The 70,385-nt window shown below is 44.8% G+C and overlaps 1 protein-coding gene across 2 annotated transcripts; it reads left to right on the forward strand.

Moving 5' to 3' along the window:
* Positions 1–10,337: 10,337 nt before the first annotated feature.
* SEL1L (SEL1L adaptor subunit of ERAD E3 ubiquitin ligase) lies at positions 10,338–49,955 on the forward strand. 2 transcript variants are annotated; one of them, XM_040975208.1, is made up of 21 exons: positions 10,338–10,469; positions 16,861–16,898; positions 17,689–17,917; positions 20,871–21,038; positions 21,940–22,045; positions 22,745–22,907; positions 25,790–25,843; positions 25,947–26,006; positions 28,477–28,558; positions 28,903–29,057; positions 30,768–30,824; positions 34,202–34,270; positions 35,626–35,703; positions 36,827–36,889; positions 37,989–38,076; positions 38,247–38,395; positions 39,696–39,861; positions 40,371–40,445; positions 41,110–41,282; positions 44,436–44,564; positions 45,939–49,955. In XM_040975208.1, the coding sequence occupies exons 1-21, from the start codon at positions 10,400–10,402 to the stop codon at positions 46,131–46,133; spliced, it is 2,367 nt and encodes a 788-aa protein (XP_040831142.1). In that variant the 5' UTR covers positions 10,338–10,399; the 3' UTR covers positions 46,134–49,955. The 2 variants fall into 2 exon arrangements, with proteins under 2 accessions (XP_040831142.1, XP_040831143.1); XM_040975209.1 differs by having other exon boundaries at positions 20,871–20,888.
* Positions 49,956–70,385: the final 20,430 nt, after the last annotated feature.

The following is a 70,385-nucleotide window of genomic DNA, read 5'->3' on the forward strand; positions in this document are numbered from 1 at the left end:
CCTCTCGTGGTGAAACGTCATAAACACAGAGGCAGAAAAACTGCGACTGTTGAAATACAACAGTCACTGTGAATCACTCCTCAGAATAAGTCACATTCCATGACATGGCAAACTTTACAAATGTTATTTAGTCCACCGAAGTCTTGTCATAGAGCTCTTTGTTTTTATTATTCTTATTCTCTTGTTATTGCTGAGCAAAGTAAGACTCAGAAGTTAGCAAAACCCAGTTCTCACTAAGATAGCAAGTGAAAGGTCTGGAAAGCTCAGGAGTTGTGTAGCTTCAAAGCCAGATGCGTTCTGCTGGATCACCCGGAAGTGTGTTCACACCTGCCTGCGGTGCTCACATGGTGTGTATGCACTAATATTTATCGAATGAAGTATTGACAGAGCTGCTGCAACGCACATACGCATCAGTATCTATGCTGAGAGCTGGCATGCGCACACGCCATTTGGTTTTGCTCAACCAAGGAGAAGTTATGAGTTACCCTGCTATATCTTTGGCTCCTTTGGCATTCAGACACTCTTCTTACAGACACAGGCACTCAGCCGTCGGAGTGTGTGTGAAGGTCCTACTGTGAGCCAGCTGCATCCACACAGGGGAAGCTCGGGCGGTTGAAAGACGTGTCTCAGATTTCAACACCAGATCTCAAATGTTTTCAGATCTGCTTGCTTTTCCTTCACTTCCCTAAGAGTGCCTGACGATTCTACATCTGGTTTTGGTGCAGCATTTTGGAATGGGGACTCTGATCGTCAACATCCTAGATACCCGTGCTACTAGGAGCATGTGAGAGCTTTCCCAAAGAAAAAACATCTGTGCGTTGTGTTTTTCATTGCACTCAGTAAAGCCAGCAGAAGTGTCAGTATTTGTGAGCCTGCGCCTCCAAGTGCTTCTACAAGACGCCCTGCTTCAGAAGTCATGAGATCGTGGCAAGACGTGGCGTTGACCTATAACAGACCCAGTGGCACCTCCACCTGGTACCCAGCTTGATGAGCCTCCTCACAGCAAACACGCAGCAAATGTAACGGGGGGCGTAACTGGGGCATCTATGCAGCAGATACTCTTTCCAATTCAAAGAAAAAACACTTGACCACATGTCACTGAACCAGCAAGAAACGCAGTCCATTAAATTCCCATTTGCAAAACAACAAGGAAACGGAATAACCGCTAAGATTCCCTTCATCCCTGAAATATTCTGATGGAAATTAGAGCAAAATTGCCTTTCCGTTCCCCTTCCTCTGCGGTCAGGGACCAACGTCACGCAGACGCCACCGTGCTCTGAAATCGCAAGCCTTTCTTTTGGATGGCAAATTCATCCAATCAACCAAGAACCACACGCAGTATGTCAGAACTGCTTGGCATTTGATTTTAAATGGAAGGAAAGCGGGCGTCGTTACTCTGTCTTCTCCCTCGGCCCTTGGTGAGGTCCTGGGCGCATCTCTCGCTGCTGCCAGGGGCGGTTCCTGGGAGGTGATCCGTGTGCCCGGGGCCGGGAGGACTCCAAAGCCAAGGAGACGGGGGAATGAGTGGCGACTGAAACCCTTCAGCGCAGGCTCCTGCTGACATTTCAAATCTTTTGTCCAAGCCTCTCTCAGATGCTAAGGAAAGAAAACAGCACAGAAGCGTCTGTGTTCTCTGAGACAGCAGCCTTCTGTAGGAAGCCAGAGCCCCACGCCAGGGGGCTGGCTGGCTACACTGTGCCACGCTGAGCTTGCTGCAAGCGTAAGGTCTTCTCTTTGCACGGCAATATTCTTCCAAGGATACTTAGCCATGAAAATGAGTCCAAAGTTGTGTGTGTGTGTGTGTGTGTGTTTAACTTGAGAGACACAGCTCTCATCTTCTGGTTCACTCCCTGTGTCTGTAACAAGTAGGCCGGGGCCCGGTTGAAGCCAGGAGCCTGAAGCTCAATCCAGGTCTCCCACCTGGGAGGCTGACCCAAGTACTTGAACCTGCCAGTGTGTATAAGAGCAGCAAGTTGGAATCAGGAATGGAGCTGGAACATTCCAATATATAAAACAGGCATCTTAACTAGCATGAACTACAAGAGTTCATATCCACTCTAAATGTTATCTTTTTCATGTGACTTGTAATTAATAAATTAATTAGTTAATGACCCTGACAGCTGGAGTCTGCCTCCCACTGCGACTCAACAGCAATAGACAAGGCTGCATACATTAACTTTCCTGCAAAGACGACAGTAGAGCTGGGGAGATGAGGAGGACCTTGAGAGTGGAGAAACCTGACACGCGTCACTTTAACCAAGTGACCAAGGTCAACATTACCATTGGTAAGCCATGTTGATGGTATGCATAATGAGGACAAACCACCTCTGCACACCCCCCCTTAAAGCCCATAGCTGCATTCTGATTGTGAGAAAACATCGAAGAATTCCCAACCGAGAGGACTTCCACAAACCAACACTTTTCAAAACCATCCACGTTATCGAAAACAAGGAACAAGTGAGAAATGATCAGAGCCACGAGCAGAAGCTGTGTGGAGCTCTGGCCACGAGGGGGCACCCGAGGCCATCAGGCGCAGCCTGCAGGTGGACGGAGGGCTGCTGCCCTCTAAGCTCAACTGAGGCAGAAGCCTTCGGGCAATCGGGGCAAGCGGCGAGTGACAAGGGAACCGCATCTGATTCCCAGGTCATTACAGACAACCTCCAGCGTCACTAAGGATGTACCTAATGTACACTTTCCGCATCACAGCGGGGCACAAAATGCCATTGAATTCATTTTCATTTCTGAATCAGGAGCTTACAAATCCACAAATAGCCAATAGCTTCATTTAGCCAATGAGAGGTTACATTTTCCTTGGTGTAATAAAGCCAATGCCTTTTGCATTGCTTTGGCTTTGCTTTTATCGTTTCCATTTTAAAACTCGATCAGTGGCCGATTCACTTACCCCCTCCCCATCCCAGGGGGCACACACACCCCCTCTCCATCCTAGGGAACACATCTTGCCTGTAAGAAACGTGTCATTCGCTACATTAGAATCCAGTAATGGGGCCAGCATGGTGGAGGGCATCTGCCCTGTGGTGCCAGCATCCCATATGGACACCAGTTTGTGTCCCAACCGCTCCACTTTCAATCCAGCTCCCTGCTAATGGCCTGGGAAAGGCAGTGGAGGATGGTCCAAGAGGGATTATATCATAGGAGAGCTGAGAGGCGGGAGAGAAAAGATGGCCAGTCAGGAGGTTTGAATTCACTGCACAAAGTTGTAGGAAAGGGCCCAGCACGATAGCATAGTGGTTAAGGTCCTCGCCGTGCACGCCCAGGATCCCATATGGGGCACCAGTTCTAATCCTGGCAGCCCTGTTTCCCATCCAGCTCCCTGTTTGTGGCCTGGGAAAGCAGTTGAGGATGGCCCAAAGCTTTGGGACCCTGCACCAGCACTAGAGATCTGGAAGAAGCTCCTGGTTCTCGGCTTCGGATTGGCTCAGCTCCAGCCATTGCGGCCGCTTGGGGAATGAATCATCAGACAGAAGATCTTCCTCTGTCTCTCCTCCTCTCTGTATATCTGACTTTCCAATAAAAACAAATAAATCTTAAAAAAAAAAAAGTTGTAGGAAAGCCTCCAGCCACAGAATTTGAGGCACACGGGTCTGAGGGTGATCTTGTCAGCAAGCGTACATGACAGGAAGTAAGAATCAGAGATGTGATTAGATTGGTAACCATGGAAATAGAAAGCAGTAGAATTTTGAAGAAACATAGAGTCGGGGAGACAGGAATTACCAGGACTCAGAGACAAAATTAATTGCTATTAAATAGTAAAATGCATTCTTAAGCTTGACAAAGGAGACGTTCAGAGGGCACCTGTGGAACTAACGGGTGGAGCTGCTGCCCGTCTGGCATTCATTTCTGAGGGTTCCTGTCACGCGGGCTCCATGATTAACACCCAAGGTTTTCTGGAAAATACACAAAGAGTAACTGAAGTTGTTTGGGGCTACTTGAGAGTGGAATACCCAGGCCGACCTCTTCCCAATCCTCGAGCTAGTCATTACCTCCGTAAGTGTGCTAAAAAAAAAACCCTATTTCAAAAGCTTCTGTTTCTCTTATCCCACTTGCCTCTCCCCTCCCTTCTCTCGTGTCTAGTTTTGCTTTGTCCTACACTCAGCACAAACATCATTCCCTGACATGCGGATGCTTGCTAGAATCCATGGAAGCTGGGACTGAACGGTGAGTTGGCTTCGATGAAGAGTGATGAAATCCACATGTATTTGTGTGCGTGTGCATGGATACATACAAGCACTCCATCCGTTGCACGTGTGTGTGTGAGACATAAATGTTCACCATCGATTCTGTGATGCATGTGAGGGTTCCTCTTCCACCCGTCAGGTCTCTCAAATCAAGCAGTTGAGCACCCACCCTGAGCTAAGCAGCTTGTGGCAGTTGCTTAACACTGAATCATGCCTTGATTTCTTTGACTACAAAATAGGAATAATTATGGTCCCCTCCTCCTTCCTGCTATTACTATGAATCTCAAACAACATGCAAAATGTAAATATCCTGTGAATGTGCAAGCTAAGTTCCTGGGCTGAGGACCTCAGAGAAACTGCCAGAATGCCAGCAGGAAATCGCTGGCCAGCCTTCAAAAACAAACAGGAACAAATATTTGCAACTGCACTTACCTCCTTCTTTTATGCTCCAGTATTGTGTCCCCCCTTGCCCGCTTTGTTTTTTTCTCTGTAGCTCTTACCACCATGTTACATTATACATTGGAGTTTTGCTTTCCTATTCGGAATGTAAGCTCCGTGGTTTTTTGTTCACTGCCAGCATCAGGAACAAAAGGTGCTGAGAACGAGACTACAAAAAGCAGCCCTTGACATTCAGCAACCGGCCTCTCAACTTGATTATGTTACCCTCCCGTTAGACATAAGCAACCTCACAGAAAACCAACCGCAGATCAACAGGTTACTCTGCCAACAAAATGCAAGAAGACACAGCAAGACCACTGCCTAATGTTATCTAAGCACAGACAAAATCAAGTCTCTGCGGCGCTCACAAAATACCAAACACCCGCCCCTTAGACCAAAACAAGCGGCTGCTACTTCTCTACCAACTACAGCTTTATCTTCGCTCTGGTCTTCTCTCCTGTAAAAGGCATGGGTTTCCACCAGTTCAGACAGGAACCAGGGATGGGGACTGGAAGCTGTGCTGTAGCACCCATTGGCACACACAGGAACCAGATCTGGGCATAGGCCTGGTCAAGGTTCTTGAGGTCACCCTGACCAGGCTGTAGCACATGCCAGCACCTGGAAGTAGGTGGCGAGAGGTGGACTGAGCTGGTCTAGACCACAGCACTCTGGTACACTTGAGAGCTGGTTCTAGGGGCCAGACTGGAAGGGGTTCACAAGGGTTTCCCAATTAAGCCGTAGCACCTGCTATCAAAATTAAAGGTTGGATCTAGGGCCAGCCAGGCCAGGCTGGTCCGCAGCCCCGACTGGCACGTGCAGGGGCCTGGTCTGGGCACAAGCCAGGTAGCGGTTCTTGGGGAGTCACCCTGTCTAAGCCACAGGACCTGCCAGCACATACAAGGCTGGATCTGGGGGTAGGCCAGCCGGGCTGGGCTGTAGCACCCAGTAACTGCACCCTCACGGGAGACCCAAGGACTTGGGTCATCCTCCACTGCTTTCCCAAATGCATCAGAAAGGAGCTGGACCAGAACCAGAGGAGCCAGGACTAACCCGTGTCCATGTGGAATGCTGGTGCCAGACAGTAGCTTAACTTGCTTCGCCACAGTGCTAGCCCCAGGCTGGGCTTACAACCTCAACATCTTGAGGAATTTTTCAACATTTGATGATTGTTTTATTTCGATGAAAAGAGATTCCATCGACGTCATCTGCATGGAACGGTATTTATGAGCTACCCTATTCGTGACCTACACGAGTTTGCATTCGTAGGGCAAACAGGTTTTCTACAGCCTGGAAATCTACAATAATCAGAGAACTGACGGGGACAGTGAGCAGAGGACAGCTGAGTAAATATTAAGGAAGCCCGTGAATTAATAAGTGAACATTGTGTACAAGTAGAGTGAGTACATAATTTGAACTGGGAATGTTGGCAGGGACCCTTCAGGAATGTGTTCTCAGACTAGAGAAAGACAAAGAGAATTGACAACCTTTTTTAAAAAATTATTTCTTACCGATTGCTGGATGAAGGAAATGAAAGAAATTAGTTTTGTTTGCTCCCTTCATTGTGAACAGTTTAGAGTTGCTAAAACTTGCGCCTTATTCAGCAGAGAGTAACTCCGACGCTCTGGGAATGTGGAGAACACCTCACCTTCTGCATTGCCGTGCTCTCTGCTCTGAGTCACGCTATAAGTGGTTTTATTTGCTTGCAGCCTCCTTTCAGAACTTCTCGGAAGGGCCTCGTTCTTCGAGATTCTGTTCTTATTGTGCTAAGAACCATTAGCACGAGATCCACTGTCCCAAGAAACTTTTAGGTGCACAATAGCATATTGTTAACTGCACACACAATCTAGTTCAGTGGATCTCTAGAAATTACTCACCTTGCATAACTCAGATCCATGCCTGCTGAGTAGCAGCTCTCCGTTACCCCCGGCAGAAGATGGTGGAGAACAGCCTGAGTTCCCAGGGAAATTCTTAGTCTTCAAAGCAGATTCGAAGGTGGCAGGGGAAAGACAAATGTAACTTTACCGGTCCGAGATGTGGGAAGAGGGATGATCAAAGTACTCTCTTCTTGTATCTCTTTTGATGCAGAGAAGTAAGGTGCATCTATCAATAAGGGCATACCTATCAAAACAGCCATTATCAAGTGCTAGAAGGTGGAAAGTCCAGTTCTAGATGTCTATAAGCAAAATCATAATATCACCTCTGACAAGCAGACAATCCATGCAAATACAAACAAACAAAAATTACCCAGAGGGCTAGCGTCGCGGTACTGTGAGTTAAGTTTTCCCTGTGTAACTGGCATCCTCATACCTGTGCCAATTTGCATCCTGGTTGCTTTGCTTCTGGTCCAGCTTCCTGCTCATACTCCTGGGAAGGCAAACGAAGACGGCCCAAGTGGTTTGGCTCCTGCCTCTGAGTCAGAGACCCGGATGGAGTTGTTCGATCTTGTTTTCAGCCTGGCCCACACCTGGCTGTTGCAGCCATTTTGGAGTAAACCACTGGAAGAAAGATCTCTCTCTCTCTCCTTCTCTCTTTCTCTCCTCAACACTCTTCCTTGTGGAATAAAGATATTAATCTTTGGGGTCAGAATTATGGCACATCAGGCGAAGCCACCTACGATACAAGTTGGAGTTCCAGTTGATGAACTTCTGACCAAACCCCCTGCTGATGTACCTGGAGAAGCAGCTGAAGAGAGCACAATTTATTGGGCCCCTGCCACGCACGTGGAAGACCAGGATGCACCTCCAGGCTCCTGGCTTCAACCTGCCCCAGCCCCAGCCATGGAGGCCATTTGTAGAGTGGACCAGAAAATCGATCTTTCTCTCTGCTTAAAATAAATCTTTGTTAGAAAAATAAATCTGTAGTTAAAAGGTTGTGAATGTTCTATTCATAGTTTAAAACATGAGAAGTAATCAAGAGAGGCCTGGCTGAGTAAGTCAGCACTGAGGAAAAGTGAGCAAAATCGGGATGGGTGCCAGAAATGGGGCAAAGCAGCAACAAGGGCATTGGGAAGAAACTAGGGATGCCCAGGGAAGGAAAGATGGGAAGAGTGTGGAAATCTGAAAGCAGTAAAACAACAAAACCGAGTCACGCAGCACCTAGCACAATGTATGAAATTCAAGATGTACTCAATAAGGTCAAAAATGAATCAAGAAGCTGGATCTAAACCAAGTGGCAAACTTGCCCCAACGTTATCAAGTAATTATTCCTTCTTCTATGGCAGACAGAAGTTTTTCTTTTTCTTTTTTTTTTTAAGATTTATTTATTTTCATTACAAAGTCAGATATACAGAGAGGAGAGACAGAGAGGAAGATCTTCCGTCTGATGATTCACTCCCCAAGTGACCGCAACAGCCAGTGCTGTGCTGATCCGAAGCCGAGAGCCAGGAACTTCCTCCAGGTCTCCCATGCGAGTGCAGGGTCCCAAGGCTTTGGGCCGTCCTCGACTGCTTTCCCAGGCCACAAGCAGGGAGCTGGATGGGAAGTGGAGCAGCCAGGATTAGAACCAGTGCCCATATGGGATCCTGGGCGCGTTCAAGACGAGGACTTTAGCCGCTAGGCCACGCTGCCAGGCCCAAAAGTTTTTCTTTTTTCCCCATTACTAACCCAAAAGAGTAAGAGTGCCAGCATACATTCCTATTTTGTGAATAGATGAAGTTCTAATATATATTTTAATTTTAATTCTGTGAGAAAGGGTGGCTAGTGGGAAAGCTTGAGCAGGCAGATGAATGCAATTTCAAGGACCACTTAACATGGTCATAGTGTGTGATTTTAGATTACAGGAAAGAGGTCAGTCTGTGAACACTGTAAGAATTCAGTTGCATCTTCCAACTAAGGGAAATACGAGCCTTTAGGAAAGTTTTCAGTGAGAACAAAAGCGGGGGAAGATAAGTAACAAAACAGAAAATACAACAAATAATTACTTAAAGTAGATAGTTGTACTGAGCTAAAATTCTTTGGCTCATTTGAAATGGAAACTGACAAGAGCCCAACAGGCAAGCCAGACAAGGTTCACTCCCAGCTTATCTCTGAACACAAAAGAAACAGCGCTGGCCCTCCTGGGAGCTGGACAGGTGTTTTTTTCTTGGGGTGGGGGAAGTGTAGCAATCCCCCCTGGAGTTTGGGCCCCACAATCTGCAGTTCACCAGGCCTTTCGACTGGTCTCTCTCCACATCTCACACTCATTTAAAACCAGTTCTGCGCGGATCGGCTGGCTTTGTTTTTGTACAGGACACAAAATGGTGGCCGTGTCCACTCCCTAGGAGAGTCACATCGGGTGGCAGTGTGCTGTGTACGTGTGTCATTGCTGCTTTGGTAATCCAGGGAATGAATGGTGGGCAGGGTCTGGATCCCCCTTTCTCCTGGCTGGGCTGGAACTGGAGATGGATGCACACCGGCTCAGGAGGGGCTTGACTGCATCAGTCCTGCGTCTATCCAGTCCCGGTAGGACTTGGTGATTGACGAGGTGGAAAAGGGAGGAAAAACAAAACAGATTTGGTTCTGTGCTTTAAAATCAGAGGAATTCTGCGGGAACGTTGTTGGAAACAGAAATGTAGGTTCTGGTAGAAAGGATTTGTTTTTCTGGTTGCGACGGTAACTTTTCCATCATGCCTCTGATGTAAATAAGTGATAGCACTTTTGTTTTTTCTCTTTCCAAAAAGGGGATTCTTCCCCCCCCCCCAAAAAGGACCCAATGTAAATGTCCAAAAGTCTCAAAATGGTTACAGAAGACTTTTCCAAAGCCATAAACGTTCCAGGCCCAGGGACTTCTTGTGGGTGGTTGCCAGGGAAAGCAGGATGACAATGTGATGAGGCAACAGCCAGCTCCGCCAGGTTACAGCCCTGGTACCTTGTGGTAGCATGCCTGGAACATGAGCTTCTGTGAGCTGTTTGTGGTTCCACACTGCAATCAATTTCCACCAATTTCACTTTTGTCTCCCTGTACATCAGCTTAGCTTCCCAACTCCAGTCAAGCAAGAAAAAGACAGGAACAAATGCTTCAACGTGTTTCACAAAACTGTTGAAACGAATTATCTAATGGCTCCAGTAAAAATATATATATACACACACACACTAGCATTCGGATAATCCACACCAGGAAGAATTAAGTTTCTTCTGTTAGGTCGGCAAGAGGACAGGGAGTTGCATTATCGTACTAACTATTTCATCAGATTTTCTAAATAAAAGAGAAGCTGTTAAATTCATAATCCTTAAATGTGCTAACACTTATCTCGGGTTATTTTTAAAAAGTAAGCAGGCTTGTGTAGTCCAGGTGCTAACACTCAACTTCAGCGTGCACCTGCCCCGGAAAACCTGCTCCCACGGTGCACTACACTTCCCACTAGCAGAAGCCGAAGGAATCCAATGCAGTGCATTGTGGGACTTGTAGTCCCGGGTAAGTCGCCCTTCCCTCAGCCCTGGTGACTCACGTTTTGATTCCAGCAGGGACGAATCCAGCCGCCACCAATTAGCTGGGGCCATGTCGGTGAGGCCGTGGCCCAACCGGGGGAAACCGGAGCGAGAGCCCCGCGCAGTCATTGGCCAATGGGTGATCCGGGGCGGGGCGGCCAAGTGGGCGGGGAAACGACGACGATTGGGCGGAGGACACTCGGCGGCGCCCGGGGATTGGCTGCGCTGCGGCTCGGGGCGGCCTGGGAAGGGGCGGAGGAAGGCGGCCGGAGCAGGAAGAGCAGCCGAGAGGCGGCTGAGTCGGGGGTGGCCGAGGGAAGGCGACAGCTCCAAGGGGGTGGAGGTGGCTCCGGGAGCAGGATGCGGGTCCAGTCGGGGCTGACGCTGCTGCTCTGTGCGGTGCTGCTGGGTCCTGCCGTGGCGTCCTCGGGTCAGTATCCTCCCCTCTCCTCGGACTGAAGGCCTGGAACCGCCGGACCCCCCCAGGCCTCCATCCCTGGGCGGAGGGATGGGAACGTCAGGCTCCGAACTCCGCTTTGCCCTGGTCACACCTCTCACTGACCTGTCGTTCGCTGCTTTTCTCGGGCTTCGGGTGGCCTAGGCCGAAGGGACTGTTGTTGAGGGAGCTGGAGGGGGAGAAAGGAGCGACGGGGGCGAGCACGCTACCCATCGCTGTCTCCCACGTAACCAAGTTCACCTAACTCGGTGGGAGTGGATCCCAAGAGCTGGCCGAGGCCACCCGCGACCCGGGAGCCCGACGGGAGCTTCGAGGCTGTCCGGGGCTTGTAAGTAATTGGCACAACTGCAGCTGTCACTTTGGACAGAGCGGGATCCGTCAACACCAGGATGTTGACAGTGGTGTGCTAAACACCTGCAAGTGATGGCTGAGCTGTTTGTTTCACTCCAAGACTTCGGATGTAATTGTAGCCACTGCTGTTAACTTTATCGTCAAAAGCTTTCTAAGAAAGTGAGCGTTTGAAATGTCAGAGTTGCCCCGTGTGTGTTAACAATGATTTTTATCATTGTTGAGAAAATCTTGGTCGTCCTAACTGAAGAGCCAGTGGTTTTAACTTTTTACAAAACAGATGAATTCATGTGCATTTGAGTTGATCTTTCCGTGATCTAGTTTATAGTCCGGTTGTGTAAATAATTTTGTTTTAATCCCTGTGTGTTTTAGTCTGCCCGATTCAGAGAAATTTTCAGCATTGGTTTAAAAAAATACTTAGCATTTGTAAAGGGTGGGACAACTGAAGATTTGCAATTTTAATAAGTTTCAGTTAGCAAGACAGCTGTTCTGTGACTGTACGTTTTTGTTTTGTTTTGAGAACAAGAGGGGATATGTCAACTAATTTCTTTTTTGATGGAAAATTTCTCAGAATGCTATCTCAATCCCCCAAGTATGTGTCCTACTTGTGAGGCAATGCCAGTAACATCATTCTGCTTCCAAAATAAGAAGCCTGAACCAAAATTTCTGTTCATGTTGTGATTTGAGCTATGGCGTCACAAGCATATGCTACTCACCTGTTGCCAGCGGGGCTCGAGGGCCGCTTCCCTCCCTCCTCCCTGAGTGATGGTTTGTGTTTGCTGGATCCAAGCGAATGCAAAGTGCAGCTGGTGAGCTTCGTGGGTAGAAGATGCGGCAGGGCGTGTGAATGGGAGGTTGTGAGAATTCAGTTTCAGGTCCGGCACAGGTCAGGTATCTGTGAGCTGGCAAGATCTGTCATTGTTTCTTTAAAGTTGGAGCACTGCAGTCAAGAATACCAGGTGTATGCCACTGGGTTTCATCTGGAGAGTACAGTGAAAATTAAAGCATGTAGATTTTTCCCACCTCTGTCTTTGACTTTATTTCACATACTCAGACCTCCAGGCTCCTGGACATGGTACCTGGAGACGAACCCTTACCATCACAGGTAAAGCTGTGCCAAGATGTTTCTTTGGTAAAGCTAAGAAACCTGACTTGGAACTGAAGGTGTGCATACTGAAAGGTAGCGAGGACAGACAGTGGGCCCTCTGCATCAACAGAGCCAATCAATGCTGGTGGAAAATAGGAAAAAAAAAATTGCATTTATGCTGAACATGTTATGGTGTAACAACTATTTACTTAACAATTAGAAACTGCAGATAGAGTATAGACGTGTTGTTTACAAATACTGTGACACGGGCCCGGATTGTGGCGCAGCGGTTAAGGTCCTCGCCTTGCACGCCCGGGATCCCATATGGGCGCCGGTTCTATCCCGGCAGCCCCGCTTCCCATCCAGCTCCCTGCCTGTGGCCTGGGAAAGCAGTCGAGGACGGCCCAAAGCTTTGGGACCCTGCACCCGCGTGGGAGACCTGGAGGAGGTTCCTGGCTCCTGGCTTCAGATTGGCATAGCATCGGCCGTTGCGCTCACTTGGGGAGTGAATCATTGGATGGAAGATCTTCCTCTCTGTCTCTCCTCCTCTCTGTATATCTGACTTTGTAATAAAAAAATAAATAAATCTTAAAAAAAAAAAAAAAAAAACAAATACTGTGACACTGTATTGTCAGGGACTTGAGCATTCACACAATTTAGTATCCATGGGGCGTTGTGGGACCACCTCCTCCTTCCCATTCCCCTCCCTGGACAGCCAGGAACAACCGTACTCAGCTGTGCTTATGGAAGCTCAAACATCATAAAACACAGAGGAATTTCTTTCAGTTGAGTACTTAGACTTCCGCTTGGCTCTTTGGTTCATTGGTGTGGCTTATTTTTACAGGATTGTAACCTCATTTTAAAAATGTAAAGTTTTTCTCCCATTTAAAACTCAAGCTTTAGTTGGTAATTTTGTGCTTCAATGTCAGCGATTCCTTGGGGCGAACTGTGGGTAGACTGTCAACAGAGGAAGTCAGTCTTGTTCCTGTCGTCGTTAGCAGCTGATGCCCAGGCTCCGTCTATAGAGGCGTGTACAGAGATGATATTTATATTAGACATGTTGCTTTCCCTGTGATTGAGTAAATTGGAAGGCGTGCATTAGAAGTGCACATTTCGGGGCCGGATGTGGCCTGGCAGGTAGGCACTGCCTGCAATGCTGGTATTCCGTGTAGATGCAGGTCCATGTCCTGGCTGCTCCACTTAAAAAAGACACGAACTGGCACCCATATGAGATCCAGGCACATACAAGGCAGGGACACCAGCCGCTAGGCTACCACGCCAGGCTCAGCTGCTGCACTCTTTTTTAAGTACTTTTTAATATTTATTTTATTTTTATTGGAAAGTCAGATGTACAAAGAGGAGGAAAGACAGAGAGGATAATCCTCAGTCCAGTCCGAAGCCAGGAGCCAGGAAGTCTCCTCCAGGTCTCCCATGTGGGTGCAGGATCCCAAAGCTTTCAGCCACCCTCAACTGCTTTCCCACGCCACAAGCAGGGAGCTGGATGGGAAGCAGGGCTGCCAGGATTAAAACCAATGCCCATATGGGATTCCTGTGCATGTGATGACTTGAGCTGCTAGGCTACCATGCCAGGCCCAGCTGCTCCACTTCTGATCAAACTCCCAGCTAATGGCTTAGGAGAAGTGGTGGAAGATGGTCCCACAGTCCTTGGGTCCCTGGGCCTGCATGGGAGATGCAGGTGAAGCTGCTAGCATCATCCTGGCCCAGCGCTAGCCATGCAGCCATTTGTCAAGTGAACCAGTAGATTAGAGATGAGGCACTCTCTCTGTCACTTTGACTTTCAAATAAATAAATCTTTAAAAACCTATCTATCTGTATCTGTATAGGTATATATCTATCTATAGATAGATATAGATATGTGAGTAGATATGCAAACTTTTCATTTTCTCAAGGTGATGATGAAGGCTATAATTTTTACCACTTGGAAATAAATGCTGGGCCCAGCACACTTGCCTTGAACATGCTGGGATCCCATATGGGCACTGGTTCTAATCCTAGCTGGTCCACTTTCAATCCAGCTCCTTGCTTGTTGCCTGGGAAAGCAATCGAGGATGGCTCCAAGCTTTGGGACCCTGCACCCATGTGGGAAATCTGGAGGAAACTCCTGGCTCCTGGCTTTGGATTGGCTCAGCTCTGGCCATTACGGTCACTTGGGGAGTGAACCATCCGCCGGAAGATCTTCCTCTCTGTCTCTCCTCCTCTCTAGATATCTGCCTTTCCAATTAAAAATAAATAAATAAAAGAAAAAAGAACTAAATGCTTTGGCAGGCAGAGACAAAGGGTTTACTCTTTCTGCTTTATTGCAAAGTACTGCAGTCCTTGTAATTATGTCCACTGCCAGGTATTTCACGTAACAGCTGCACTGACATCACGAATGCAGATTGCAGAGTTGGTTTAATCCTATGGGCTTAGTCCCTTAAAACACTGTGACCCAATAGTACAGGTGGCATTATCCCCTTTAGAAAGGTTGAGAAAATGGAGGCCGAACAAGTTCACTCTTGAACCACATGTGTCACAATGTAATGAAACAAGGTCTCGACCCTAGAGCTCCAAGGCTGAGGTCATTTAGAACCAAGAATGTTGTGTAATTGGTGTTGATCCCGGGCAACCTTAGCAAAGCCGCAGGTGCTGGGACTCTGATCACCGACAGCTTTCCAAATGCCTCGCATTTGAAGGGGTAGCAGTGTTTTGTTTACATGGCAGGCAGGAAAGGGATTTTTTTGGATGATTTCTCTTCCCTGAAAGAATATCGCTATTGCTTTACAGCTTTGTTAGCCGACAGAATAAAAAGGAAAGTTGGTCCATTCCAAAGGAATGTGTACCGTTAATAAAGTAATGGAAAGCGTTATTTTTTGGATGTGATACTGAAGAGTGAAGGCCATTACTCTTTACAGTGGCTCTTTCTGCATTTTCTTTTCTTATGCTCCATGACACCTGTGCTCTGTTGGAAGTGTTACTGTTTTTATATATAAAACTTCAGGGTGTTTGATCTCTACCTGAAGTGTCTAGGTTATAGACAACTTAAAAAGAAAAAAAAAAAAAGATGATGTGAGCTTACGTGTCTTAAGACTGCCACCTGGCACAGGCTATCCCAGTTTAGTAACTGAGAAAGAATTTTTTTTACAGGTAACCAGAGTACGTGTTCCTGGTTTGTAGAGGCAGAGCCGGAGAGAGAGATACATGATGCAATTCAGATGAAACAGCCCCGGTGCCACAAGCCATGGCTCCCAGGGTTGACAGACACATTCGTTTCTGATCTAGATGCCTGAGTTTGTTTATCTATCTAAATGTCTACCTACTTTACCTGTTAACTACCCACGTACCTCTTGCCACAAAGGTGCTAAATTTAGGGATTTAGAGTTCCAGGTTTTCGCTTCGGTGCTTAGGGATATGTTGTTCACATTTGTGCATTGAATCTTAACTAGTGGATTTTTTGTAATTAATTACAGCTGTCTGTATCAGAGCTGTAGTTTTTCCTTTAATTTTTTGGAAAATGGAATTTGAACTGTTAAAACTTAGGCTTGGGGGGATACTTTTGAAGACATTAACAGAAAGGACGCTTGCTAATGAACTGATGTCTCTACCTGAATGTTAACAGCACGTGTCATTCTTCCTGTTTGCCAAACGTAAAACATTTTGAAAATATTTTAAAATTAGCTGACTAGTAGCTATGATTTTCAGTACTTTCATACATTGCCAGACATTGCTAGTAGACTACTTTTCTCAAGTATTAGCAGCAAATGTGAAATAGGGTTGTATATTTTGTGCACGATGAGTTGGTAATACTTCAGACTTGCTTCTGTTAAATTTTTAAGTGTTGTGAGTTACGAAAAATATTTCAGATAGAATTATGTGAAGTAAGGGTAAATGACAACTGTAGTAATCAATTTTCCATGAAAAAAAAAAGTCAAATGATCTTGCAACTTTCTGTCTGCTGGTGAATTTATTGAATAACTGTGGACCAGGCAATCCTGACACTCCCTTCAGGGTAAATCCAGGTAATTTTCTGGACAAAATGTAAACTTAGGGAACATCTAACAGTTTTGCTTTTAAAAAAAAAAAAAAACACGACAAAAGAACACAACGATCAGACAGGTGCACCTGAACATTAAATTGTGTTTGTGTAGGAGTAGGCAGAAGGGCAACAAACACCACGGCAGAAGAGGTAGCCAGGGAATGTGGAAGGAACGATAGAAGAAAATGGGTGTAACTAGACAGAACCTGAGCAGCCTGAATGAATTTGGGAAGCGAGACCGTTGGCTGATCATTGTTGAATATAAGCTGTTGATTGCTTAGTAAATAGCTCTCATAGCTTCCATGACAGTGAATAAATGGCAATATGCTGTTGCTTTGCTTTAAAAAAAAAATCCTATATCTGTTTGTTTATTCAGTAAAGTAGACTATAGATTCTAACTAGTTTCGTCTGGTGGTTCTGCTGAACAAATATTTCTTAGTTTTCATTTTTAAAAAGAATAGAGAACAGTAAAGGCTCAGCTCTGAAATAACTAAGTAAACAGGGTAATGAGCTCTAGCACCTGAACAGAACAGAACAGGGGGAGGCCTCGAATGTGAAATTAGAGATGTGTCTCTCTGAATTTAGTAACAGCCTCAGTCTATACAGAATGAGATGATCTACAGAAGTGTCTAGTTTTAGTGGGGACTGACTAGCTGGTCTTCCAACTCATGTAAAAGATAGAACTTTCCTTGGAGAAACAGAAAAACTACCCGTTCCTCAACCCCAAGACCAGTTCTTCCTTTTACTTCTGTCTGAACATTTACTGAGCACAAGCGATTTTCAGATGATTCAGGCTTACTTACACTGCATGCCATTATTACGTGCTGTTATCAAGTGCTTTAGTTGAATCATTTCCCAACAATAAAAAACTAATTGTCTTACATTTTTCCTTGCAGACGAAGAAGGCAGCCAGGATGAACCCTTAGATTCTAAGGTGTGTACTGCAATGTGCATTGGACAGTATTTGCTGCTCACTTAAAAGCATAGAAAAAATATGAGATCTGCATTTTTTTTGAGAAACAATTCAATTTTTCTTGAAAAATGTAAATAATGTGTAGTTCTAGGAGAAAAATCACTGACCTACAAGATGGTAGTAGACATTTCCCTAAGAGTGTTGGTTATCAGGTTTAATTCCATCTTGAAAATGCAGCGTGTGTGTGTCTGAAGTGCCTTTGACAGTAACATTACTGCCTCAAGAGTAGCTGGTTTTATTCTTTTTTGTTAGTTTTTAATTTCTTCTCATTTTGAAGACTTAATCTCCTGTCATTAGTTTTCACTCCCGTTAAGTTTTCAGACCATAAAAATCCAATGACTTACCGCACCTTATTGCCTGATTGAGGGAGTGCAGCTGGTTCTGGCATATCCCAGAAGGTCAGTCAGGAATGAGCTGTGACGTGCAGGTTAGAGAGACTATGGATCAAACACATGGAGTTACAATTCATGAGCCACCGTGGAGAAAGTGTAAGACACATAGGAAGCCGGTAGGGGATTATCCAGCCTTTAGGAATTAATGGAAACTGTGGGGGCAAGTAGTGTTCCAAATTGATGTTTGCAGAAGGTGGAAGTGTTATGTGGTAATGACATGTCAGGAACACAGAGCAGGCCTATGGAGAGGAGTAGGGCCGCACTGGCAGTGAGCTGATGGAGATCGGGTTAGGAAATGCTCTCATGGGACTGGGGGTGTCTCAGTGCCATGGAGAACTAACCATACTGTCTGTTCTCAGTCTGGGCCACCAGATGAGTCCGTAAAGGACCGTGCCACCGCAGGCAGAGTAGTCGCCGGTCAGATATTTCTCGATCCAGAGGAGTCAGAATTGGAATCCCCTGTTCAAGAAGAGGAAGACAGCCTCAAGAACCAGGAGGGAGAAAGTATCACAGAAGAAATGAACTTTCTAGATTCTCCAAATCCAGAAATTAAGGAATATGAAGAACCAAAGAAAGTGCTGAAACCAGGTAGTTGGACATTTTCTTTGATTTTGGGTGATAGCTGAGATTTTAAAGTTAGTGGTAACAGTTATCTGTCAGGATGATGCCCGTAATGGAAGCAGAGGAGGAGTTACCTAACCTGCTGCTTTGGTTCTTGTCAGGATTGTATTGGAATTTTTGCTACCGTAACGTCTTTAATCACCATGGTCAACTGGATTGGGGTGTTTTCTGTCTTCATTGGAAGTTAAAGTAAACTTCAATCCTCTTTCTGATTTGTTTAAACTTTCACTTTCTTGATGCCTCTATTTTTCAGTTTTCAGCCTGATCTTTCTCACAATAGATTGCGCTAAGTACCTGTCCTTTAAAAATGATCAATGTTTCTCTACTTTATCCCTCCTATTAGTTAGTTGATGGTTTCGCACATCACCACCTGATGCTCCATTATTAACTACTTTCAGGAACTGATCCCCACTTGAACTTGAATAATTTAGTTACCACACATATATCATACTCGTGAATAGAAAAAACATTTTGAAAAAATTGAAGTACCTTAATCTCATCTGTAGAAACAAAGGCTTTTAACATCCTACAGATGTTAAAAGCTCAATCAGGGCATCATCATAAATAATGACCCCCCCCCCCGATTTATGATTATAAGAAAACTAAACTGGATTACAAATTTCTATACTGATAACTTTAACTATAAAGAAATGCTAAATGCTTTAAAGGGTAACTGTATTTCCCCTGAGTGGATATTACACCATGTCTGCCTATGACAGCATCAACACACTGCCTTAGAAATAATGCATCATTTTTGTATGTAAACTGTTTTAATTTTCTAAAACTAAAACAGTTGGAAATCTGTGCTATTTTATAACTTCCATTTTACATTCAACAATTTACTCTGAGCACTTTCCTTGTTTAGAACTATTTTATAATTAGGTGATTAATGGCTATATGAAAGTTACTATTTAAATATACCATAATTTAGAAGTAGGTTGTTATGTGATTGGGAGATCATCTGAGAGGCAGGGAGTACATTCCCCTCCAATGATTCACTTCTCAGATGTTATAGTTGAGCCGAACTGAGGCTGAAGCCAGGAGTTGAGAACACCACCCATTCTGCAACGGGGGTGACTGGACCCCAGTTACTTCAGCCATGACCCCTGCCTGCCAGTGTTCTCATGAACTGGGAACCAACCAAGCAGACACATGTGGCAGGCATGCATCTTAACCACAAGCCAGAAGGCCTAGCCTAGATGTAACATTTGAAAGCATTTGCTAAATTGCTTTTTAGAAAGTAATTCTGTCTTTCCTTTGAAACAACCGCTTTTACTATACCTCAGCCAATTGTGTGTTGCCATTTGAAATATTATGGTATAGTTAGTTTTTAGCTTAGCTAGGGAGATTTTTGAGTAGACAGAGAAGTGGGAGGGTGGTAAAAACTCTGCTTCTATGTAACCACCATCCTACTAGGGCATCCATCAACATTATACTCTTCTTGCTTAATTTTACTTCACTCATACCTACTTTTTTTCACTTCCTGGATTATTTTAAAGCAGATTCCACACTTACATTTTTACTTGTGGATCTGTAACTCTCAAAGTAAAAATTGTTTTTAGATAGGGTCTTTCTCCAGTTTCAGGTGTCTTTTCAAAATTGGTTTGCTTGAATTAGTGTCCAACCCAAGATCTTAGATTTCTCTTAAATTGTAGCAGTTCTCTCTCACTTGTTTTTCAAGTGTCCCCTTGTTAAGGCAATAATGATCTTTGTATTACACAGTTTTGGAACTAATTGATTATATCCTTGTAATATCTTTAGCTTGTTTCGCTATCTATATGCTATAAACTGGAGCATGACTCTTATTATTATAATTTAGACATTGATTGATTTATTTGGAAGGCAAAGAGAGAGGGAGGAGAACAGGCAGAGAACTCCCGTTTGCTCTCTCAGCCTCCAAGGACCAAGAGAGCCAGGGCCGGGTCAGTCTAAAGTCAGACCCCAGAACTCTATCTGAATCTCTCACGTGTGGCAAGGCCCAGGAGAGCTGGACCACTCCCCACTGCTTTTCTGACTTCCTGAAGGTACTGTTTAAAATAGGATACTAGGATGTGTCCTTGAATACTGGGAAGAAAGAAGGAACATATTTTAGCCTTTCAGAACAGGGTTGCTAGCAAGAATAGTGGCAGCTGTCATCTCTGGAGCTGTCGTTACCCGGGGTGACTGGCACCAGGAGGAGCCCATCACGTGGAGTCCCCCGTGAGGGTTAACAGGTAACCTGCTGCAGTGAGCAACAGTGCGCCTATCTTGAGATAAAGAGGTTATTTCTAAACAGTTTTACTAGACATAAGAAGTTCTAGCAAGAATAGACTGTTTTCTTGCCAGGCAGTAAGGCCTACATAGCAGAGAACGCTGCCACACCTCCTGTCCAACACCTGGCACAATTCCCAGCAGTAGGAGATCCTAGTGAGTGGAGGACGTGTCCTCTACCCTAAAGTGGCTCAAAGTCCAGTGGGAGCTGGAGTATTACACAACAGTAATAACAACAGCCCCAGTACACAATACAGGTACTCCGATACAGTGCTGTGCGGTCACGAAGGAGAATCTTTTGTTTGTAACTTAATATTATTGAATAAACTACCTTAAGGCATTCAAAAAAAAAAAAAGAGATAGTTATAGTCTGCCTTATTTTTCACTCATTTTGGGGGCAGGAGTTTAATAGTAAACTATTAACCTTCTAAGGTTGTATCTAAGAACTTTAGAAAGTCTAAACTAGAATGACTTGCACAATAGTCAGCCAGTCATGCTCACTCAATGGACTTTACCTCAAATCATCACTAATCAAAATTCTTCTGATATTGCCCAGTACACGTTTGTCATCATGATGCCTTCAGATTCTAATGGTGAAAATAGAGGGTCTCGAACCCATGAATTCCAAAAGTGCTGTTCCTCTTTAGATTTTTATTTCTTGTCTTTTTAGCTTTGACAGCCATTGAAGGCACGGCCCACGGGGAGCCCTGCCACTTCCCGTTTCTGTTCCTGGATAAGGAGTATGATGAATGTACATCCGATGGGAGGGAAGATGGTCGACTGTGGTGTGCCACAACCTACGACTACAAAGCAGATGAGAAGTGGGGCTTTTGTGAAAGTGAGTAGCAGCCGTGCACACCGCCTTGCGCCTTACACGATATTCCGGAGGCCTGTTTTTAGCATGTTTTTCTCCATTTCATTACTGGCTCGTGTTGTCACATGGTTGTAAAGAATGGCCATAAGAGATGGAGGCGTGCGATGTGTATGTTTCCAGGCTGTGGGTCAGCAGTGTGTCGCTGTCTTATTTAAAGATCTGCAGTTTGTGTGCACAGGGCATTCTGTAAACACCTCAGGCTGAACACTAAGCTAATTCATGTGAAGCATTTTTTGGCAATAGTGGAAACATATTGTGAGAGTGAAGATTACTCATGGCAAGAAGAATAGTACTTCTTAAAACCTCACTGAGTGAAATGTGCTTTGCTCTGCTTACGTTTGACAGATGCAGTCTTTTACCATGCTCAGCCCAAATGTCAATGCTGAGGGGCTGACCCCTACAGGCGAAGGAAAGCTGTCTATGAGAAAACAACAGGAAACCTTAGACATGCCTCCCTTTGCTACCAAATAACATTAGGGAAATAATAGCTCTCATAGAATAGTTGGGCATTCTTGGAAGATAACAGAAATATAATTTGTTCGTTAACATAAGCCAACATAGATGGGTTTTCTACTGCAATATGTCATATTTTTTTTAATATGACAATGTCAATTCACTTCTATTTCTGTAGTTATTAGTACTTAGGAAACATTTATATATCTTTTTGACAAGTTCTGGATTCCTATTTTAAATGTTATATTGCAGTATCTATAATTTTTGAGAACTCTTTTTTTTTTTTTTACAGTTTTAACTAATACTATTAGTGGTGTTGTATGGCTGTGTAAAAGGAAGAATGCTACTGTTTGAAAAAATCATTGGTGTAGAATCAAAATCCACTGTAACGTGCCTGACATCTTGTTTTTAGCCGAAGAAGAGGCTACTAAAAGACGACAGATGCAAGAGGCAGAGATGATGTATCAGACTGGAATGAAAATCCTCAACGGAAGCAGTAAGAAAAGCCAGAAAAGAGAGTAGGTGTCACGGCCGAGTCTGCCCTGCCCCAAGATTGCTTCAACTTCCACTACCAGAAAACTGATTTGGGGGCGTTAGTGACTTTGCTTTTAGCTTAATGCGGGTAAACAGTGTCATAACTGCTGATTGAAAGGATGAATACTATCTAAAATGGAAGTAAAATTGTAGTTTTTCAGTGGAGAGTGTAGGGAATCCCTGTGTGTATGGAACCAGATCATGAAAAATAACAAAGAAAGAAAAAGAAATGGTAGTAGTTTCTTAGAATGTATATGCTGTTCAGAATTCAAAGTTACATAAACCCAGCAGCGTGTTTGAGCATGGTGTGTGTGTGTGTGTGTGTGTGTTGCTTTGTGGATCTAGAAATTTATGATTGGAAAGAATGCAAAACAGACAGTTGTCTTCTAACATTTTGTGTCTGTTTAATTTCATCTTTTGTTTTGGTCTGTACAAAGATTCGAAAAGAAAACTGCAGTGGTAGACTATTTCAAAATATTAGGATAACAGAGAGAATGAGTGCCTTATGTAAAAAACAAAGAGCCAGGATGTTCTGTGTGCCTACAAGTAAAATGACCCAGTAGAAATAAGATCTGGAACAAAAGGAAATTATTTATATTGCACTCAGTAAGTCTTGAGAAAAATGTAATGCTGATTCTGAAACATCACTGATGTTGTTGTCAATGGTTTCTATGTAAAAATAGCGCGTATCGATATCTTCAGAAGGCAGCAGGCATGAACCACACCAAGGCCCTGGAGAGAGTGTCTTACGCCCTTCTCTTCGGTGATTACCTGCCACAGAACATCCAAGCAGCTAAAGAGATGTTTGAGAAACTGACCGAGGAAGGCTCTCCCAAAGGACAAACCGTGAGTGTTTCAACAGCGAAAAATATAACACAAGTTCCTTTTTTTTTAATGCATATCCTGACTTCTTTTGTTAAGTAAGACTGGGGACCCAATGTGGTAGCCTAGTGGGAGATCTGGAAGAGGCTCCTGGCTCCTGGCTTCAGATGGGCTCAGCTCCAGCCATTGCAGCTGCTTGGGGAGCGAGTGAGCCAGCAGACAGAAGATCTTTTTCTCTCTGTCTCTCCTCTCTGTAAATCTGACTTCTCAGTAAAAATAAAGTCTATCTTTTAAAAAAAAAAATTCAAGTAAGATAGAAGATTAACTACCTATAAATACTAATTTTGAGGCAAAGCAGTTTTCTTGAAAAAGCTTTTCCTTATTCCATGAGCTCTAGCAGTTAATACAGACATTTTTGGAGTTGTATCTTCCCTCAGTAACATTTATGAAATTCGGTCTTTATGGAAGGTAGTTACTTTTGGACAGAAATGATTGACAGTGCATTTTTTTTCTAGAGTTCAAGTGATGCAGTTCTTGTTCATTTTGGTGTTTTTCAGTAACTGTTTTTTTACAGAAGCCATGCATCTCTGTTAGTGGAAACTGCATGCCTAAAAAGGAAACACCACGTGTGCACCGCTCAGAGCTGAGCTGTGGTGCGATGCCTGTCCAGCATGCCCTGCAAACCTTTGTCTTTGTGTATATATACATATTAATTTTTTAATTAAAAATCGAATGCCACTGTCTCTTTTTTTTTTTTCCTAAAGATTAGTTTTGTTTATTTGAAAACTAGAGTTACAGAGAGAAAGGAAAAGCCAGAGAGCTTGCCTCGACTGGTTTATTCTCGGGTGGGACAGGCAGAAGTCATGAGAACTTCTTTCTGGTCTTCACCATGTGTAGAGGGGCCCAAACATTAGGGCCATCTTGTGTTGCTCTCCCAGGCATTAGCAGGGAGCTGTATCATGGAACAACCAAGACTTAAACTGTGCCACACCACAATGCCAGCCCTGCTTTCTTAAAAAAAAAAAAAAGGGCTTCTCCCCAACTCCATCCTGGGCTTGTTTGAACAACAACAACATACACACACAAGAAGGAGAAACAGAGATCTTACATTTTGCTGGTTCACTTCCCAAATGTCTGCAGGCCAGGAGCCAGGAGCCAGGAGGCAGGGACTGCATTCACATGTTCCCGCGTAGGTAGCAGGAGCAAGAGCTTTGACCGTCCTTTGCTGTTTTCCCAGGTAGGGAACTGGAACAAAATCAGAGTAGCTGGGACGTGAAAATGCACTCTCATATCGTACCTGGCAAAGCAAGTGGAAACTTAACTCATTGCACCACAGCACCAGCCCTACTATTGCTTTTTTGCAATTAACACCTTCACTTTCTCCTTCCTGCAAACTTTTGCATCTCATAAGACCTACAACTGACTATATTTCTATGGCATTAAACCAAATAACTCTCTTTGCCGTTATGTCCAAACTGTTGGTATCCAGTCCAGAACTGTCCACTCTATTTAGTTGTTAGTTATAACTAACATAGCCTCCGGCCCTGATCTTGTTTTCTGTGGTAGAGATGGGGCCGGTTTTTTTTCTGCAGAATGCCCTGTCTCTGCTTTCTCACAGAGCCTTTGAGTATGATTCCCCATTGCTTACATTCCTTGTAAACAGATTATCACAGCTACGGGTGCTGAACTCTGGTGAAGTTATTTCCAGCTAGACTACTTTATAAGCAATGTTTGGTGTTTTGTATTGCATCACAACAGTTGATACGTGGGATCTGTTATTCTCCCCATTAAAAATGCTAACATTAACTCCTGGAATTGGTGGTGTCAATACTAAGACCGACACCAAGATTAGGGGTCCATCACATTTCTCTTCAATGCCTTCGGTGGCTCAAACTATGGGAAAAAATTTAAATCACAGAGGAAGTGCATTTTTCACACAAATTGGCCAATAACAGGAGTTGTACTGATTGTTTTCTTAAGAGCTAAACACCTTAAAAAATCTACAGCTCTTCAGTTTAGCTTTCTTATTCCCCTTTGATTGCCAGGCCCTTTTCTCTTTCATACAAAATTCAGTTTGTATAAAATTAACCCCCGTTTTCTTCATTTTTGGAGTCCTCCTGCTCTGAAGAAGGATTCTACTCTGTAAGTCATTTTCCTTCTAATAATAGGCCCTTACAGCACCATACTAATTTACACTTTGCAAAACACTCTCTCCTTTGGAATTTGTACTGACTGATGGAATCCTAGCAGCAGAGCACCATACAGAGCTGTTTGTTCCTGCTGTCAAGCCAGTTTCTTCCACCTGGAGACTTGGAATCACCATCTTGTAGTGACACCGCTCACAGACATGGGCCTCCGAGCCATCGTGGAGGGTGAAGAGAGAGGCACGGGGCTCTCGGCTTCCAGCCCTTGTAGTCAAAACCACAGGACACGCCGAAGGTAGCAACTAGAGAGGAGCGGCACGCAGGCAGGCTCCGCCACACCTCACCTTTCTGACGTCCGCTGACACTTCCCTGTCCCCAAGGATGGTCTGCAGAAGGCAAAGGGTAGAACTTTACCACAGACTTGTGGGACTGTTTTTAGAAAATCACGTGTGCTCTAGCACTGCTTCGTGACCTTTCTCCTTTGACCCCGTTCGACTTGAACCCTTGCTGCTTCTTTTCACTCCTGGGAAGGTTTAACTTGATAAGCCTTTTATCTTTTTACAAAGCGTATCCCATTCTGCAGAGGTAAATAATACGGATATAAGCTGGAGGAATTGTCTTGTCTTTATTGCAGCCATTCATAACCATGAAGTAAAGGTTGTGTTTGGGTGTGATCAGTTTTGTTCCATTAGCTCATGTTTTATTAAATTGCCTTTAGTCTTCACCATCAAAGGAATTCTTACTTTTGTCATTTTATTTCAGGCTCTTGGCTTTCTGTATGCTTCTGGACTTGGTGTTAATTCAAGTCAGGCAAAGGTAAAACTATTAAAACTTTACTGCATTTTGCAATGTGACTTGAATAAGTAGTTGTAACAGTAAATGTGCCTGTATTCAGTGAACCTCTTCCCTTCTTCCCTAGGCCCTGGTGTATTACACCTTTGGAGCTCTGGGGGGCAATCTTATAGCACACATGGTTTTGGTAAGTATAACTTCAGTGGAAGAATAATAAGTAGTAGCAGAATTTATTTTTAAGATTTATTTTATTTTTATTAGGAAATCAGATATAGACTAGGAAAAGCAAAGAGGAGATCTTCAGTCTGCTGATTCACTCTCCAAGTGGGCACAACAGCCGGAGCTGAGCTAATCCAAAGTCAGGAGCCAGGAGCTCTTCTGGGTCTCCCACGCGGGTCCAGGGTCCCAAGGCTTTGGGCCGTCCTCAACTGCTTTCCCAGCCCACAGGGAGCTGGATGGGAAGTGGGGCTAGCGGGATTAATCGAACCAGTGCCCATATGGGATCCCAGAGAGTGTAATGTGAGGACTTTGCACTAGGCCACACCGCACTGGACCGAGTAGATGAATTTCTAGTTGATAGTGTTCACTTTTCCAACCTGTATTGTGGAAAATTTTGCTTCTGTTAATTTTTTTTTTTTTTAAGATTTATTTTTATTATTTTTTTATTGGAAAGGCGGATATACAGAGAGGAGAGACAGAGAGGAAGATCTTCCGTCCGATGCTTCACTCCCCAAGTGAGCGCAACGGGCCGATACTATGCCGATCCGAAGCCAGAAGCCTCTTCTGGGTCTCCCACGCGGGTGCAGGTTCCCAAAGCTTTGGGCTGTCCTCGACTGCTTTCCCAGGCCACAGGCAGGGAGCTGGAAGGGAAGCGGGGCTGCCGGGATTAGAACCGGCGCCCATATGGGATCCCGGGCATGCAAGGCGAGGACCTTTAACCACTTGCGCCACCGCGCCGGGCCCTGCTTCTGTTAATTAAAACCAAATATTTGCGTAAGCATTTGTCAAATTATTGTTAATGACTATGAAATATTTTAATATACGTTGACATGAAAATTGATAGTGCCACAATTTTTCTTACAATGATTTTTTTTCCTTAAAAATTGAGATCTAATAAATGGTTCTCAAAAAAAAAAAATTTCTTCAAGTTGTAGCTGTCACCAGAATCAATTTTAGGTTGGATTACCACGTATTTGATGCTTAAATTGAGGAAGGACTTAGCATAAGCAGTGTTCTATAAAGATCATCAAGGAGTATTTCTTCAGTGTTACCAGATAGGAGTGATCACTTAATTAACCTAGTGGCTAAGCGAGGGAAAAAAAAAAAAAAAAGCAATTTCCCAACAGATTCTTTTTCTGCTAACATGTTTATTCTACCTTCTTCTTGAAAAACTGATTTGTGGTGAATCATGTGAGTTCAGATACACGTTAGATATTTTTGATATTGTTTATTCTTTTTACCAGTCTTCATATTTTGAAGATTGATTCATTTATTTGAAAGGCACAGTGACAAATAAAGGGGGAGGGAGGGAGAGAGGTATTTTGCAACTGCCAGTTCACTTCTCCAATGCGCACAACAGCCACGGCTGGGCCAGACCGAAGACAGAGCCTAGAATGCCGTCTGGGTCTCCCATGTGGGCGGCGGAGGCCGGGCACTGCAGCCGTCATTGACAGGAAGCTGTCTGCTGAGTAGTCAGGGCCTGGACCAGCACACTGATGTAGGGTGCAGGCACCCCAAGGAGCAGCTTAACTTGCTGTACCACAACACCCACTCTATCAGTCTTCTTCACTAAGAGTTCCACAGTGAGAACATTAAAGGGGTAGACACTGGGCTTGGTGGATGAGATGCCCACATTCTACGTCCCGGTGCTTGGGGTTTCCCAACTCCATCTTCCTGCTGGTGCATAAACTCAGACGCAGTGGTGACAGCTCAAGGAATTGGGCTTCTGCCATCCATGTCGGGGACTTGGATTACATTTCCGACCCACCTGAGCCTAGCCTTAGCCTGGCACTGGCCATTTGAAGGTTTGGGGCATAAACCTATGGATGGGGGAAGTGCTGACTCCATGCTGTATCTTGCCTTTCAAATCAGTACTTTGTAAAAGAACATTAAATATTTTGCTATTATACAGTAATGCCCTAAGGATTGTTGAAGTTTGCAAGAATCATCCTTTCTGCCGTTTAGTTATCTTATTCTGAAACTGTTGCTTGTTAGTGTTGGTGGGCCTGCTACTAGTAGTCCTGTTTCCCATATTCTGCCAATTTCTTTGTTAATTTGAAAGATTAGTCCATTTTTATTAAAATTGTATCTACAATAAGATTTAAACATTTTCTAAGCAGGAGCCTAAGTTTTCTCTTATGTAAATGCACACACTTCGTTTAGTCTCTCCTCCTCTTACTAAATCAAGTGTGTACAGTTACCTGTCCCTGGCATTTATTTTGATTGCTCTAAGAATTCTAGGATTTATTTCTTGGATCCTCACTGCTGTTGGAATTGTTTAGTAAATTACAATCTCAGATCTTAAAATGCAGCATGCCTGAGGTGTTTGAGTCCTTTAGTCACAGGACAGCATTCTAATTAGAGGCGGCATCATTCGTCCCTAGAGGAATGCCTTGAGCTTGAAGATTACTGCCTTCTCACCCGCAGTTGTTTTCCAGGGTTACAGATACTGGGCTGGCATCGGAGTCCTCCAGAGCTGTGAATCTGCCTTGACTCATTATCGGCTTGTCGCCAATCATGGTATGTGTTTTTCCCTTTTCACTTGTAAAAAGAGAAAACTGATTTTAAGTTTAATCTGCTTTTATTGTACTACTTGAAATACTTTTCATGGTTGTCTTACATAACTTTCCTTCAAACTAGTTTATGGAACTGTTTTCTTGAATTTCTTTTAGGGTTTCCCTTTTTCAGTATTGTATGATGATGGGTTTATTTTATTAATAGGCTAGACTTTATAATCAGACGCCCACTATAGAAAGCTTCCTCTCACATCCTCGCTCGTCAGCCCTAATCAGCTGAGATTATACCTTTCTGTAGATGATCATTCTGAGTTTGTTTTTTCCACATCATTTTGTCTCCAATTTCAGTTGCTAGTGACATCTCGCTAACAGGAGGCTCGGTAGTGCAGAGAATACGACTGCCCGATGAGGTAGAAAATCCAGGAATGAACAGTGGGATGCTGGAAGAAGATTTGATTCAGTATTACCAGTTTCTAGCTGAAAAGGGTGATGTACAAGCACAGGTACGTGTTTACTTGTTGCATTGTGTGTTTTATTCTGGTGGGGACGGGGCTAGGAGCTTAGATCTGTTCGTAGCTTTTCCATTTCTCCAAGCAGTCACTGGCTTCGTGTTAAAGTCACCAGAGGAACATTGAAAACAATACCAAGAACCCCACAGTGTAGGATGAGACCTAGACTGTGATAGCCTCTAAAATGGCCCATGTGACCTTCCCAGGTAGCACGCTTGGCAGCTGCTGCGTGAGGAAGGCAGCATTGACAGTGACAATGAGGGTTCTCGCTCAAATCACCGAGGAAGAAAGCTCATTTCTCTTAAGAAATCTCGACAACATTTGGAATAGCATTCACTGTTTATGACCGTTGACTTCATGCTTCCTCTTCTCACCTTGGAACATAATTCTCTCAAGGCCAAGAACAGAAATGGGCTTGTTCAGTGCAGAGGGAATGAATGCCAGCCATCGGAATATTGTGTGTGTGTGTGTGTGTGTGTGTGTGTGTGTACTTCCTGGCTTATTTTGATATTAAAGTTAAAACATCTTTTTACTTACTACATTACAGTTTCTTTCTAATTTACAATACTTATGGATGAGCCAAAGACATCAACTAAGAAGACATTTTAAAAAAATTTATTTTTATTTGAAAGGCAGATTTTAAAGAGAGAGAGGGAGACAGAAAGGTCTTTGATTTGCTGGTTCATTTCCCAAGTGTCCACAGTGGCTGGAGCTGAGCTGATGTGAAGCCAGGAGCCAGGAGCTTCCTCTGGTCTCCCACGTGGGTGAAGGGTCAAGGTTAAAAGCCATTCTCTGATGCTCTTCCAGGCCAAAGCAGGGAGCTGCAGCGGAAGAGGAACAGCCAGGTCTCGAACCAGTGCCCATATGGGATGCAGGCACCACGGGAAGAGGGTTAGCCTATTGAGCCACCATGCTGTCCCCAAAGGACAATTTTTTTTAAAACTAACAGAAGAGAGTCTTAACTTTAAAAAAAAAAAAATCACTAACCAAATAAAATGTAAATTGACAGTTTAGCTCACTGAAATTAGGATGATGTTATCTTGTTTGGTTAAACTTATTTATTGTGCATGAATGATTTTTGGTTTAAATGTTCGATTTATGAGGCAGGCAATTCCATGTTCTCTGTCCTCTTCCTCTGTGCCTCGCTTTGGGTTTGGGTGTGTCTCCGCCCCTCACCTAGTGTGCTGGCTGTCCTTCCCCTACCCTGTAAGAGACTGTCTAGGCGTAGATCCCCGCATGCATCCCTAAGATAGCAAAGGCCGGTATGATAAGCACTTCCACCGTTTCCAGGACAATTCAGAAACCCAAGTTTATGCTGTGTATCTCTGAATGTGATCAGATATTGTTTGATGTAGGACGTACAAGCTTGGATTCACTCAGATCTGCTTTCCCATTGCTCACTCCTATTGCATCTGCAAGGTTTCTAGATAATTTTCCTTCCTGCCTGAAGAGCACTTTACCATTTCCTTTAGCGTTGGTTAGAGACAAATGCAGTTTGGCTCTATCTGACAACATTTCATCTCATCCCCATTTCAGAAGGAAGCTGTGTGTTTAAAAGCATACTTCTCTGTTGTTTACAAGTTTAAGTAGAATAGTGTCTAGCAGTGAAGACTTAGTTTTTTGGAGTGATGAGCAGAAACCTTTTTACTCCCAGGTGGTTTCTTTTTAGTTTGATCTTCGTTTTACTTTTGCTCTGGTTTTTAGGTTGGCCTAGGACAACTGCACCTGCATGGAGGGCGTGGAGTGGAACAAAATCACCAGGTATCTCCCCATCTCTTGGGCTTTAAAACCTCATTTTGTACCAAGAAGTGATATTCTAGCTCACATTTCTTGCTCACTCAATGCCAGTGTCAATTTTCTGTTATTTACAAGCTACAGAACAGCTTTCAAAGTCTAATGCCTGAGAAAGCGAAAGAAAAAACTACGAATGTACTTTATACTAGTAGAAAAGGTTTGATTCATTTTAAAACTGCTTCTCAGTATTGTTCTAAAATTTCAGGTACAAGGTCTTGGTTTTAAGTATGTGATGGAAGTATAATTTTAAAAACCTTTTAGTAAATGCAAAAATGGAATTCAGAGTTAAAAATTTGCTTCATACCTTATGTGTAAGAAATCTGGCACTATCCCTGTGTTGCCTACCTGCAAAGCAAATTGTTTCACTGGCTTTACAGAACAAAATAAGCTCTGGACATCTTGTTGGTTGTCCAGCAGTAATGGACTTGGAGCATGGAGCGGATGACCACACGCACGCCTGCCAGCTAATGCTCAGTAGCCCGAGTTCATTAACAGCATCAGACTTGAAGACAGAGTCACCTGTGCAAACAAGGGTTGTGAAACAGGATGCACTGTACGCACAGGTGTGCACGAGGGAAAGGTCAATTGGCAAACAATATGGTTTAACAGGCTGCTAGGGATTAATATAGCATAGGGAGAAGGGGCATCTGTCTTTGGATCTACTGTGTAAACTTGAAGGTTAGGGAAGTCCCTGCCCTTGCATTCCCATGTCAAGTGCTGCAGGACCTTTGCCCTGAGTTCTGGGAGCTTTCTCACCAGGAGAACAGCTGATTTATAGTTTTACAATAGCGAGGAGTTTCTGTCTCTCCACAACATATAACTGAATTAACAAATATTTTAGTGCTTGTTGTATATCAAACACTGCTAACAGTTTAAGATTCAAGGTAGGAGGGTTCTTCCAAAAGTTCATGGGCAATATGTGTCATGTAAAAACAATGCATGAATTTCAAAACTTTTCTGCAACCAAATAAAGTTGTACTTACTTAATGTAACACATTTTTAGAGGATTCAGTTTGCGGAGCCAGTGGGACTGGATAGGCATCAGCTTAAAAAGGGCTCTTGTCCAAGTAACATGGATTATAATAAAACTAAAGCTAAAACAAATATCAGTCTTTTGGTGACACTTAGTTGGAAGAATGGTAAAGCATTGGCACCTGACAAAATGTTTATGGGGACAGTGCCTGAAAGAAGTCAGAGGTTTGCAAATAGGTTACTGTTTTAAGAGAGAGCCGTGTTGAAGATGAAGCACGTGGTGATCAGCCATCCACTTCCATTTGTAAGCAAAAAATAAATCTCATTCTTTGTCTAATTGAAGAAGACCAGTGGCTCGCAGCAGAAGCAGTCATCAGCACCTTCGCCACCTCATTGGTTTTAGCTTACGCAGTTCTCCCTGAATGTTGAGCAGACCGTTTCCTTGAGGGGTGCCAAAATTTGTGCCCAGTTCGACTGTGCATAAAAGATCCCAATGGAAATCTTAAATGGGTGAGATCAAGATCCTGAAACATTCCTTCAAGTAATAACAGGAGATAAACCATGACTTTACCACAGCAATCCCCGACAGCGCGCAGTCAAAGCAGGGACGGCCAGAAAGTGGAAAACGGTTCAGACAAGGCCAAAGACCAATAGAGACCAAAAGTCATTTGGGAAAAGCTTGTGGCATTTTGCTTATTGACTTCCTATAGGACCAAAGAATGCTAGCATCTGTTCATGATGAGAAGGTCTGGAGAAAGACAAAGCTTCAGCAGAGACTCCCAGAAGGTCTTCACCAGGGAATCCTGGGCCACCAGAGCAACGTTCCTTCTCACTCTGACCAGAGGAGGGCAGCTTTGCCAGAGTTTCAATGGCAAGTCATCAAACACTCAACCTGAGTTGGTTCCTTCTAGCTTCATTTTATTTATAACATATATGTAATATATATATAATTTAAAATCCAAAGGGAACCTATTTTTTTTCCCTCAGGTAATCTGAAGAAGAACTCTGTTGTCATGATAAGATTCCCAGAACCCTTCATTCTTTAGGACCCAGGGAATAGGCTGATAAAAATCACTTGCAAAAGAAAGTATTCTGAACTTGATGGATCTTATATCATTACATAAGGTTTATATTTTAAATATTTCTCAGCCAGTTTTTCACAAGGCCATCTGAAGTCCCCTCCTACTGGACTGACTGTCTGTGTTCTTTATTCCTGTGGAGCTTTAAGTTTAGTAAGAGCATTGGATACTTGTTAATCATGATAGATATATGTAAATTATGATCATTATTACAAAGAATAATTAAAGGACAGAGACACTGGCAAATTGGATGTACCAGTTATCAGGGACGACTTGTCTAAGAAGTAGGTGACATTCAAGTTGACACTGGGGGTAAGGTTGACCCCATAAGGAGCATTATGAAGGACATGGCTGGTACACCCACACAGTGCGGAGGGCACGAAGCAGAGCTGAGAAAAGTACCGGGTAACCTCAGCATGTCCCTACAGTATTTCAAGAGGTTACAAGGAACAACATGTTCAAATATTGAAACAATGACTTCAACATTGCAGAGAATGAATTAGAACACCCCAAGTTTAAAACAGGGTTGTCAGGGGGAGGGTTGTTCCAGAGATTCAAGTGAAAGATAATTTGTTTGGATGAGAGCTGTAGTAATGAAAAGTAATAAATGGATTCAAGATGTATTTGCAGCGCATGCAGACAGTTCATTTGAGAAGCTGGCTATGGCAAAGCAACGGTCATCATCGGACAGAAATCGGGGATCTGAGAAGGACTAGAATGCATTTGAGCAGGGAGAGTTCAGAGGGAGGCTAAATGAGCAGGAAGTAGCAAAGGCCTTCAGTGCTGGGTCCTCAACTGGGATAATTTCTAATTTCTAATGATGCTGGTGTGTTTAGGTGTAAGCTTCTAAGCAGATTCAAGAATTTTACTCTTAAGGAGAACAAAAAGGAAATTTTGCTTCTTTACAGTTATTTGAAACATCTTTCCACGCCTTGAAAAGGCTTTGATTTTTCCCCTTCCAAGGTTACAGGAGAGGAGGAGATAAGAGTTGAGCAGCTGTGGATTCTCCCAGGGAGCCTGCTGTTCCCTATCCCTGTAAATAACAGAAGCCTTTCTGGGGCTTCAGTTTAGGAAACACAAGAAATTCCTTCGTGTTTCTAACTCTTAAAAAGACTCGGTGATACAGTTGTCTTTTAACAAAATAAAATTTGGATGTGTTCATTTCTAGTTTGAAATACAACTGGATCTTATTTTTTAAATCACTGTAATATTACAAGATTTTAAAAATGTTCCTGTTTTTGCCAAACTTGATTCCATTAAAAGCTGATTGTTTAAAACTTTCTTTTCTCACAGAGAGCGTTTGACTACTTCAACTTGGCAGCTAATGCTGGCAATTCGCATGCTATGGCTTTCTTGGGAAAGGTATTGTATGGCCTGTGAATGTGTTATGTAATAGAAGGGAGTGTTTCACAGTAAGGATAAAGAGCATTCAAAATCTACAGGTTACCCAAAATAAATTGGAAATAAAGTTTCTAGTGGAGGCATGTTATATTTTAAGCAGACCTTTTAATTACCTTTTTTAAAAAATCTTTATTTGTTTATTTCTGCACGCATGCATGCAGAAGAGCCACTGCAGAGGGGCACTGAGAGATATCTACTGGCCCATTCCACAGATGGCTACGGCAGCCAGGGCGGAGCCAGACCAAAGCCAAGAGAAGAGGCATGCACTTGGCATGGGTCTCCCACCTGGATGGCATGGGCTCAGCTTTTCCCAGACCATTAGTAGGGAATTGAATTGAAAGTAGAGTAACCAGGACACAAGCTGACGCCCATACGGGAAGTTGACATTAGACGGCAGCTTTACACCCTGCGCAACACCAACCCTTTTCCTTGTCTTAAATGTGACAGATATAAACCCCCTCAAAGTCCAGTTCTTTTCTCAAACACAGAAATGTTTATGTCTAACAAGTGCCATATCACAGAACCGTCACAAAAGTTCATTTTTGCTTATTTTGGAAACTAATGCAAGATAAACCCATAACTGTTTTTATCTATAACCAAATCCTAAGTAAGAAAGTTCCAATGGATCATATGTCAAGGAATTTACAAATAGGAATATTTCGTTTGCGTGTGATCACAAATAGTTCATCATAGCCTGTTGACTTGGTTTGGTTATTCCAACCACTGTAGCGTAGACGTGGCTGTTGCCCGTCTGCTTTGTTACACGTGCTTTCCTTTTGTTGTTTCCTCAGCATGACAGACATGGCATGGGTCATCCTTTCTGTCGGCCTTGCTTCATACCAGATGCTTCTAATGTCCAGTGTTTAAAGCTTTTTGAAATAGCATTTTAGTTGTTGATTTTCCTAAACGTAAGACCACTGTTATCCCAGGGACAGTTGTGGTACAGGGCAAGGGAGAGCGGGCAGTGCCATTAGACGCGCCCTGACTGATCCCTGATGTGATGCCAGGGACCCTGTCGGCTTGTCACTGCCCTCAGGTAGAGAGAAAGCGGATGCACCTCGGGGTTAGAGATTTCCTCTTGAAACTGAGCTGTGAGCTGGTTTTATGTACTCCTGTGTAAAGATAAGTCATGAATTGAAGCTGACATCTAATACATAATGTAAATGTGTTGGCTTTGAAGAGTTTGTTTTTTAAATTTGAAGTCTTTGGGTGCTCTCCATGCGATCCAACCTAAGAACCAAAGTGAAATGAGATAGGAGGAAAGTGTAGCTGGAGAGAAGGTCCAGCTGCTAACGGACTGGGGGTCTGTTCGGCAGATGTACTCCGAGGGAAGCGATATCGTGCCGCAGAGTAATGAGACGGCGCTGCACTATTTCAAGAAAGCTGCCGACATGGTAAGACTTCATGACTGTGCGTCCTGAAATGACAACCACATTACTGTTACAGTAAAGACATTTATTGTGTTGTGAGATGAATCATTACCTAGCTCGTGCCACAAGTTAGTAAAAGCACATATGTAAATATGAACCATGTGAATTGTTTTGCTGTATGTAACTTTTCCTATAAAAAACAGTTTTTCCTTAAGGACTAGTTGTTGAATATTAACTTTCTGTTTGTGTGTCTCTGAGTAGTTTCTTAATCAGAGGAATATTTATTTTAGTAATGGAATCGGGAGTTAGATAATCTGCCCTATTTGTATTGCAGCATGAAGTTTAAAAGGCTACATAATTGGGTATTTTTGATAGCCATGGCACATCATTTAAGCTTTCTCTGAACCTGAGAAGACTACACATGATTCCTTAGGACCCTGTGTCTCCCAGGTGTCCACTTACTTGGCAAGTTACAGTCACCCTAATCTCGCGTTAATCTTGTGTGCTTCCCAGAGGAGCAGTGCAAACTCTTATTATAAGATGCCTTCTGAGGCGGAGGGGGCAACACACTCAGAAGGCAGGTTACAAGTGTCATTTGCTCCTAAGCCTACATTGTAAAACACATGGAAGCTGTTCATTTTGTTTAAATAAAATATTTTTTTTTCTCTCCTGATCTTAAAGCAATGGTTATCTTTAGAACACTCAGGTAACCTCAAGTGTATCTTTGCAGCCTGATGGTAGTGCGACTGCTGTAACAAGACTGGTGATTTTATCCCATGATGTCTTAATGAGAAACTACCTAAAAAGAAAAAAAGAAACACATAACCCGCTTTGATTTGTACAAAATGTGTTAGTCATATTTTGTAGCAAAATTTCTTGGCACAACTGGTCAAAAGATAAGTCACTGAATTTTAGTTGAAATTAACTTGCTGTTTATTCTTTTCAGCAAATTACTGAAAGTTGCTAAATGTTTTAATGTCGATGTTAAATTGTCTGACATGGAATTTTTTGCTTTGTATCAGAAAACACTGACATGTTTTGAAAATGCTTGAAAATGATTTATTTCATAATTATTTCATAATTATTTACTTTTGCCTGTTTTTAATGAGTTCTTCCCACTCATCTGTTTTATTTCTCCGGTTTTTAGGGCAACCCCGTTGGACAGAGTGGGCTTGGAATGGCCTACCTCTATGGAAGAGGAGTTCAAGTTGTAAGTATTGCGTTGCACATTCTGACTGTAATAAGCAGTCAGCCAATGAGGTGGGGCCATCTTAACCAATAGCCAGGTGAAGCTGCCCCACCATTACCTCAGAGTGTTGCTGGCCGCCACCCTGCATTCTGCACCTTCATCCACTGTCCTTTTCAGCTTCCATCTCTGCTACCATCTTCTGAAGGCGTGAAGCTGCTCACTCCTTCTTCTGTCCATGCTTGCTCCCCTGCCAGCTCTTGCATTTCTCCAGAGATGAAACATCCCTGGCCTGTTTTTCGACTTCACCCTAAGAAGATCATCAGCACCCACACTCAGGAGGGACAGGCTTTGCATCCTGCCTCTTGTCCCTTGTCCCTCTCCACCTCTGCTCTCCAGTCTCTCTCTAGTGGATGGACTTGATGAAGGGGCTGGTTATTGACTCTCGCTTTCAGCAGTTAGGTGTCTGCCTCATAGAGTTGCTTTCTCTGTTCCAGTCACCAGTAGCCAGTTGACACTTTGGCTCTACCTCGCCTAAGCTGTCTTCTCCATGGTTCTGTGACTCTAGACTCTGCTGTGAGCTCAGCCTGGATGTCCTGGACTTGTGATGCTGCCCTCTCCTCTGATCTCTCCAAAGGAATGTTCTTTTGAGCTTCAGACTAAATAGTCTGAGCTAGTGTTCCCTAAAACTGATGAACATTATCTTATTTGGGTTTCTTGTAGTCATATTAGGATTGTGAGTCAATAGTAATCTTTATTTTAACTTTTCTCTGTGGATGCATGTAACCTTTCAAGTCTAGTCATATCATGTTTGATAAGGCACACAGGGAAGGAGCACCTGAAAGGACTGGTTGGTTAGTAAGGAAGATTGTTTCCTCATTCCTGACATGGAGTCTCTGTTGGCAGTTGTGCTTTCTAAGAATAAGCAAATTACTTTGCAAAAGTCCTAACTATTAATATCTGTATACTTTAAATTATATTACGGCTTTATATGCTATAATAAAGCGCACGATAGTTCTTATTGTTGCCTTCAAGGACGGTTTTGTGGGTACCTTGTGGATCCCTAACTCCTGATTATGTCAGCCTTTTGATGTTTCTTATTGTATGACATGTCTTTCTACAGAATTATGACCTGGCACTGAAGTATTTCCAGAAAGCTGCTGAACAAGGCTGGGTGGATGGGCAGCTACAGCTTGGTTCTATGTACTACAGTAAGTAGTTTTTCATTGTCAGTTATTTTAATAATCTATAGTAATCAGATTCACATATTTACTCAGTACCAGTTCACAGCTTTACTTTTCATATCTAAGTCTTCTCTAATGCTTAACTACATCTCATTTAAGGCTGTAACTAACCTCTGATTCGGTTCATTTTTTTACAGATGGCATTGGAGTTAAGAGAGATTATAAACAGGCCCTCAAGTATTTTAACTTGGCTTCTCAGGGAGGCCATATCTTGGCTTTCTATAACTTGGCACAGATGCATGCCAGCGGCACCGGTGTGATGCGTTCCTGTCACACGGCAGTGGAGGTAAGGGCTTTTCTGCCAGCTCATCTATGGGATATTGACTTGCCCACTAGGACAGTATGTCTTTGTAATTCTGGGTTTCTTTGCAATTCTTCTGCAAAAAGACCGGACTCAGCCTCCTAGTATGGATATCGGAGGGAAGACTCAGCATCTGTGTATAGCTGTTATACTTTAGTTTGTATCTCCCTGTTACTAACATTTATAAGGACAGATGTTGGTGTGGTTAATATTAAAGTACCTAAGACAGTATCCAAAAAAGTATGTCTTGAACGAAATTCCAAAGGGGAATGAATGAGAATATATCCAGACTGGAAATTTTCCTTTAACTCTCTGAAGCCTAGTACTTTAAAATGTAAATGATAAATGCTTAGCCAAGTTTCCAGATCTCTCTGTATGCTTAGTTACCTCATCGAGTGGCACGTTACGAACTTTATAGTAGGATTAGTGTGTTAATATCCATATATCATCAGAACAGTGCAGAGCTAGGGTAAATGGTGTGTAAACCTGTTGACTTCTCTAGTCAGTGAAAGGGAAGATGTTTGGCATAGTGGTTAACGCACTATTTGGGGTGCCATCTTCCCGTGTTGGAGTGCCTGGGTTTGGAAACTGGCTCATTTCCTGATTCCAGCATCCTGCTAATGTGCACCCACTGAAGCAGTGGTGGTGACTCAGGTACTTGGGTTACTGTCACCCGTATGGGAGACCAGGATTGAGTTTCTGGCTCCCCGTTTTATTAGCCTGTCCCAGCTCTGGTTATTACAAGCGTTTGGGAAATGAGAGACGGGAGCTAGCTCTTTCTCTTCCCACTGTTGTAATTCTGCCTTTCAAGCAAACAAAATAAATACACTAAAAATCATGATAATAATAAGAAAAGACTAAGTGGAAGCCGGCGCAGTGGCAATATCAGGCTAGTGTTCCACAGTTTGAGTCCCAGCAGAAGCTCCACTTCTGATCCAGCTCCCTATTTGTGGCCTGGGAAAGCAGTAGAGGCTGGCCCAAAGCCTTGAACAGGGCTGCAGCCATGTGGGAGACCCAGAGGAAGTTCCTAGCTTCTAGCTTCAGACAGGCCCAGCTCTGGCCATGGTGGCCATTTGGAGAGTAAGTCAGCAGATGGAATCTCTCTTCTCTTTCTGTAGTAACTTTGCTTTTCAAATAAGATAAAAGTAATCATGAAAAAAATCCTAGGTGAAAACAAGTGTGCAGAGGTTCAGAGCAATGTAACAAGCACTTGTAACCAGAGCACAGAAGTTGACTTTCCAGCAGCTCTTCGTGGCTTTATGTTTGTTTCTTCACCTTCTCACAGTTGTTTAAGAATGTGTGTGAACGAGGCCGTTGGTCGGAGCGGCTTATGACCGCCTACAACAGCTACAAAGATGGGGACTACAATGCTGCGGTGATCCAGTACCTCCTGCTGGCTGAACAGGGCTACGAAGTGGCACAAAGCAACGCGGCCTTTATCCTCGATCAAAGTAAGGCGTCCCCCAGCTCTGAGTTCACATGGGGCTAGCTTGTTTAAAAAGAGCAGCCTCTAAGAAATGTTCTTTCATTTGTTGTCAATGGAACCTAACTCACATGTTTAATTTGTTTCACTTCAGATCCCTAAATCACCAGCATTAATTTAATAATTAGAACTGACCATTGAAACAAATCTGACAATCACATTCAAAGTAATTGCACTCAGTGAATGTGTTTTTTTTTTAAATAAGCTGGGCACAAGAATGCCATTTTCCCAAAGCTGTGGATTCCTATAAGCGGCTGAATAATTAGTCTCGTTGTTGGTGCTGTGGATAAAGTGTGTGCTGTCCTGAATCCAGGGACTCCTTTGAACTCCGAATTTTATTCTGTAACTGGTTCACTCCAGTGCTTGTGGTACCCTGGCCCTTTTTAGGTTGGGCTGTGTGCACTCACCGAGTTGGCTAATGAAGCCTGAAAGTCTGGCGCCTTTGCCTGATTTGTATTTCACTTCTTTTTTCTGTAGGAGAAGCCACTATTGTAGGTGAGAATGAAACTTATCCCAGAGCTTTGCTGCATTGGAACAGAGCTGCCTCGCAAGGTAAGTGGTTGATTATCAGGGAAGAGTTTCACCCAGGAAACCCTGTTGCAGTCTCTTCTAACTTCCGTGAATATTAACTCGTTCCGGTTCATTCCTTGAAATTAAGCAACAATTGATTGTTTAACTTGTTTATACTGATTCCTAAAGCAGTAGTTTCAGGGCCGGGGTCTCACGTCTCTGCTAGATCTCCATCACCTTGTGGTCTTCTAATTTGAGGCCATACAAAATGAGAGAGTGGAATAGAAATTGCAACAGAAGCCAAAACCCAAAAACCTCTAGCCTTTTCCCACCTTTTTTTTTTTTTTAATATTTCTTTGTCACACATAGCGTTCTCTCAGCCCTCTCTGTTTGTCCCCTCTTCACATCTAAACAGCAGTGGCCACAAGGAGCTATTTGGTTAAACGTAAGTGACTTTGATGAAGTAGATCTTGGTCACTTGAAGAAGTATAGTACCCCCACCTGTTTATCTCTCCCAGACTATTGCAAAGCCTTCTGCAGAAGAGCTGCCCTTCAAGTTGAAGTTTTTACCAACTTTGTAACTGGGAGACGGATTTGTCCTAAAGCTTGAGTGCCGTACGCTGAAGTTATTTATATTAGCACATACGGCAGCTGGGTATGTTGAAGCCTGATTTACCTGCAGGTTTGCAATTGCCCTTTGTTTCAGGCTACACAGTGGCTAGAATTAAGCTGGGAGACTACCACTTCTACGGATTCGGCACGGACGTGGATTACGAGACTGCCTTCATCCACTACCGGCTAGCTTCCGAGCAGCAGCACAGCGCACAAGCCATGTTCAACCTGGGGTACATGCATGAGAAAGGACTGGGCATTAAACAGGTACCTGGCTTCACAACAAACACTTGAATAAAGTCACTGTGAGTGAAGGAAACATCTTAATTTGCATAAAAAAATTTACTTTGAATTCAATCAGATTTGGGACCACTGGTTTATGAAACCGATTTGTAGTGATATATGTGTCTTCTGGCACAGCACATACACATATTAATATCCACACTGTTACACTCTTACCATTATGATAGAGTCCTGAAAGCAGAAATACAGCGCGGCTTCTGCTGTTTGGTCCATTGGCAATCTGCCCAACTTCAGCCGTATTTTACTGTTTAACTTATTTCCAACTGAATAAAAATGTTTTGTATAGATAAACTTCCAATTCTTACAACTTCCTAATGAAGTCAGTTCTAGCTTATGTACGTGCCAAGGAACTTTGAAGTACAACCTATTCACACATTTAAAATTTTCTTAGTTTCAAAGTATCTAAAATTCCAGCGATTGTAACATTATTAACATTTTAATTAACAATAATTAACATTAAAATTAACATTTTAATTGAATTATTAAATTGCTCTTATAGTAGTCAACAGTATCTAAATACCAAAGTAATTTGATAACCCATCAGTATTTAAATGCTTTAATAATCAAATGCATTAACTAGAATCTAGACCACTTTTTTTTCTCTAAATTTTAATTTTTAGCCTCTGCTGTAGACTTGTATAGTAATAAATCTGTTTTAATGATTAGGTCTTTGCTAATTAGTCTCATAGGAAATAAACATGTAATAAATTATGAATTTTATTTCCTATGATCTAAATATTAAGAATTCAGGAGAAATTACTAGTCATAGTTGGTCAATAATTTATTAATACATCACTGATCAAAATATTATGAAGTTTTTTGTTTTGCGTTAAATTTTTAAATTATTTTTAATGCAATAGATGGAGTGTTTTTAATCTGTTTCCATTTAGCTTTAATTCTCTTATCTTCATAAGCATAATGTCTTACACAAATAAATATATGTAAAGGAAAAGAATTTTTATAAAAGCAGAATGACTTAATCTTTTAAACTGCCTTATGATTTTATGCAAAAAAAGCCAAAGTGGTCTGTGATAGAAAAATTTTTTAGAATCTGTCTGGTGTTAACTTGATTAGATCCCATCTCAGTTGGATTGAAACCAAAGAACTAGAAACCAGAGATGAGAAAGGATATGTTCCCTGCCCACTGGAACCACTCACTCCCAGTTTCTGAAAGAGGTGTGGAAGTGCCTATGATGCCATCATCTGATACGGGCACTGGTTCAGGTCCCCATTACTCCACTTCCTGTCCAAGGGGAAACTGTCTAAATACTTGGGCCTCTAACAGCACGTAAGAGACCTTGATGCTGCTGGCTGCTGGTTCAGTCCTGGCCCAGACTTCACCACTGCAGGCGTTTGGGGACTGAACCAATAGATGGAAGATTTCTCTGTCTCTTCCTCTCTTTTGTAACTGTGCCTATCAAGTAAATACAATCTTTTTAAAAATACATTTTAACAAGACTCAAGAAATAACTATTACTTATGCCTCTCTATCACAGACACTTTGTTAATGCAATATGCTTGAGAACTAAGAAGAGTGTGCAGCTGCAGGCTAGGTGCACTGTCCCTGGAAGAGCCTGGGCGTGGTGCACAGTGATGAAAGCCCTTCACTGGCAGGTCACACAGTCAAATCAGAATTCATTTTCATCAGAAAAACAAGGGTGACTAGCATAAAGATCACATATAAGTTATGGCATTTATGAGATAATCTCTAGTAATTTGCCAAAAGCAATCAAGATTAAAATGTTGCAAGTAATACCGTATTTGTATCATGTTATAAAAAATAATGTGCTCTAGTATCTCAGAGCATGCCCCACATGTGGGACTTGGGGTGGGTGGGAAACTGGGTGGGGCTTCTCCCTCAATATCCCCCTTTACCTCAGATACATGAAGGAAACAATATGGACACAATAATCTTACCTACTTTCCTGTAGCCCTTGAACCTTTTTACCCAAATTAACTATGTAAAGATTGTCAAAATAAAATAAATAAATAACTTCACCAAAAAAAGAAAAAAGAAAAAAGAAAAAAAAATAATGTGCTCTTGTTTGTTACAACTAAACTTGCACTATGTCAGATATGTAGTGTAAATTCTTGTGAACAAAGAATATGGTCAACGTCAGGCCCAGTATTCCTTTGGTAAGAGTGAGAGGAGTTTTTTTTTTTTTTTTTTTTTTTCAAAAAATCAGACATACTAATCATTTTAGCTAATGATACCATCTAGAGATAAGAATAAGCAGTAACTGCTTATATTTACATATCTGAGGAGCAAATTCATTTGTAAGAATAAGGCTTGCTTTCTCATATCTCACAAAATTGTTCCCTAAAAGTCTGGTATTCTTTGCCAGTAGGACATGGAAGGATTCTCAAGTGAACCTTGTCATAAATCCCCGCATCATATCCCACCACCTAGCTGAGATGACACACCCATCTGGGCCAGCCTCGTAATGACTTGTCTCTCCTCTCACAGTATTACTAATAGAAGGAAATATGAAATTGCCCATCGTGAGATTAGTCCAAGATGCCTTCTGCAGAGCCGTTTGTGAGAGGACGAGCCGAAGGCAGTGCGCCTGAGAGCAGGATGAGGCGGTGGGAGGGCGTGCTGCTCAGGACCGTGCGTTTAGCACAAGCACGCAGGAAGTTCAGGAACTGTGAGACCGCATCTCCTCACACTGTGCGTGCGAGTCACTCTCAGAAAGTCTGGAGTGTGTTTATCCCACTTTCAAGAGAACTGTCTCAAACTGAAACCAGTTTTTCCCTAACACTGATTTTCCGGTAGATAAAAAATGAGCTTGAAACTTAAAGGCTGCCCTTAGAACTCCCAAGTTAGCAGTATTATGCTTAAATAGATGTGTGTGTGTGTGCGTATTGAGCATTTCTACACAGTAAATGGGATATTTTGTTGGGGGGAAATACATGCTAATTTTTCATTACATTTTTTTTGAAAATTCAGAAGACAGATTTTACCAAAGTCAACCTTGGCATTTTCCTCTAGGTGAAGAAAATTCATTTCTAAATGAAAATTTGAGAGGTTAGATGAATTTTCTTCATTTTCAAAAACTGAATATATTTCCGCCAGTTCGGTAAGAAGTAAACTGTGTCTTGTCCTCTGTCTCGCAGGACATTCACCTCGCCAAGCGTTTTTACGACATGGCAGCCGAGGCCAGCCCGGATGCGCAGGTCCCGGTCTTCCTGGCTCTCTGCAAGTTGGGCGTGGTCTATTTCTTGCAGTATATACGGGAAACAAATGTAAGTAGTCTGTGTCTCCTTTTTACTAAAATATAGATAGTTTTACCTGCCCACTTATGAAAAGTGTATGCTTAAAAAACCGAGGCATCAGATGTTTAGCATACCAGTTAAGATGCTTCTGTCCGACGTGGGAGTGCCTGGGTTTTTATGCCTGGCTGAGGGTCCCGACTCCAGTTCCTCACTAAGCAGAGGCCCTGGGAGGCAGCCATCCACGACAACCCCAGTACAGAGCTGGTGAGTCGTCAGAGGAACTGGCTTGAATCCCTGATGTTATTGAAATGCATGTTCTCCAGCATCAATGAGGAAACCAGCCCTTCTCGCCTGCCCGTCCTTAGCCTGCGCTGCCAGGGTCGTGCAGGTGCAGGGCCCCAGAGCGCTGCAGATGCTGGGCTCTCGTTGGGGCCACGGTGGGCACGTGTCATCTGCTGCACCTGCTTAGTGTCCTGCAGCGTGTGCTGGACCCTCTGCTAACTCAGCTGATCTTTCTGTCAGTAGAAAGCTAGTCATGTGGCAGCTGACTGCTTCTCCATCAGGGCTGGTTCAGACTCTTGTCTCCCACAGTTTTAACCATTATGAAACGATTGGCTAGAGTCCAATCGTATACAATCCTATACCATAAGGAGTATATCATATCTTTGCTGTTTGTTTGCATGTAGAAGTATAACAGCAATAATAAAATATCCCGTAATCCTACCACCCACATATTCCAATGGAAAAATAAATAAATAAAAAACTTGGTAGGTAGAGATAACAAGCAAGTCAAACAGTTCTGGTCTTTCCCCAGGAAACCGAGTTTCTTGTAAATCTTTTCCCCAGAACAGTTTAGCATCTGCACTTATGAATATGTAGCGTGGGGCTCTGTTAAGTGCACTGTTATGCATAGGAAGGGCCACACTCTGTGTCTGTACACTCCATGACCGTTGTATACCCCAGACAGTGTCAGGGTAACTTCTTTTAAATGACACCAAGACCATTAAAATACCAGTGAATAAGAATATAACATTTAAGTGCAAATTCACCTGCTCAATCCTAACCAAGAGGCACTGTTTATTCAGCTGTTCAACGTTTGGATTCCTGTAGTGTTGGGGTCAGCTGTGCTTGTAGTTAACCCAGAGCCTTTTAATGAGTTTTCTCTGTAGCTAGGCTGCACCAGAGTGTCCAGGTACAGACTTCTCCTCGTCCACTGCTGTCTCAGGTTTCTTTTCAAATATTTTCTGTGAAAAATGCCTGGTAATCAGTACACTAGATGAATGATGGAAAGTACCCCGTGAGACACCGTACATCACCAGCAATTATAAAATACAAACTCTGTTCAGCCAGTTCCTCCCCGCACACTGTAGTGACACTAACTATTTTGTATTACTTTCCTTTAAGATTCGAGATATGTTCACCCATCTGGATATGGACCAGCTGTTGGGACCAGAGTGGGACCTTTACCTTATGACCGTCATTGCGTTGCTTCTGGGAACAGTCATAGCATACAGGCAGCGGCAGCACCAGGACATGCCCGGGCCCCGGCCCCCTGGACCCCGGCCAGCACCGCCCCAGCAGGAGGGGGCAGCACAGTGACAGACACTGTTCCCAGCCTCGGTCGGCCTTTGCTGAGAACACTTGGGTTTGGCTTAGGACTTTGGATCAGTGGCCCCTCCTGGAAGAAGCACCAAAAGCGTGGAATTCTAAAGCTGCTTAGAATCTGATGCCTTTATTTTCAGGGATGAGTAACTCTCACCTAAACTAAGTTGAATGTTTGTCTCAGTGCCATATGGAATAACAGCTCTCCGTGGCTTTCCTCTTTTCTTTTGTTTTCCATTGGAAACAAGAAAGACACTCAAAGTGACGTTCGCTGCATCCAGCTCTCTCTCTCGGGGCCTGCCATTCTGGTGTGCGTAAGTTCTTAAGCCATCTTTGAAGTCTTGTGCATTGGCAGTAAAAACCGATCCGATCGTCCTAAAAAGGAAAGCCCAATTCATTGCAGATTTAACCTTTAAGATATTTGAAAGTCTAAAAACAGAATCGATTTTTTAAGTTACAAGAAAAAAAAAGGGCTTTGGAACTGTGACAACTGAGAAACTTTGGCTAGTCCCGATGCAGTATATGTATTCTGCATATTTGTTATTTTAAAAAGTTTGAGAGGTTTCTTCCTGTTGGTGATTGTCCTACTTTGTACTATACGTCCTATACTTCCCTCCTTCAGAGACTGAGAGGTGTGGTTAATGAATTCTATGTGAACCTCACCTCTTTGAAATGAGAAGTGTGTAAAACTGTGTGACTCCTTGCACTAACATGTGAATCACCCCACCTACGCTCTGTAATGAGCTTGTTCGGAGTATGTGGAGCCTTGACGCTAGAGCCAGAGGACGGACTGACTAAATGGGAGAAGGAAGAACTCTGGGTAATGAGGTACCAAGATCACAGACACTTTCCCAAACGTTGAAGGATTTGTTCCCAGGACTAATTTTAATTTCTGTTTCTTATCACACAAAATTAACAGATCACCCAACATGGGGCATACACGGACTACCCTAACTATACTCAAAGTGTCTGACAGAGAATCCGACATGGATCAGACTACACGGTAGACACAAGCTGGAGCCTGTTCACATAGATCCTTCTCTCTGGCAGTCTGTATCACAGTAGAAAAGCACCTGCCTGCTTAACTTTTGACCTCACCATTGTCCTCCTGCTAGGGTTAGAAAAATCAAGGCTGCTACACTTCAGAGTCATGTGATGAAATACTAAGGGGTGGTAAAACAACAACTAAACTGAGGTCCCATGATCACATAAATGGAAGAATTAAACCGAATTTATATTTCCTTCCACTGTCAAGTGGTGTTCACCAGCCTAAGACTGCATTAGAAAGCAAGCAAGCTTTTTATGCCTCCTGACAGTCTACTTAGAATAAACTGTTTTCCCATAATCACCCATCTTCCAGAAGAGGTGAAGAGTTTGCTACTTGCAGAATTGTAATCCTTGAGTGTTTGAACTTGGAATTGTATTTAGAACTAAATTAATCCAGAATGAACATGGAAGGCTTTACATATAAAATTGTCTACTATTTTTGTGTTTAGATGATTATGGGAAACTATTGAGAAAAGCTTCCTCCTAGATAGTCGCATGTAACTTTACAGAGATTGTCACAGAGAGAACTACACGTGAGAAGGTTAGGAAATGGGAAGTGCGACGGTGGGCGGTTCTGGGGAACCTCAAGGCTTGTAACCCTCGCGTTTTGCGTGCCCTTGATGTAGTGCCGAGCTATCTGCACTGCCTCTTCTCTTCAGAAGTGTAAGTATAATCCATTGGAGCAGCCGCACTTCATTCCGAAGAAGCTATATTGTTTTCTTTGACCTTGAAATTGAGGTGACTGTCAACTTGCATCTTGTTTTTCCTCCACCATCCATCTACTAAATCCTTTAGGAACTCCTTCTTCTTTTTAAATCTCTTTACTTCCCTCTAAGAAATGTTTGCTTAAAGCAGTGTGCACGACCTGAGGCCAGAGGGGAAAGGGCAGCCTTGTTCAAGTTTGTCCCTTGCTTTATCCGCTTTCTTACCAGTCCTAGCTCGGATATCCTTTTCTCAACTTCCTCCCATCTTGTGTTTCACTCTGGGTCATTGGCTACCAGAAGTTTGGAATAGTTTATGTAACATAATTTGTTCTTAAAGACTTTCTTTGCTCCCTTTTTTCTTGTTTTGTTAATGGGACGTTGGTACCTAAGAGGAACTAGGTTAGGCTTTTCTCCTAAAAATAATGCTCAATATTTACCTAATCAAATGGCATCCATTTGAATAAAGTGACAATAACTAAAGCTAGTTAATGTCAGTGACATTAAACTAACTCCAGGATTCAGGAGTTTTAATGTTAGAGTTTAGACTTAACAGAGTGTGGTTTCATTTCTCTCTGGTAGCTCATCTTCCTTGATAGTCTTAGAGTCTTCCTGCCTTGCAACGGGGGATGACAGTAGAATTCTAACTTAAGCCAGTCTTTCCTTGTGCATCTGGGGTGTTGCTTAGCCAGCTGTTTCAGGATCTCGAGTGTGTCGGTGTTGCTGCTGTTCTGTCGGACAAAGGTAGTATTGGTGCTTTTCCTCTCCCTCCCCCAGCTCCTTGTTTGTTTTCGTTTTTGTTTTTGCCTGATGTTGTTGTTTCTGTTTCCTGGGTGAGGCTTCCCTTATTATTAGTCAAATGGCACAGAAAAAAAAGTAAATCAAAGCTTTCCAACTTTGTTATTCAGGACTTAAATCAGACTAACGTGTGAATCATTAATCTTGACAGCTTGAGTATCAAGAGATGCTCTACATAAAAGACTAATTTGTAAGTTTTACCACTATTTTATTTCTATACTGTTGTGAAGCTTTAGAAAAATTTCAGCAGTGTCCTGGTGATGATCCGATGAGTTATTCAGTTGAAGAGCTGGTTCGTGCCTCCAGGAAGCTTAGAGATTTGTTATATATTGGGAATTTGGGCGGCTTTTCATTTCATCTTGCTTTGTTTTCGCTCCCTGCTCTGTTCCCCGTGTTCTTAAAACTGTTATGTTGGAAGTGTGCATGGAGGCCTATGAATGAAAACCACAATTCCTTGTGTGTAGCGTGTTTATTAATGTCTAACTAGACATGCAGAAACTTCCTTTCTGGAAAGGACTGATCCATCACCTGCACATTTCAGAGGAGATGCGTCAGGCCAGCAGCCCTCCACCTGCCAGGGGAGCACGGCTGTCTGTTCCAGTGACGGCTAGCATTTGTTCTGAGAGTCAGTCCGACATACATTACACAGTATTGTGACTAGCAGCATGCATGAAATAACCAGAGCAAAAGAAAACTTCTTCTGTTTTCATACAGATATTTTTCATTGGTCATCACTCTTACATGTAAGTGAAAATAAAAATATCTGGATGCTATATTGTCTTTGGCACTACCTGGTTTTTAAATGATGCAAGTTTCACTAAGAAGGAAAATTTCTCCATTGTTACGGTATTTCGAGAGAGTTTAAAACAGGTAAAAATGTTCTGCATTTTAAAGTGACTATTTGACCCAAGTGAAAATCTGACATTGTGTGCGTGGCAAGGATCTCGTGGTTGTGTGCAGGGAGCCATCTCAGAGAATGCTGGTTTTCCTGTTTGGACAAACAGACTGACTGAGATGCTGATAATGATCAAGGCATAACCACTATAAATATTTAGGAGAGGAAGTTTAAAAAGAAAACTGTAAGCTGGCATTGTGAAGGAACACCATGGTAGACATTTTTTTTGGTAAATTTATTTTGTATTTAATGAAACACAGTATAAAGGGTGGTGAAGTGTAATATAATTGTGTACACAGATCCTGTTAATAGAGAGTTGTACAGATTTGTTTTGTACTGTATCTTGAACCTTGTGAAATAAAGATCCACCTCTGGTTACCCTGGATACTGTAATATACCACCCCACCCCCAACTGCACTTCTTTTTTTTTTTTTTTCTTTTATTCTTTTTTTTAAACTGAATGCTTCCACTTCTTAATGAACCTTTTGAGAAAGAACTTCAGGGAAACATATGTGGTTATTTGAATCCATTTTCTTTTTTCACTTTTAGCACCTGAAATTCAGATTCCTGTAAGTCTAATATTGCCTTAAAAGGACAATATAGATTTTCTAACCAACATCACCATTTTTTAAATATGTATTTTTTTCCTGAATCCATCTGTGATGTGTATAGTATGCATGAGTTATTTTTAACTTAGCCTGATTATAAGGTTTATGTATATAAACTGATAAAACTTATTTAGAACAAGAAGAGAGAGGAAATTATAAAGAAAATACTAAACCAGGCCTGAACTTTATACACAAGACAAATTATAAGTGGGCTATATATTTGGCTCGTCACTCCCCTAATAGCCAGTGCCAAAAGGCACTAGAAGTAAAATATTTCATCTTAGGATATCCTTGGGTTAAAATCACGATGATGCAAGTTGTAACAAGTGGATGCTGATTTTTACTTCTCAGCATATTCAGTCTGCTGGGTAACCATCACTGACCTTAGGCCAAAAAAACAAAGTGAAGGCCAGTGAGGTGGAAGCCCTGTCGCGTCCACAGGCTGGAGCTGGACGTGGCACTTGTTCCCACTCACCGCCTTTGATGCGTCTTGAACATGAAGCGTGTGCCACTCAGTGACAGCGCGACGAGACTCCAGCTCCATCGGGACGCTGACTGGGGTGAATGACAGCAGCTTTCACATTGGCTCATACGGAGAGCGTGTGCATGAGGTATGTGCAAGTTGAATGCTGAAAGTAACTTATGTAACAAACAGTGGGAAGCAGAAGGGAAATTATTTTCTGGGTATCTTCCTCAAACCAAGAAGCAACCACAGAGCTGTAGAATCTGCCAGCTTGACACAAGTACGGCTGGGCCGTGACCTCTGCGTGTTTCTTGTGTCAGTTCTGCCATGACTCTTAAAAACTGTCAGAATGAACAAGCTCATCCTGAAATTCCACCATTCTGGCTAAAAGCTGGCCACTGGTAATGTATTGTTGTTGTTATATTTTGAGCAGAACTGATTTTCCTAAAGAACAAATGATCTCTGGGCTAGTAGGCTGAACTTCGTGTTAAACCCCACGTAATTTTGACTTACAGCAGCTAACTAGAATGAGATGAGTCAACTCACATGGGAATATTTGTGAAATTATTTTTGTCCTTGCTCAGTCCAGTTCCTTTTGCTCCTCACCGTCACCCAGTAGAACTCTATGAATCAGCTTCTCAGGACTGGACCGAATTCCTCCAAAGTCTTGTAGATGGGAGATTGAGGACTCTGGAGGAAGGATTCTGACTTTGAAAATGAAGCTGTCATTGAGCTGTGCATGGGACAAGGTTTAAATATGAACAACAGAAACCTCCTTTTTGGAAACTGATTTATTTCAAGGTGTGAAAGTCAGCTGTGGGTTTCAACATTGGCCCTCTGGGTTTCCCCACACAACCCACAGGCTTACCACAAGGTACCTTTCTTAGGAAAATCTGATTAATTGAATTTGTCTCGCATGGAACAAAGTCTCCTTTTAAAATGGTTGGGGAGTTGGGGGGAGTCGCAAGTGAGGAGCGCAGGGAAGCTTCCAGCGGTTTCCATCCGCACGTGTGTTAGTCGAATGCATTTCGATCTTGCTGATCTGCACGTGTGTGTCCTTTTCATGTCATGCTGTATGGACATACTGGTGGGTCACATGCTACAGAGTGCAGGGACATTGACTTCTGGAGAGAAACGGAGCAGTGTGTCCCTGATAGACGCCCTGTGCAAGGGCCCAATAAAGCTGTGAATAACAGCCTCCATTGTCTCAAAGGCAAGCGCCTGATCATGGCAGAAACCTTGTTTATCTAATTACTGACTGTTATCACTCATGTGAGGCTTAAGAGTGCTTAAAATGTCATAGCTTAAGGGATTCTTGGCGTTCTCAGGTTCCGTTAGGTCTCAGCAAAGAGTAAAGTTGGACAGGGCACTTATGCCTTGGAATAGATAAGAAGAAGGCCCATACACAGGGCTGAAACCATCACTTAACTACAGAAAAACTGAATTGCATTCCATTAAACCTATTGCTGCTGTTTAATTGTGCAAGTGTAAAGAAGGAACTAGAGACAACCTCTACAAGCTGTAGTTGGCTCTTTTTTTTTTTTAAGATTTATTTACTTTTATTGCAAAGTCAGATGTACAGAGAGGAGGAGAGACAGAGAGGAAGATCTTCTGTCTGATGATTCACTCCCCAAGTGACCACAATGGCCAGTACTGCGCCAATCCAAAGCCAGGAGCCAGGAGCTCTTCCAGGTCTCCCACGCTGGTCCAGGGTCCCAACGGCTTTGGGCCATCCTCGACTGCCTTCCCAGGCCACAAGCAGGGAGCTGGATGGGAAGTGGGGCCACCCGGATCAGAACCGGCGCCCATATGGGATCCCAGTGCATTCAAGGCAAGGACCCTGGCCGCTAGGCCACGCCGCTGGGCCCTGTAGTTGGCTCTTGATACACCCAGATGATTCTCCCAGTAACCCTCCAAAGATAAGTGTTCCTTTCCTAGAAGAGGTTAATGATGGTCCCCAGCGCCCCCTGAATGCCCCTGAACTGCAAAGGCCAGTAGGATGAGTGCTGAGAGGGGACGGACGCTCAGAGTACACAGTTATCCGGGGCATGAGACTGTTGGCACGGGGTGGATAGTCCTGGAGGCGTCCCAGATGCCCAGGGGGCTGAACTGCCAAGAATAGCTGACTCCAAACATTTTATACACATAGCTGCCCTGGATGTTAAAGCGACGAGTCTTCAAGTTGAAAACATCAAGCTTCATTTAGTCACTCATGCAATAGCCTTCATTAGTGGCCTACCGTGTTCCAGACACCGAAATGTACCGTGAACCTGAGGTGTGAATGAATCCGAGAAAGGGTTTAAAGAGGAGTGTAAGAATTTCCTCTGGGATCCTCTTCCTCATGAGGCTCGAACACAACATGTGACAGCCACCGACTGCTTCACGTGCGTCAGTGACTTCATGAAATCAGTGCTGTTCGACACATTGCTACTTAACAAAGGGGAACGCAGACCTGGAAAGGCGAAGCTGATCAAGACCATCGATGAAACTCATCACAAAACTGGAACTTAAGCAATGTCTTGACTGTACAAGGTTACTGTCCACTCTCCCATGTCTCCTTCCCATAGTCTTATAAGCCTTATAATTGGGATGTGACCACAGTGGTGAGGAGTCAGGACAGCCATGAAGCAGCCACACTCTACCGGTTACGGGTCACTCTCAGCCACACGTACAGTGGCATGCTGCCGTGGCATGCACGGCTGCTCAGCAGTCCTGAAGATGTGAAATACTGTGCTTCACCGCCTCCGGATGAGTCACATGGCCTGGGGTCTGAGTGGTTTCCACTGGACATGTGCTGGGACCAGAACACCCAGAGAGCTCCTGTTTACTCCCATGTCTGGCAGGTGTATTGTGTCCGGGCTGAGGTGGCCAAAGCAGCAGGGAACTGGCCAGCAGCACCGTCTTCCAATTGTATACAAGGAGATAAAATTTGTCTTGGAGTGAGAATTGCAATAGCTGGGTGGAGGGAGCCCTAGACACAGTGTTTCTTGCTGCTGCGTGGTCAGGGTGGCAGGTGGAGTGGCTGACTCCACCTGCCACTGGAAGGCTGGCCTGGGCTGCGCTCGGTGTCCATCTTGGGGACTAGACTGCCACCGTGACAGATCTGCATTTTCCTCCATGGCATCCACAAGTTCACATGCCTGGTTAGCAAACTCATTACTGATGGGCTTGCTCTGCAGGTAACTTCTCTGTGTCCAACTTGAGCTGTTACTTGTGGGAATTCGGGGGCAGCACAGGGACGGACGCCCAGCCCCAAGATTTAGAAAAGAACAGCTCCACAAGATCTTCAAGGCTGAAATTGTTTCCCTGGCTTGGCTTCGGTTTCTAAGAGCTGCTCAGGGCACTGCTACCAGCCCAGTTGGTCTAAAATTTTCAACCAGACCTCCTACATTCATTTTCCTGAAATAGCTGAGTCAGTGGCAAAGATTAATGGTGGGATATGCCCGTGCAGTGTTCATCGTGCCTGATTCAGCTCTACCAGCTGCTCCCTCCAAAGGCCTAGGCAGGCCCGTCTTCCCCACTGGAGCCCTCCAGCCAGGCCCTCTTCTTCCTGGTCTTTGCCCAGACTTGCCATGCCCGCACTCACGGGGCCATCTGCTCCACACTGCCCTGTGCTTTCCCGTGACCGCTGTTCTGATCACTGATGACAGGACTGCTTCGTCTGGACCTTGCTGGCCGTGAGTCTCCTCAGCCAAGGCACCCGCCCCTCTTGCCCACCAGTGTGTGTGCAGAGATTGGCATTTTGCCCTACACACTAATAAACTTGGGCATTTGAATAGCAGATGGGCTTTGCCGTAGTAATCGCGTTATCAATAATGGTTACGATGTAGAAAGGGCTCTTGGGAACATTTGCCTAAATGCAAATTTCCCTGGAGGGCTGCTGTGGTGCTGTGTGACTCCATCGCTTCCCAGGAGACTCTCTCGATTCCCTGTCCACGAATCCCTATTCCCAAGCAAGCAGGGCAAATCCCTTCAGGAAAAAACAACTTAGAAGAGGGAGAGCAACGTGGTCATGTCCCTGCAGGTGCTTTCACAGGCTGGGGGGGGGTGGCCAGGAACGCCAACTCCTGTCTCTCAGAGCAGTGGCTGTGGCCCGTGCTGCAGGCACAGCCTTCTACACCCTGAAGGTGGCCTCTTGAACTGACAAAGTCCTCTGCCAACTGGCAAGCAGGAAACACCGAGTACTTAAACCGCCAGCAAAAAAGAAACCAAGACAACCTTGGCCCCGCTGGCGGCAGTGTGCAGTTCCACTCTGTACCAACACGCAAGCCTTTGTGTCAGCAAGGGCGCCACAGGAGCTGGGACTGAACGGCCTGCAGCTTCTCCCTAGGGCTGTTGTTGGGTCAGTGTTGTGTGTACAGGTGAAGGGTTTGCAGAAACTTTGTGGAAAATGGAACTAAAAGTTTGAGAGGAAAGAAAAAAAAACTTATGAAATCCACACTTTTTTTTATATGTGCTTTTCTTAAGCTTTTGGAAGATCCCTCATGTGTCTGGTTTTCAAAACTTTCTGCACTAAAAATAAACTTACCTCTTAATCCCATTTCCCACAAGCTTCTTGAGGGTTTGCTGGAGTTTTCTTAAAGCAACATAGTACTGTGAAAGATGGAAAACTCGAGGTGTCCAGGAGCTCTGAGGATTTTGTGACCCGAGATGACACACGGCTTTGGTCACGGGTGGCTTCCTCTCCCGTGGCCTCCCTCTGTTTACTGTGTTTATGTAAAGGAAAGGGAGGCAGTGCGGAGAAACAAATCCAGGATGTCCACGGCGTCCTCTTCTCTGTCCAACATAAATTTTCTCAGAGGACAGGGAGCAGTACGGGGTTGTACCGTACAGTGGATAACACTCCAAGCTGCTTCAGCTGCCTTGATGTCCCGCCACGTGTCCCACACTCACAGGGCTGTTGCCACTCTGATGTGTAGGGTGTTTGTGTGTGTTTTTGTTTTGTTTTGTTTTGTTTTGGGGGGGGGGTGAGAGGGTATGACTGTAGTTACCACAATTTTCCTCTAGATGTCACCAAAGAGCTGCAGCGAAGGAAACCGGAACAAGCAAAATCTTCCCGAGTTTTCTGACGGGTGTTGTGAGGATAGAAATCTGAGGAGCATGTGTTCTCTGCTCCCCTACAGCACAATCGTTGTCGCGGCCAGAAGCCTCACGAACGTTAACAAGTACGCAGAGCCGGCGATGGCAGCTGCCAAGCGGACACTCCGTCAGGCTTTCCTCACAGGATGGCGGCAAGGAGTCGACCGCCCCTGCCTTCCCGAAGACGGATCTAACCGCGGTGAGTTCAGTGGAAGCTTCCTAAAAGATCCCTGTGCTCGCTCCCGGAAACTGTATGCTGCGTTAGCCTGAGAGACTATTCTAGATGGTTGGGGTGGGCCCCGGTGAAGGGTAAGCAGAGGGAGACCTGGGAAGACACAGAGCCAGCCACACCTGCAGCCACCAGCAGCTTCTCCCCTGGGACCCCCAGGGAGCGCCATCCTGCTGACACTGCACCTGCTATCTCCCAGGGGTGTGGGAGAAGGCGCCTCCCTTGTGAAAGCCACCAGGTCTGGGGGGGGGGGGGTGTGGTAAGGCAGTCTCGGATGGCCAGGACAGCCTTCTTGGACCACGTGTTCTTGACAGGAGTGACCGCTGTCAGCGGTGACACCTTGGCACCGCCCAGGACAGACGTGTGTGCGCACATCATCTCAGCCGACCACTTCGTCTGCCTGGCCACAGAGGGCCCACACGTCCCACAGGCCAGCTCCCCACACCTGCTATGCTCCCTGCCGGGGTGTTTTCTTTACATCCACGAGGCGTGGGCAACCAGAAGCAGCTGCCTGCTGTGTAAGCGTCTCCAGTGGCAGGGTGCTGGGAGGTGAGCCCCCGGGAGAAGGCAACGGACCTTTCAACAAAGTGGTCCCTCTTTCCTACTAAGCCTCTCCCACATGTTCTTGATTGCAGTTTGCATTTTTGTTTATGATGTATTTATTCATTTGAAATGCAAAATAAGAGAAAAAGGAGACAGAGAGAGAAACAGCTTCCGTCTGCTGTTTCGCTCTCCAAATGGCCACAATGGCACGGGCTAGGCCAGTCGGAATCTGGGAGTCTGGAGCTTGGTCCTGGTCTCCCATGTGGATGCAGGGGTCCAGGTGCCTGGACCGTCCTCCGCTGCTTTTCCAAGCACAGTAGCAGGGAGCCGGATGGGAAGCGTAACACCCAGATCTCGAACCAGCGCCCAGATGGGACAGAAGCTTTACTCGGGACCCCTCAAGGTCATTTCCTTTATTAGGGAGACTGACCATTGGGCACTGGACCTGCACTTGTCTTTCTGTTATTGATCGTGTTTTCTGCTCACATTTATTGATTTCTGTGAGTTCTAATGCCTCAAGAAGTTCGTCTCTTGCCACTCAGTGTGACCTTGGCTTTTCAACCTTGGCCATCATGAGTTCCCCCATGCAAAGGCTTTTGTCACATGGTCTCCTGTATCAGTCATTTCCTCCACAGACTCCAGGACCTGAGTGGTCCTCGGGAGACTTTCACCTTTTTTAGTGCATTTTTCCAACACACAAAGCAAGAGGCTCTTGGGAACTAGGGACACTCCTGTGAACTGGCCCTGGTGCCTTGCAACGGCTGGTAAGAGAGCCCTTCCGAGCTCCTATTCTGTGAGTCTTCGTCTTAGTGCACTTAGAGAGCAGGTTGGAAGCCGCGGGAGGAAGACACAGGAAAGACGCACCCCCGCCCGTCTGCCCTGGGAGGGAGCAGCTTCCTTGGCTGGGCCCCGCCCGGCACCCACACATACCTCTCGGCCCCGCCCCTGGTGGGGATGCAGCCTGTGTACCCTCCAGGGTTGTTTGTGAGACGTTTCCGAGCCCCTGCCCTGGGCCCAGCCCTGTGGCGGGCTGCTTGGATGCTGAACGGGAACCGAGACTGTCTCCGCTGTCTGTCAGAAGCAGGAAGTTGGATGGTCCCAGGCAGGCTGGCGAGGGCCACCGGCGGTTCTGCAGGAAGCGAACAAGCCGATACGGGGACCACGAAAGGAAGCAGCTGGAGGCAGTGAGGAAGTGGCTTCCTCATCTCCGTGCGAGCCCGAGAGCGTGAAACCACATGAGGTCTCTCCCCTGCCCACTCGGTGTGTGTGAACCCACCCTGAGCTAGACAAGGACCCCCGTCACTGGGTTTGGCTTGTTTGATACGATTCATGTGCTAATTTGAAAGGCAGGGAGATGGCTGGGGAGAGATCTTCCACCTGCTGGTTCACTCCCCCACATGGCTGCAGCCTCCAGGGCTGGACCAGTGTGAAGCCAGGAGCCTGGAGCTCCAGCCAGGTCTTCTCTGAGGGAGTTAACCGTACTGGGGCCAGCTCCCCCTGCCGCCTTAGCAGGAAGCTGGATTGGGGGCCTCAGCACTGGCCCCCAACGTAACCTATCTGCACACATATATAAGCTGTGCCTTGCGGTTTCCTCCATCAGCACAGAGAAGCAATTCCTCATGTCTTGTGCAGTAAAGGCCCGTGTTCCTTGGATATAGCGTCATTTAGGCAGCCGGCCCTTTTGATGGGCGTGTATGTCCCACATTGTCTATTCCAAGCCGGCTGTAAGGTGATGGACCTGGGGGCTGGGTCCTGTCCCTGTGGAGGGGGCCTGGCTTCAGCTCTGGGCTCCTGGTTTCACCAGCATTAGGAGAGCGAATTGCCAGGTGAAACCCTCTCGCTAAACACACACGTTTGTATACCTGTCTTCCTGCCTTACAAGCAAAAGCGGGAAGCAGTCGTGGCCCTGAAACTCCCACACTGTTCACGCCATCCAGCGGCGTGAAAACAGATCCTCGGCAGGCGTAAAGAACTGTTTTTCTTTTCACATGTGCGTGTAGATATGCGTACAGCACATAACCAAACAGTATCTGTCAGACATTAAAATTTCTCAGGGAAAATGGTCTGTTTCTCTGCCTTTCAAATAAGGTAACTTTTTTTTTTTTAATGCAGTGTCTGGTTTTGGGGCATAGCAGAAGGTGCCGCCTGCAGCATCCCTTTAGGGTGCCAGTTTGAGTCACGGCTGTGCTGCTTCAGATCCAGCCAGTCCAGCTCCTTGCTAATGGCATGAGCAAAGCAGCCGGAGTCGGTCTTCGGTGGGCTTAGTGCTTGGACCCCTGCATGCATGTGGCAGACCAGCTGGGGAATGGACCAAGCTCTCTCTTACTTGCTTTTTCTGTCGCTTTTCTAACTCAAACAAATAAATCTCTTCTTTCAAAGGTACACTTTGCATAAAAATGTGGAAGAAAAATGGTTCTATGTGTTTTTATATGCCAAATGACCAGGTAAACGACAAATTTAGGAGACGAGTGACCTTAGCGTGCTTATAGTGAAATAAAAACTCGGTAGAGATGTAACAAACTCCCAACTATATGAAGTGAGCTATGTAGGTATGTCATTTGTTCAAACTCTAAAGTTTAAATTTTGGAACCAGTGTTGTAGCACAGTGGACGAAGCCGCTGCTGGCGAGGCCAGCGTCCCCTACGTGTGCTGGTTCAAGTGTCAGCTGCTACATTTCCAGTCCAGCTCCTTGCTGATGTGCCTGTGAAAGCAGTGAAGAACCACCCAAGTACTTGGACCTCTGCACCCACACGGCAAACCTGGAAGAAGCTCCTGGTCCTGGCTCCTGGCTCCAGTCCATAACTGAAAGGAGACTTCATGCTGAGCTGGCAAATGGAATTTCTCTAAAAATTCCCATTTCTCTGTTTAAACACAGTCAGTTCCCATAGCTCCATGTCGACAATCAACATTGTGGTTCACCCGGTGACGTTTCACACCTGCCTTAGTAACTCTTCCTTGGGTCATTTCCTGTTTGGCAAATATTCTAATATCAAGTATTTTCCCCAATTTCCCTGCTTTTAGTGATTCGCTCTCTGCATGGAGACCAATAAGGATCTCTTCTCACACTCAGGGTTCTAGATCCTTCCCCTCTCTGTTGTAAGGTCATCACCCAGTTGATTGATGCCTCTGCGTGTTCCACTGAAGCTTGGTTTAAGCTGTGGTCTGAACTTAGTCCTGGGATGGCTACCAACATCCATTAAGTGAGTGCTGACCGTACGCTGACTCACGGGCTCAGCATTTGATGTTCTGCATTGTGATTCTTGAGTGTGATGCCCAACTTGTGGAGGCTTTTTGGTGATGGTTAACTCGTAAGAAGTTATGCGTCCCAAACCATAGGGGATCACTGACATTTGCATCAGATGAAGTAGAGGTGCTGTGACTGTAGAGGCAGGTCCACAGCTGCCAGCAGTCCACACCCGTGGTGGTGTTCTTCCACCATCTTGAATTCAGCAATACCCGATCTTTTAGTATTTGCAGACATGATCTTCAAAACTAATTCAGTGCTGGGACTGGCATTGTGGCATAGCAAGTAAAGACACTGCTTGCAATGCTGGAATTCTGTATGGATGCTGGTTCACGTCCCCATGCTTTGTTCCTATTCCAGCTCCTGGCTGATGGCCTGGGATAGGCGAAGGAGGAAGACCCCAGTGCATGGGCCCCTGCCACCTTTGTGGGAGATCTGGGAGATGCCCCTGGCTTCAGCCTGTGTCTGCCCTGAGCCTGCATATTGTAGCCCTCTGGAGTGTGAACCAGCTGATACAAGATCTCTCCGTGTCTCCCTTTCTCTAACTTTCAAATAAATAAATAAGTTCTTAAAAAAAAAAAGGCAGCCCCTCAGTGCTGCCCCTCTGGCTTTGGTAGGTGGACTCAGGCCGACCTCTAAGCTGTGGAGTCCAGTCATGAGCCGAGATGCAGAGAAAGGATCAGTTGTGTTGCTTCCCGATTAAGTAGTAGGGTTTGTGGGGGTGAGCTGGGTTAGAAGCATGGGGCTAATGCCAGGGAGGGTAACGGTGGGTACAGCAGGAACAGCTGACCCTCTAAGAGACCCTCTGGGGTAAAAGACTCAGACTTCCCACGGTCTCCTACAGGCCAGTGTGGTCTGGCCACGTCTGAGGGGCTGGGTACAGGAGCCCACATCAGGAGCTGGAATTCTAGTCCTCCAGCTTTAACAGGTACCGGCTGAAACTATTTCACTTTCTTCCCAAAGTCTTTGCCTAATAGCCTTTGCTGATTTTCAGACCCTACCTAGAAACTATCAAAATGCAATATGTATGTTCCGTTGTCATATATTTCATAAAATGTCTTCATTTTATTACAAGGTAGGAAAAAGCGACAGAAACACACAAGGAAAGACGCTTTCTGCCTGTTGACTCACTCCTCCAATGCCTATAGCAATCAAGACGGGGCCAAGCCAAAGCCAGAAGTCTGGAACTCATTCTGGGGGACCCGAATATTTGAGCCAACACGTGCTGCCTCTTAGGGGCTGCATTAGCAGGGAGACAGAATCGGAAACAGAGCTAGAACTCCAGCCAAGGTGCTCTGACATGGGCTGCAGGCATCGAAGCAGTAACTGAACGAATATCCCGCATGCCCAGCCCCGTATGATTTTAAAAAAAAATGTCTTACTTATTTTTACTTGAAAATCAGAATTACAGAGGGAGGGGGAGAGACAGAGAGAAAAAGAGAGATCTTCTACCCAACTGATTCACTCCCTAAAAGGCCACAAGTGCCAGAGCTGAGCTGAGCTGAAGCCAGGATCTTGGAGCTTCTTCTGGGTCTCCCACATGAATGCATGGGCCCAAGGCCCCCACACTTTGCTGCTTTCCCAGGCTCTCAGCAGGAAGCTAGATCAGAAGTGAAGTAGCCGGGATTAAAAGCAGTGCCTATATGAGATATGAGTGCCACAGAAGGAAGATTAACCCATTACGCCACTGTGCCAACTCCCAGCCCTCAATATAATTTTTAAAAAAGATTTATTAATTTTTTTGTTGGAAAATCAGATATACAGAGAGGAGGAGAGACAGAGAGGAAGATCTTCCATCCGCTGATTCACTCCCCAAGTAACAGCCATGACCGGAGCTGAGCCAATCCGAAGTCAGGAGCCAGGAGCCTCCTCTGGGTCTCCAATGCCAGTGCAGGGTTCCCAAGGCTTTGGGCCATCCTCAACTGCTTTCCCAGGCCACAAGCAGGGAGCTGGATGGGAAGTGAGGCCACCGGGATTAGAACTGGCTCCTATATGGGATACTGGCATGTACAAGGTGAGGACTTTAATTACCAGGCTACCACGCCAGGCCCAATATAAATTTTTAAAGATTTATTTATTTATTGGAAAGTCAGATATACAGAGAGGAGGACAGGCAGAGAGGAAGATCTTCTGTCCAATGATTCACTCTCCAAGTGAGCGCAATGGCCGATGCTATGCCAATCCGAAGCCAGAATCCGGGGAACTTCTTCCGGGTCTCCCACACTGGTGCAGGGTCCCAAAGCTTTGGGCCGTCCTCGACTGCTTTCCCAGGCCACAAGCAGGGAGCTGGATGGGAAGTGGAGCTGCCGGGATTAGAACCAACGCCCATATGGGATCCCAGCAGGTTCAAGGCAAGGACTTTAGCCGTTAGGCCACGCCGCCGGGTCCCCAATATAATTTTTACAAGACAATTTTTATCAAACAATTTTTGGTTATCGTTTTACTCCCTAGAACAAAGCAACTGTTTGTAAGCTTAGCCATTGAAAGTCTTGCATCCCTCTTGCACTGCTTGTAAAAATGTGTTTGAATTTCCAAGTTGAAGTGGAATAAAACAAAACTACACAATTTGATCTTTTACATTTATTCATGATATGATGAAAAGGTAACTTGTTGCTGGAGTGTAGGTGAAGTCTCAATTGGAAACAACGAAACAGAACAAGCAGATGGCTTCAGGACCTCCCAGACAGCTGGCCCAGCTGACGGCAACGAAGCAAGGGTTCTCCTGACCTGCTGAGACTCAGCTCTGCGGGCCCACCTCTTCGCTAGAGGACGGAGGGCATTTGACGGACAGCGTCACTTTAACTGTGTGAGTGTCAAAGGCGAAGGGGGAGGGCTCTAGACGGGGATAGAGACAGGGGCTCCCAGCAGGGAAAAACCCCTGCACGCTGTAACAAATATCGTTTGTACTGTTTAACCAAAACAATGTAAGAGGATAGTAACTCATTTAAGAACCCAGAATGTCTAGAGTCTAAAATCAAGGTTCAAGTCTTTCCCTTGAGGAGCGTGTCTGAAGAACAGACACTGGTAAACTTGGATCCTGAGATCCAATCGCGAGAACTGAACACACCCATAAAGCAACGGAACTCAAGAATGTGCAGCTGGGCTCCCCTGAGACTGTCCCGCCGGCAGCCTGAGATGGAGGAGGCTGTTAGAGTTTGTACCGTCAGTGCGTGGTTGTTTTGACATTTCATTTCAAGGAGCACTGCATAAGTTGTTCTGTTTTATAGAGTCAGTGCCCACAAATGTGTTCGCCAGTCCCTTGCAATTACTCTGACGTCCACCAGGGGGCCGCAGCGGGAATGATTCTTGCCCCACCATTTCGTGCTTTGATGATGTGAGCTCTATAAATTCACTTAAATGTATGAATCCACGACCAGCGTGAGGATGGACTATACTATACCTTGGCCACGTTAGGGAGATGAAAGGAAATCTTCGACTCACATCTGACTGCAGCTCCGCTTCCCTGTTTGTCAGCTGCATGATGCCTGCCTGGGAATCTCAAGTTGAAATACTGGGCGTGATGATAACCAAGCCCTGCCTTTCCTCCACTGCCCACTTCCCTAGCGTCTATGAGAACTCACAAATAAGTAACCATGCCCCACCCTCAGATGCTGATGTAGTTTGGCAGCAAAGAATGGTCTCCTTGCCCGCCCCCACCCCCTGCAGATGCAGGAGAAAGAGAGAAAAACTGGAAGTTTTATCCCACATGCCTCGACCCTCTGTACCCTAATCAGCGGCCCACACGAGCACACATCCATCGCAACTATGGAAACCACATTCGAAATCAAATTAAACTAGAAAAGAATGAAAAAAATAAGTGCCAACACAAAAAGACTTCAGTCCCTCCCTGAGAAATTGTCATTTAGTAGACCTGGGGTGAGCCTGTCGGTCTCTATTTTTAAAATGTCCCCAAATGATTCTAATTTTCAAACTAGCTTAAGATGCCCTAACTTAATTGATAGGTATGTGTAACTCCACGGAAAAGTTTTCCAAGTTAGTGTATGAAATCATGTCCCACGATGACATTTTTATTTATGAAACAGGATTCCGTGTGTGTGTGTGTGTGCGTGTGTGTGGGTGTGAGTGTGTGTGCGTGTGTGCGTGTGTGTGTGCGTGTGTGCGTGTGTGTGTGCGTGTGTGCACGCATGCACACATACCGTGATGAACAGAACAGGAGCCCGAGTGCTCTGTTCAAGGAGAAGAAATGCACTTTCCATTTTCATTCTTGTACTTCAATGTTTGTTTGTTTGTATTTCGTCTGGAAGAGGAGGAGGAGTACCTCCCTGTGATTTCATCAGTTCGCAGCTGTTTGGAGAGAGTGAGAAGTGGAGGAAGCCAGGGGTGAGGCCAGCAGCTGGGCTCGCAGCCGGAGCCGGCACACCAGGGCTGACCCCCGATGAGGCCTCCTGGGGTGCAGCCACGGCGCGATGGTGTCCTGCCTTCCATCCACAGCGCCTCCACTGTGCCACTCTCCTCCGGCCATGGCCCCTGATGCAGGGGGAGCCCCTGTGTGCACAGAGGACTTTGCAGCTTGGACTTTGGCTGGCGGCAGCGCCGCAGCAATGAGGTCACCCAGCACAGCTGCAAACTATTTCAAGGCAACAGGTGGTGGCTTTGGCCTCTTCCTGGGCTTGGAGTTTGCTGGGAGAGGATTCAAGGGCATCTCAAGCCCCAGCCGTGGATCCCTTAGTGCGAGCGAAAAAACACTGGGCAAGATGGGAGGGGGTGGAGGAAGCAAGGCGTGTCCCCAGAAGTCTGAGCAAGTTGCCTTCCTCCAGGACAGCGGTGGGGCCTGTCTGCAATAGTCACTCAAGGGCAGGGCAGTGAAAAGGCTGAGCTAGAGCACACCAAGAAAATCCAGTTCTCCAGCAAAGGGCCCAGGATTTGGCTTGATTCCCGTGTGTGGCCAAGGTCCCTGGAGACACAGTCCCTGGAAGCATATCAGAGATGCAAAATCCCAGGCCTCGACCCCAGACCGTGTAAATAGGAATCAACACGCCAACCAAGATCTGCAGGAGATCCGTGTGCGCTGTGGGGTCTGTAGGAGCCGCTGCTTGGCTGGGGAGGGGGCTGAGGCAGGTATACACGGCTCTGAGCGTGTGCCGAAGGGATGGAAGGCAAGCCAAGCCGTGATGTCTCTCAGGTGCGTTGTCCTCAGCGATCTAATGAAAATACAACTCTGTCTTGAACTCCTGGGATGCGTAAGTTTAGTCATGCTGGTAAAAGCACCCGTGCTTGGCACTCAGCAACTCCGAGCTCTGCTTTTGCTCGGATTCTTACTGTAGGCAATGCTGAAGCAACCTGCTCAGCTGGATAGCCTGGCACAGGCATGCGCTGGCTGTGTCTCTTGTCCAGCTCAGCTTGCATCGTGCCAGCATCAGATGTCTTTTCTCTCCTGGGGCTCAGACACAAACACAAGGACCAGAAAGTTCATGGCTCAAACAGACTGGCTCTAGTTCCAGTGTTTTTTTTTTTTTTTTCTGTTGAAATCATGTGATGGTTTCATCCTTAGGAAAAGAAAAACAACAAAAGGGTGTAAGTTCTTGTAATTGCTGTGGAAGCTGCAAATGTGCTGTCTCTGCCAGCTGGAGAGGAACGGCGTTTGGGCAGGGGGCTTGCCAAATCCCTTCCTCCTGTGCTTCTTGGTTGCAGTTCAACTCTGGAATGGGAGTCTGCGAAGCTGTGTAGAGGCGGCCCAGAGATGACGTGGGGAGTCATATGCCGGGAACGATGAATCGTAGACCACGTTAGGTGATGCTGTGCTTTCGAGGAAAGCACCGCCTCACTCAGTAATGATACAACAGTCATGATGCATCCTCTAAGTGCCAGGCACTGAACTATTATTTCATTATCAAAATTACTGCTTTAGGCTGGTATTACCCTAATTTCATAGGTGGGAAACCAACTCAGAGAGTCAAACAGCCCCTGAGTGACTGACTTGGAATCCATCCATGGGTTATCCAGGGTCAACAGCCTGTGCCCTTCCCAGCCTGGAGGAAGTGGTATCGGCAGCTGGAGCCCTTCCAGGGAGTGGGTTGCTGTTTCAGTTTTGTGCCTTTTTCCTCTTAGTCGAGAGAGGCACCATCTCTAAATTATTCTGCAAATTCCTCATCCCTTTAACCTACTTGAACCATACTGCAGCATTTGCAAACTACAAGAGCTTAACTTTATCTCTCTTTCTCTCCCTCTTTTTCCACCCTCTCACCACACCTTTTTTTCACACTTAAAAAAATTATTAGTTATTTTATTTTTGATGATTTATACACATTTGATTAAGGTGATTAGGGTCAAGGGCTACAGGAAGGTGGGTAAGATCACCATTTCCACATTCTCTCTTTTTCCTTCCTGTATCTGGGGGATGGGGGAGACAAGGAGAGAAGCCATACCCAGCCTCTCAACCACCTCTGTACCCTGGGATGGGGAACAGCCATCTGGCACCACCCCAGGGTCCCTGATGTGGGGCATGCTCTGAGGGTCCTGCTCAAGAGGTTTCAAGAATTCAACAGTTCCAAATTAATGCCAATCTTGCCACTCAAAGCACAATGAAATCTCTCCAGAATCCACTGGTTGACATAGATACCTTAGCGTCTCCATTTGCCCAGTTATTCACTGCCAACACATGGCTGGGGTGGTTGATCGATGTGTTCTGTCCTCCGTCCTCTGCTGTCACCACACCTTTCTCTTCAAGAAGCATTCACTGGAAATCCCAGCAAATGCACAGGGGAGATGAATCTTGTCAGAGGGACAGGAGCGGGCCAACAAATTCTGACCACAAAGACAGGAGATGTATCTCATGGTTTTTTGGGTGGGCCACTACAGGACCAGCTCCTTGAAACAAACATTAATTGGGATTTTGATTTTTGAATTTTAAGTAAATTCAAATCATAAAATTGGCATTAGCTGATCATTGCTCACATCACACAGCAGGTACTTGTCTAACATCCCAGTGTCCGTGCCTCCTCACCCAGCTCCACATTACCCATGATTCTTGTATTGTCATTCTCAATATAGGACTTGTCTGACACAAAATAGGCAGGACCTCAATAATCCTTTGTGCACTGAATGAGTCTTACTGTGAGGTTATCACGTTATAGAAGAAAGTTCTGACATTCTAGATCATTGCTTTCTAGTTCAAGTTCATATAAGGAAGACGTGAACATGAACCACAAGATGTATTGAATGAGTCAAGGCTTTAGGCGGAAACAAGAAATCCAAATTCAGATTGTTCAGTACTGCTTCGGTCGGTGTCTTCACAGCAAGATTTCCCACTGTGGGGAAGAATGTAGAATGAATGCCCCAGAGCAGGAGCTGCTGCAGGGCAGCGTGGACGGGACCAGGTCCCTGTAAGGGATTTTGCATGTCCTTCTTTCCTCTCACCCTTCCCACAATCCTCCCTATGGAATTTGGGTGGCATTGTCTATGATCCTTTGTATATCTAGTATATTTTACAAAATACATGTCCCACAGATATTTATAGAATGGAAGCACCTTGCCATAAAGACAAAGCTGAACTCCTATTATGGACTAAGGTTTGTTAAGAGTCATTGAAAGGAGGGTCCGGCGTAGTAGCCTAGTGGCTAAAGTCCTTGCCTTGCACACCCAGGATCCCGTATGGGTGCTGGTTTGGGTCTTGGCAGTTCCACTTCCCATCCAGCTCCCTGCTTCCTCAAGGATGGCCCAAGGCCTTGGGACCCTGCACCCATGTGAGAGACCTGGAGGGGGCTCTGGGTTCCTGACTTCAGATTGGCTCAGCTCCAGCCATTGTGGCTGCTTGAGAAGTAATCAATGGACCGAAGATCTTCCTCTCTGTCTCTCTCCTCCTCTCTAGATATCTAACTTTCCAATGAAAATAAGAAAAATCTTAAAAAAAAAAAGAGTCATCGAAAGGAGAATGACGGGAGCAGTAAGGTCATCCAGGGTTGAGCTGTGCCGGGAGCCTTAAGCGTGCTGACTCCTGCTCACAGTGGGTCTAGCCTTCCACATGAGCTAAGCCGATCTGCCGTATCGATAGTTACTTTCTGCTTGTGGCTGTACAACCGAAATTCAGTTCTCCGAGTTGTACTAGTCACATCTCAAGTGTCCAATAGCCACGTGTGCCTAGATCTTTTACACCGAGTAAGTCTGATAAAGAATGTTTCCATGCTCAGAGTGTTCAACTATATAACGCAGATCTAAGGAGTAGATTCCCTCTGGACTGCTAAAGATAGGTGCCCGAGGATGACACCAGACAGATTTCTTTTTTAAAAATTTGAAAGTCAGAAAAATGGAGACAGATTTCTCTCATTTGTTGGTTCATTCCTCAAGTGCCCATGACAGCCAAATCTTGGCCAGGACCACCAGGAACCAGGATTCACCACCCTGTGGGTGCGGGGCCAGAGTAACATGAGTCAGTGTCTGCTGCTTCCCTGGGTGCACATTAGCAGAAAGCTGGAATCGGGAGCAGTCAGGACTGGAACTACGCCCTCCTGTATGGAGTGTGGTCATCCCAGGCAGCATTTTACTGCTGCACTAAATGCCTGCCCAACAGGTGGTACTTAACAGCGTCTCACAGGCTTCGAGAAGTTGCTCCACGCTGCTATACTTCAGCTGCAGCCCCTCAGCATTTATCTGGCATCTGCCTCTCTTGACAGCTTCAACAGCCTGCCTGCCTTGTACATTTATTGTAAATCAGGAGTTTGTAGTATATTCACAAAGTTGTTAAGCCATAAGCACTATTCAATTACAGAAAATCTTCATCACCCCAAAAGGAAATTCTGTATTCAGTCAGCAGTCCTTCCCCATTACTCTTTCTCTGCAGCCCTTGGCAACCATCAGTCTGCTGTGCCCCTGTGGATTTGCCATTTCTGGATATTTCAGGGAATCACATGGTTTGTGGTCTTACGCTTCCAGCCTCTTACTTAAGGCTTACAGGATTCACCCATTTTGTAGCATATACTGCTATGTAATCCATGTTTCTGATTGAGCAGTATTCCAATATGTAGATATGCAACATTTTATCTGTCATCAGTTGATGGGCATTTAGACTGTATTCACCATTCAGCCGTGGTTTATAATGTTATGTAACATTCAAGTACAGGTTATGTGGCTTATGTTTTCCATTCTCTTAGGTCTATAACCAGGAGTAGAATGACTAGGTCATCTGGTAACTTTTACCTTGCTAAGGAACTGCCAAACTGTTTTCTAAGCCAAGTGCATTGTTTTCTCTTGTGTAGACTGAAAATGGAGCTCATTCTTTTCTTTACCCAAGAAGGTCTGGAGACACACCTGTCCACACTGTTGCACTGGATGAATGAAAAATCTTGATTTACACAAAGTATGTGTCCAGAATGCACTGAGGGTGCCCCACTGAAGCCCAGGGCAGGTGTGTGACCAGTACCTAATGCTGCCCTATTAGCTATCAAGGGTTTTAGTCAGTCACTTTGTATCTTTTGAGTATTTGCTACATTCCACTTAAAAAGAGTTATCTGAAGAGCAGAGAGAGAAAGAGAGATCTCCCATCTTCTGGCTTATTTACCAAATGGCTAAAACAGCCAAGGCTGGGCCTGATCAAAGCCAGGAGCAGGAGCTTCATCTGAGTCTCCCACGTGGCTGCAGGGGCCCAAGCACTTGGGTCATCTTCCATTGCTTTCTCAGGTGCATGATCAGGGAGCACAATTGGAGATGGGTCAGCTGGAACTTGACCTGGCACCTATAAAGGATGCTGGTGCTGCAGACTGCAGCTGTTTAACACGCTATGCCGCCCTGCTGGCCCCTCTTGTCTAAACCAGGCATTGGAAATACGCGGTCAAGGCCCCAGTTTTCTCAGGTGGAGTGTTGGCTAAGGACAGGAACCACCAACATGCTGTTGCTTGATGCTGTGGTAAGAGGAACACAGCACAGACAAGAAGTTCACTGCTTTGCTTTTGTGGGGGTAGTGAGGGCCTGGGAGAGGAACAGACATTCAGCTGAGACTTGAACGCTCGCTAGCAGTCAACAAAAAAGAAACGTGTTGAAGGAGGCTGAACCCGTGGAAGCATAAGACAAACGACAGACCAGAAGGACGCCACCCCTGCCCTGCAGATTCTAGGGTGGTGATAGTGGGGTCCTGAGCCACCCTCGCCTCTCCCTCCTCCCTGTCATCCTGAAGCACAATTATCGCGAGGCCACCAGGGTGAGGCTGCTTGGCAAGCCAGCTCGGGTCAGCCTGCCTCTGCTCCTGAAACAGCCCTTCTCCTCTGAGTGATGGGATGACCAACCTAAACGGAACTTCGCTGGGAAAAGTCACAGCTATGGAACAGGAACAAGTGGAATTCAGAGCGGAAGTCTTCAGGAGCTTCTGATGCTTAGAATGAGTGCCCGAGGAGGAACTTCCCTCACCTGACATCCTGTCCTGTCCTGATGCTCTAACCAGGTGAGGCTCTGACCACTCCCTGGCTACCTTTCCTGTGCAACGTGAACCCATTGTTGATCCATTGACATAAATTGGAAAAAACCAAGCTAATTTACTCCTAGGGTCTTAGCATCCTTAAAATCAATGTCTTCACGCCCCCCCCTTAACACAGCAGCCAGGGCTCTTGGGATGTTTGGGCCAAAGTTGGCTTTTGCTCTGCCTTTAACTACCTGTCGACCAAGTTAGATTTCTCACTTGAGGGTTTTGTCAATA

The sequence above is a fragment of the Ochotona curzoniae genome, unplaced genomic scaffold, assembly GCF_017591425.1.
Source record: "Ochotona curzoniae isolate NIBS_2020 unplaced genomic scaffold, NIBS_Ocur_1.0 contig_2688, whole genome shotgun sequence".
NCBI lineage: Eukaryota > Metazoa > Chordata > Mammalia > Lagomorpha > Ochotonidae > Ochotona > Ochotona curzoniae.

Coding starts and splice junctions, on each gene's coding strand:
- SEL1L (XM_040975208.1), top strand. CDS start 10,400: ATGCGGGTCCAGTCGGGGCTGACGCTGCTGCTCTGTGCGGTGCTGCTG. Junction 22,908..25,789: donor GCTCTCCCAAAGGACAAACC/GTGAGTGTTTCA, acceptor ATTTTATTTCAG/GCTCTTGGCTTTCTGTATGC. Junction 39,862..40,370: donor GGCCTTTATCCTCGATCAAA/GTAAGGCGTCCC, acceptor TTTTTTCTGTAG/GAGAAGCCACTATTGTAGGT.